Source organism: Acinonyx jubatus, chromosome B4 (assembly GCF_027475565.1).
Source record: "Acinonyx jubatus isolate Ajub_Pintada_27869175 chromosome B4, VMU_Ajub_asm_v1.0, whole genome shotgun sequence".
Classification (NCBI taxonomy): Eukaryota; Metazoa; Chordata; class Mammalia; order Carnivora; family Felidae; genus Acinonyx; species Acinonyx jubatus.
The window spans coordinates 54,093,910-54,165,998 of NC_069387.1; the positions used below are offsets into that span (position 1 = coordinate 54,093,910).

General features: G+C 38.8%; 1 protein-coding gene across 1 annotated transcript; it reads right to left on the bottom strand.

The window, feature by feature from the left end:
• Positions 1-13,537: 13,537 nt before the first annotated feature.
• Positions 13,538-35,023, bottom strand: LDHB (lactate dehydrogenase B). Its single transcript, XM_015064303.3, has 8 exons — positions 34,868-35,023; positions 31,660-31,794; positions 24,209-24,326; positions 22,815-22,988; positions 20,985-21,158; positions 17,067-17,184; positions 15,499-15,622; positions 13,538-13,902 (listed from the first exon to the last, which is right to left on the bottom strand). The coding sequence occupies exons 2-8, from the start codon at positions 31,786-31,788 to the stop codon at positions 13,735-13,737; spliced, it is 1,005 nt and encodes a 334-aa protein (XP_014919789.1). The 5' UTR covers positions 31,789-31,794; positions 34,868-35,023; the 3' UTR covers positions 13,538-13,734.
• Positions 35,024-72,089: the final 37,066 nt, after the last annotated feature.

The following is a 72,089-nucleotide window of genomic DNA, read 5'->3' on the forward strand; positions in this document are numbered from 1 at the left end:
ATTGGATGTTCTTTCCTGCTTTGTCAAAGATAAGTTGGCCATACGTTTGTGGGTCTAGTTCTGGGGTTTCTATTCTATTCCATTGGTCTATGTGTCTGTTTTTGTGCCAATACCATGCTGTCTTGATGATTACAGCTTTGTAGTAGAGGCTAAAGTCTGGGATTGTGATGCCTCCCGCTTTGGTCTTCTTCTTCAAAATTACTTTGGCTATTCGGGGCCTTTTGTGGTTCCATATAAATTTTAGGATTGCTTGTTCTAGTTTCGAGAAGAATGCTGGTGCAATTTTGATTGGGATTGCATTGAATGTGTAGATAGCTTTGGGTAGTATTGACATTTTGACAATATTTATTCTTCCAATCCATGAGCAGGGAATGTCTTTCCATTTCTTTATATCTTCTTCAATTACCTTCATAAGCTTTCTATAGTTTTCAGTATACAGATCTTTTACATCTTTGGTTAGATTTATTCCTAGGTATTTTATGCTTCTTGGTGCAATTGTGAATGGGATCAGTTTCTTTATTTGTCTTTCTGTTGCTTCATTGTTAGTGTATAAGAATGCAACTGATTTCTGTACATTGATTTTGTATCCTGCAACTTTGCTGAATTCATGTATCAGTTCTAGCAGACTTCTGGTGGAGTCTATCGGATTTTCCATGTATAATATCATGTCATCTGCAAAAAGCGAAAGCTTGACTTCATCTTTGCCAATTTTGATGCCTTTGATTTCCTTTTGTTGTCTGATTGCTGATGCTAGAACTTCCAACACCATGTTAAACAACAGCGGAGTGGGCATCCCTGTCGTGTTCCTGATCTCAGGGAGAAAGCTCTCAGTTTTTCCCCATTGAGGATGATGTTAGCTGTGGGCTTTTCATAAATGGCTTTTATGATCTTTAAGTATGTTCCTTCTATCCCGACTTTCTCAAGGGTTTTTATTAAGAAAGGGTGCTGGATTTTGTCAAAGGCCTTTTCTGCATCGATTGACAGGATCATATGGTTCTTCTCTTTTTTTTTGTTAATGTGATGTATCACGTTGATTGATTTGCAAATGTTGAACCAGCCCTCCATCCCAGGAATGAATCCCACTTGATCATGGTGAATAATTCTTTTTATATGCCGTTGAATTCGATTTGCTAGTATCTTATTGAGAATTTTTGCATCCATATTCATCAGGGATATTGGCCTGTAGTTCTCTTTTTTTACTGGGTCTGTCTGGTTTAGGAATCAAAGTAATACTGGCTTCATAGAATGAGTCTGGAAGTTTTCCTTCCCTTTCTATTTCTTGGAATAGCTTGAGAAGGATAGGTATTATCTCTGCTTTAAACGTCTGGTAGAACTCCCCTGGGAAGCCATCTGGTCCTGGACTCTTATTTGTTGGGAGATTTTTGATAACCGATTCAATTTCTTCGCTGGTAATGGGTCTGTTCAAGCTTTGTATTTCCTCCTGATTGAGTTTTGGAAGAGTGTGGGTGTTTAGGAATTTGTCCATTTCTTCCAGGTTGTCCAATTTGTTGGCATATAATTTTTCATAGTATTCCCTGATAATTGTATCTCTGAGGGATTGGTTGTAATAATTCCATTTTCATTCATGATTTTATCTGTTTGGGTCATCTCCCTTTTCTTTTTGAGAAGCCTGGCTAGAGGTTTGTCAATTTTGTTTATTTTTTCAAAAAACCAACTCTTGGTTTCTTTGATCTGCTCTACAGTTTTTTTTAGATTCTATATTGTTTATTTCTGCTCTGATCTTTATTATTTCTCTTCTTCTGCTGGGTTTAGGCTGCCTTTTCTGTTCTGCTTCTATTTCCTTTAGGTGTGCTGTTAGATTTTGTATTTGGGATTTTTCTTGTTTCTTGAGATAGGCCTGGATTGCAATGTATTTTCCTCTCAGGACTGCCTTTGCTGCGTCCCAAAGCGTTTGGATTGTTGTATTTGCATTTTCGTTTGTTTCCATATATTTTTTAATTTCTTCTCTAATTGCCTGGTTGACCCACTCATTCGTTAGTAGGGTGTTCTTTAACCTCCATGCTTTTGGAGGTTTTCCAGACTTTTTCCTGTGGTTGATTTCAAGCTTCATAGCATTGTGGTCTGAAAGTATGCATGGTATAATTTCAATTCTTGTAAACTTAGGAAGGGCTGTTTTGTGACCCAGTATATGATCTATCTTGGAGAATGTTCCATGTGCACTCGAGAAGAAAGTATATTCTGTTGGTTTGGGATGCAGAGTTCTAAATATATCTGTCAAGTCCATCTGATCCAATGTATCATTCAGGGCCCTTGTTTCTTTATTGACCGTGTGTCTAGATGATCTATCCATTTCTGTAAGTGGGGTGTTAAAGTCCCCTGCAATTACCACATTCTTATCAATAAGGTTGCTTATGTTTATGAGTAATTGTTTTATATATTTGGGGGCTCCGGTATTTGGCGCATAGACATTTATAATTGTTAGCTCTTCCTGATGGATAGACCCTGTAATTATTATATAATGCCCTTCTTCATCTCTTGTTACAGCCTTTAATTTAAAGTCTAGTTTGTCTGATATAAGTATGGCTACTCCAGCTTTCTTTTGGCTTCCAGTAGCATGATAAATAGTTCTCCATCCCCTCACTCTCAATCTAAAGGTGTCCTCAGGTCTAAAATGAGTCTCTTGTAGACAGCAAATAGATGGGTCTTGTTTTTTTATCCATTCTGATACCCTATGTCTTTTGATTGGCGCATTTAATCCATTTACATTCAGGGTTATTATAGAAAGATACGGGTTTAGAGTTATTGTGATGTCTGTATGTTTCATGCTTGTAGTGATGTCTCTGGTACTTTGTCTCACAGGGTCCCCCTTAGGATCTCTTGTAGGGCTGGTTTAGTGGTGACAAATTCCTTCAGTTTTTGTTTGTTTGGGAAGACCTTTATCTCTCCTTCTATTCTAAATGACAGACTTGCTGGATAAAGGATTCTCAGCTGCATATTTTTTCTGTTTAGCACACTGAAGATATCGTGCCAATTCTTTCTGGCCTGCCAAGTTTCAAAAGAGAGATCAATCACGAGTCTTATAGGTCTCCCTTTATATGTGAGGGCACGTTTATCCCTTGCTGCTCAGAATTTTCTCTTTATCCTTGTATTTTGCCAGTTTCACTATGATATGTGGTGCAGAAGATCGATTCAAGTTACGTCTGAAGGGAGTTCTCTGTGCCTCTTGGATTTCAATGCCTTTTTCCTTCCCCAGTTCAGGGAAGTTCTCAGCTATTATTTCTTCAAGTACCCCTTCAGCACCTTTCCCTCTCTCTTCCTCCTCTGGGATACCAATTATGCGTATATTATTTCTTTTTAGTGTATCACTTAGTTCTCTAATTTTCCCCTCATACTCCTGGATTTTTTTATCTCTCTTTCTCTCAGCTTCCTCTTTTTCCATAACTTTATCTTCTAGTCCACCTAGTCTCTCCTCTGCCTCTTCAATCCGAGCTGTCGTCGTTTCCATTTTGTTTTGCATTTCTTTTAAAGTGCTTTTCAGCTCCTCGTGACTGTTCCTTAGTCCCTTGATCTCTGTAGCAAGAGATTTTCTGCTGTCCTGTATACTGTTTTCAAGCCCAGCGATTAATTTTATGACTATTATTCTAAATTCACTTTCTGTTATATTATTTAAATCCTTTTTGATCAGTTCATTAGCTGTTGTTATTTCCTGGAGATTCTTCTGAGGGGAATTCTTCCGCTTGGTCATTTTGGATAGTCCCTGGAGTGGTGAGGATCCGCAGGGCACTTCCCCTGTGCTGTGGTGTATAACTGGAGTTGGTGGGCGGGGCCGCAGTCCGACCTGATGTCTGCCCCCAGCCCACCCCTGGAGCCACAGTCAGACTGATGTGTGCCTTCTCTTCCCCTCTCCTGGGAGCGGGATTCACTGTGGGGTGGCGTGGCCCATCTGGGCTACTTGCACACTGCCAGGTTTGTGATGCTGGGGATGTGGCGTATTAGCTGGGGTGGGTAGGCAAGGTGCACGGGGGCAGGAGGGGCAGGCTTAGCTCGCTTCTCCTTAGGTGATCCACTTCAGGAGGGGCCCTGTGGCAGTGGGAGGGAGTCAGATCTGCTGCCGGAGGTTTGGCTCCGCAGAAGCACAGAGTTGGGTGTTTGCAAGGAGCGAGCAAGTTCCCTGGCAGGAACTGGTTCTCTTTGGGATTTTGGCTGGGGGATGGGCGGGGGAGATGGCGCTGGCGAGCGCCTTTGTTCCCCACCAAACTGAGCTCTGTCGTCCGGGGGCTCAGCAGCTCTCCCTCCCTTTGTCCTCCAGCCTTCCCGCTTTCCGAGCAGAGCTGTTAACTTATGACCTCCCGGATGCTAAGTAGGGCTTGCTGTCGGAACACAGTCCGTCAGGCCCCTCCGCTTTTGCCAGCCAGACTCGGGGGCTCTGCTTGGCCGGCGAGCCGCCCCTCCGCCCGGGCTCCCTCCCGCCAGTCCGTGGAGCGCGCACCGCCTCGCCGCCCTTCCTACCCTCTTCCATGGGCCTCTCGTCTGCGCTTGGCTCCGGAGACTCTGTTCTGTTAATCCTCTGGCGGTTTTCTGGGTTATTTAGGCAGGTGTAGGTGGAATCTAAGTGATCAGCAGGACGCACGGTGAGCCCAGTGTCCTCCTACGCCGCCATCTTCCCTCTCTCCGCCGTAAAACTTCTTATAGTATGAACCTGTCTCAAATATGTCCATCATTGCTCTTATTCCATTCTTAATGTTCACAAAATAAGCAGCAAAAGCAATTTTTTTACATTTAAAAGGATTTTATGGTCCTATATATATATATAATTTTTTTAATGTTTATTTATTTTTGAGACAGAGAGAGAGCGAGCACAATCAGGGGAGGGGCCCAGAGAGAGAATCTCAAGCAGGTTCCACACTACCAGCACAGAGCCCAATGTAGGGCTCAACCTCATGAACCAGGAGATTATGAACTGAGCCTAAATCAAGAGTCAGACACTTAACTGACTGAGCCACCCAGGGCCCCTAAATATATTTTCATTATTAAAATTCAAATGACCTTACTATTTATTATATGGGTTGAGTCATGGAGGAAAGTGTTAAGTGACATTTATTTAGTTACTTATTTATCTATGTACTTTAAGTAAACTTTATACCCAACTTGGGGCTCAAACTCACGACCCTGAGATCAAGAGTCTCATGCTCTACCAACTGAGTCAGCCAAGCACCCCCCCTTTTTTTAAAGTAAATAAATGATATTTAATTTTAAAATGAGATGTAAATATATTACTGAGCTTACCACACATTCAAGATTAACATACAGAAAAAAATGTTTTCTTATGCATCTTGCATAAATACAATAAAGTATAAAATAGGTCTTTTAACCTAAAAATAGTTCTGCAAATACACAGTTGAACTAATTTTCATGAAAAGTATGCTTGTGTCAAACACATTATGCTAGCACACTTCCCTCTCCCATCCCCCCACATTATTATTAGGGTAGAAACAAAGAGTAATAAATTTTTAAATCTGAAGTAAGCTCATGATGTTGCCTTGCAAAGCCCTTGGCTAATATATAGGGGTTATTTTTGTCTACTGTTAAAAATATCTTGTGCATTGTTCTTAGAATTATGTAGCTGATTAGAAAGGACCATTTACGATGTTGGCATGAATTGAAAGCACCAGCTGCCTGCTGTCAGGTGGGAGTTACAATTTCCAGGCAGCCTTCTAGATCCTCATTGCTAAGAGGACTTGCCTGGTAACCATGAATGTTTTGTAATGTGAGTGGCAAATACCATGTCAGTAGAACAAACAAGAGATAACCTGAGAAGTGAGTTGTCATCACTGTCTGATTTTTTTTTTCCCCTTGGGAGAAAAATTCCCCGTGTTATTTAACCCTTCAAAACCTCAGGGTTTTCTATAATTTTTAGAAAGTTGTTTTCATGCCAAACCAGATTCAGAATGATCTCGTCACCTATATGTCTGTTCTTCTGTTCCTTAGTAATACAATTTCTTGGTTGGTTTAAAAGAAGTTAAATTAAATCTGTCTTCTAGGGATGTAAGAATTTGTTTTTCCTGGGGCGCCTGGGTGGCTCAGTCGGTTAAGCGTCCGACTTCAACTCAGGTCACAATCTGACTTCAACTCAGGTCACAATCTCGCGGTCTGTGAGTTCGAGCCCCGTGTCGGGCTCTGGGCTGGTGGCTCAGAGCCTGGAGCCTGCTTCGGATCCTGTGTCTCCCTCTCTCTCTGCCCCTCCCCCGTTCATGCTCTGTCTCTTTCTATCTCAAAAATAAATAAACGTTAAAAAAAAAAAAGAATTTGTTTTTCCTCCATATCACCCAGTTAAATCTATTGGTTTTAAGATTGTAACACCTGTCCTTTATTATCTGAGCAAGAAGTAATATAGGCATTTAAGAAGAATGGTGGTGGGGTGCCTGAGTGGTTCAATTGGTTGAGCAACCGGCTTCAGATAAGATCATGGTCTCATGGTTTATGAGTTCGAGCCTCACATTGGGCTTATTGCTGCCAGTGCAGAGCCCACTTTGGATCCTCTGTCCTCCTCTCTCTCTGTCCCTCTCCTGCTCGTGCTCTTACTCTCTCCCTCTCAAAAATGAATAAACTGTTTTTTAAATTAAAAAAATAAAAAGGAATGGTGGTTCTTTCATCATTAGCTCCTATGTGTCTCAAGCTAATAATCTGGAGATAAGGAAACATGTCTCAATATTAGATTCAGATTCCCTGAAACACAGTGTATATTCAGAAACTTGTACCATGGGCTTGAAAAGGGACATAGAATTTACTTCTTATAATAATGCTTATTCTGTGTTATACAATGAAAATATCTTATACAGTGTAATTTAGTAGAATCTCAAACTTTCTCAAGAGAAAATAATAGATTTTGAGAAAGCTTGTGAAATCTGACTTCTGTGAACAATAGTAAATAGCTTGTACAGTCTAATGACCTGATTGGCATGGGTTGCTTTACTTTATGATGCAGGTGAAAACATTAAAATAAATTTTTTACTAGAACATTTAAAATGTCTGCAAAGGACGCTTCATGAAATAAGTTGTTTTTGTTATTTTTCCACATTGCAGAGGCTGAGGAAAAGGTGAAACAGACAAAATTAATCCATCGAAATTTCTGAAGATTTTAATGTCCTTGCTGTTATTTTTTACATTAAAAGCAATGTTTAATATTTTAAAGTTTATTTATTTGGAGAGAGAGAGAAGTGCTTCAGCAGGGGAGGTACAGAGAGAGAGGAAGAAGAGAGAGAGAGAGAGAGAGAGAGAGAGAGAATCCCAAGCAGGCTCCAAACAGCACAGAGCCTGACGTGGGGCTTGAACCCATGAAACATGAGATCATGACCTGAGCTGAAATCAAGAATCAGATGCTTAACTGACTGAGCGATCCATGCATCCAACATCTTTTTTTAAACTTTAATAAGTAATACATTTGCCTCCTTCGAAAACCATCAGTAATAAAAATTATACCCTAAAATGTCCCCTTCCTCATGCCCAGCTCTCACCACACCCTCTTCCCCAACTACCACCCATTAGCTGTAAAGCTGCATTGGCTTTTTCATAGTTTCTCAATGTACATACCATTAAGGATAAAATGTGTTTTTTTTTTCTCCCTCCATTTTCTACAGGCTATTCTTTTCACTTATCAATCCATCTTTCTGTCTTGCTATGTGGAAAACATGGTCATTCCATTACACAATGGAATAATATTCTACTGAGTGTGTAGATATACTTCAATAGTCCTCTATTGATAGACATTTCAATTGTTAACTATCTTGTACTATTATAAACAATGCTGCCCAACTAAACTAAAACATACAATCATGTCATTCTTATGCTAACATGTAGAATTCATTCCCCAAAATGAAATTTCTGAATGAAAAGCATTTGCTTTTAAATTTTGATAACTATTGCTCCATTGCCCTCCATAAGGGTTATATCAATTCATGCTCCTTGCAGCAATGTATGAGCTCCATTCCCCACAGGCATGGGATTAGAGTATATTATCAAACATTTGGATTTCTATTAGGTAAAAGATTGTATGTCCAAATATTTTTAACTTGTATTTCTTATGAAAGAAGTTGAGAATTTTTTTTCACATATTTCATAGTAATCTGCTTTCTTTTTATTTATTTATTTTTTATCTTCTTCCTTTTTACCTGAGCTAGTCTATTCATATACCTTCAATTATTTTTCTATGGAATTTAATAATTCAGTTTCTAAGAAGTCCTTATCGGGAGATTCACCCTGTGCCTGTTTATGAGTTGATATTTTTCCTTTCAGCTTTTTGTTGCCTTTTGACTTTTCTTATGTTGTTTTTCCAGGCAGGCAGTTCTTTTTTTTCTGTAGTTGAATTGAACAAGTCTTTTTTTTTTTTTTTTTTAATGACTCTGGATTTGGAGACTTAGTTTTAAAGGTGCTTCCAAGGTCCAGGTAATAAAGGAATGTAGTACATATGTATATATAATGTGTATATGTATATACATATATAATTTGTATATATACATATATATACATATACATATATAATTTGTATATGTATATGTATATACACATATATATATAGTATATCACTATAAATATTGTGTATATATACACATTATAACTAATGTTTTTTTTCTTTTTGCATTTAAATTTTGATTCACTTTAAAAATTGTTCTAGTTCAAAGTGTGAGGCACAAACACCAATTCCTTTTCAATCATGCTATTGGGTTATTCATAACTCTTTCTGCATATCTCTATCTTCTTTTTCTAAATCATCCCCATAAAGCATCTTTCAGTTCACAAAGATTTACTGTTCAGAACTGCCATGGCACTTGGGATTTTACCACTGTACTTTTATCATAATAATGTGCCTGTGTAGGGTTTTATACTTTATTTAAAGTTATTTATTTAAGTCATCTCTACACCTAACATGAGGCTCGAACTCATAATCCCAAGATCAAGAGTTGCATGCTCCAGGGTGCCTGGATGGCTCAGTTGGTTAAGTGTCTGACTCTTGATTTGCATTGACAGCATGGACAGCACACAGCTTGCTTGGGATTCTCTCTCTGCCCCTCACCAAAGCTCCCTTTCTCTGAAAACAAACAAACAAGTAAAAAACAAACAAAAAGAGTTGCATGGTCTCCTCTGACTAAGCCAGCCAGGCACCCTGGGTTTTATCATTTACAAAGACATCTTCTACACGTAATCTCATTTATATCTTTATTCATTACATTAAATTTTTTAAAACATTTATTCATTTTTGATAGAAAGACAGAGAGCCAGTGAGGGAAGGGCAGAGAGAGGGAGACACAGAATCCAAAGCAGGCTCCAGGCTCTGAGCTGTCAGCCCAGAGCCTGATGTGGGGCTCAAACCCATGAACCGTGAGATCATGACCTGAGCTGAAGTCAGACACTTAACTGACTGACAGCCACCTAACTGCCCCTATTCATTACATTTTAAGAAAAGAATCTGACATTCTGATCACAAAGATTTGAAGAAGAGCCGTGACTCAGTAAGTGTAATGTTAGGACACAGGCATAACTCTGTGTTCTGTACTCAACGCACAAATGTCATATAACTGCACTTCTAAAGGTTTTATTTTCCTGGAGACATGGACTGTGTCTTCTGACTTCCCACAACAACTAGAAGAGTTATTTATACCAAACACTGAGTAAATATTTGTTTATTGGCTGACTTAGTGTTTTATGACTTCCCCTTTTAATTCTCTGCTTAATTATGTTCACATAGACCTGCTTGCTCCAAAACTAATTCCTACTTTCCTCTCGTCTCTCAGCTTTCGAAAGTAATGAGTAGTATTTCTTTCTTTCTTTAAAAAAATTTTTTTTAACATTTATTTATTTTTGAGAGACAGAGAGAGACCGAGCATGAGCAGGGGAGAGGCAGAGAGAGAGAAGGAGACACAGAATCTGAAGCAGGCTGCAGGCTCTGAGCAAGCTGTCAGCACAGAGCCTGATGCGGGACTCGAACTCACAAACTGTGAGATCATGACCTGAGCTGAGTCGGATGCTCAACTGACTGAGCCACCCAGGTGCCCCATGACTAGTGTTTCTATGTGGGAGTTTCAATAACAGGAACCAAGTTAAGCCAGATTCTAGGAAGGAAAATGTAGTGGTTTTCCCCTCAAAAGGTCTACATTTGATGTAAAAAACTTCACTAAGGCAGAATCCAGATAAAATTGAAAGCAGTTATTACGTAGGTATTTGGGGGACAGTAATGCTAGGCAGTAAAATGGGGGAATGGAAAGGATCAGAAATTGGAATGTCAAGATTGAAAGACATTTATTGTTTTTGTTGCTGTTGTTGTTATTGTTTCAACTAGCATGTTATTTCTCACAGTGTCTGGTAACTTAAATTTCTGCTGGGACCCACCCCCTCTACCTTTCTCAGTTATTTGGCTCCAGAAAAATCAAGTTATTAGTCAGTAAGAACAGTGTCCCTCCCAGGCCATGGAGATAGTTTCAAGAATGTGCGTTTAATCAGTGAGATAAACAGGATGCAATGAGATATTTTTCTGGAGTTTCTAGGAAAGCTGAACACAAGAGGATATGAGATTGAAGTTGTTATAAACAATTCACTGCAGAACCTGAGAATCTAAATATACAAAGGAGACAAGAATTAAGCAGGGAGTTGGAGAGAAGTTTGGTAATTCTGGTGACCTTTCTTTTGTTGTTTCTAAATAAAGTCTTGCTTAAGGTCAGTTCTACTTTTAGGCTTTTCAGTGAGGTACACCAATAAATTCTCCCTCCTCTTTTGTATTTGGTTTTGGCCAGTTTGAAGAAGTACTAGCCAATAAATCCACAAACTAACCTGGTTGCATTTAGGCAAATCAGGTTCGTACTTGGGTCTCAGTTTCTCCTTCGTAAAATAACTTGCAACACGGGTACCTCCAATGTTAAAATTATATGGGATAACACTTCCTTTATGAGTATACTATGTTGGTCCCAAACAGTGGTGAGTTTTGCATTTTGGATATTGACCTCTGGAATATCTGAACCCATGTATTAACTACTTGTTACTCTATTCCTAGAGAATATTAGCAGTTCCATTTTCCATATTTCCCCAGAGAGAATAAGAAAATAACTGAAGTACCCCAGTCGAACAAGTGAGAACTCAGGTTTTTTTTGTGTTTTTTTTTTTCTTGATTTAAAGTACCTTATTTTGGGACGCCTGGGTGACTCAGTCAGTTAAGCATCTGATTCTTGATTTCGGCTCAGGATAGAATTTCGCAGCTCGTGGAATTGAGTCCCGAGTCGGGCTGTGTGCTGACAGCACAGCCTGCTTGGGATTCTCTCTCTCCACCCTTCCCCTGCTCATTGTCTCTCTCTGTCTCTCAAAATAAATATTTTAAAAAATAAAGCACCTTGGGGCACTTGGGTGGCTCAATCAGTTAAGCATCTGACTTCGCCCCAGGTCATGATCTCACAGTTTGTGTGTTCAAGCCCCGCATCAGGCTGCTGACAGCTTGGAGCCTGGATCCTGCTTCAGATTCTGTGTCCTCCTCTCTGCCCCTCCCCTGCTTGCACTCTGTTTCTGTCTCTCTCAAAAATAAATAAACATAAATTTTTTTTTAATAAAAAAGTAAAAAATAAAGCACCTTGTTTTGCTATTCTTATTTGTGTCTATCTCCATTAGATACAAAGTTATTTGCTAACATGTACACTGCCTGTTTCCAATAAAGTCTTACAGAGTTTGTCACTAAGAATGAGCTTTGGCTAGCCGAAAGAGATACCCAAAATAACAGTGCTAGGAGTTTATTTACTTCTAATGTAAAAGCAGTTTTGAAGCAGACAGTGCATAGCTGGTATAACATCTCTATGAAAACCAAGGACTGAGACTCCTTCTTGCTTTTGGCTCTGCATCCCAATGGTTTTGCCTTTCTGTTCATGGTCCATGACAGTTGATAAATTTGAGATTATGGCCTTTCCATTCTTTGGGCATTGAAATGTCTGTTTGTCTGTATGATGGTGAGATTATATGGTTGTATTTTTTTTCCTCCACATCCTTATTTGGCAAAATAAAAAGTTGGCAAACATGTCGAGATGCCCTACGTCACTCAACACACGTACTCACGTGAGGGCAAATTCTACCCTCAACGTGGGGCTCGAACTCACAACCTTGAGATCAAGGGTCACACACTCCAATAACTAAGCCAGCCAGGCACTCCACAAAATTAAATTTTTAAACCGATCCATGAAGTCTAAGCTTGGAAACTTCTGGCTTATTATAAATTCAGCATTCACATAGAAACTGGAACAATGTATAACTTTTGTAGGAGTGCTGACAATTCTGACTCCAAATTAGGCCCTCCATCTTGTTCATGTTCACTCAATGACCTCTCTTGGGGTTCTAAGTTCCAGGCCCCTTGGAGATTAATATAGGAAATGCCTGCCAGGTCCAGAATGGGGGAGGCTTGTTTTGGTCCCCCACTAATCTGTTAAAGATAACAATCAATGTCTTTCCCCTTCCTGAAGCACAGGTGGTACCACAAGACCTAACTAAAGGTAGGTGTGTGTGTGAACCCTTTGATCTCCCTACAATGTTCTTGTGTGTCTCCTTGCTCTATTAAATCAGAGGACTAAGGTCCAGATCTTGCAGAGAATGGTTATGCAGCTGCTGTGGGTCATCCTCTGCTTGGAGCACCCCCCCCCCCCCATAGTAAGTCACCCTGAATAAAACTGTATAAACTGTATAAAGTCACCACCTTCGTTTTCTGGTCTCAAAGTATCTTCTCAGTTTGGGGAATACTTTACTGTCTCTCCCCCACCTTCTAACACCTTTCTTCTTACATCTGTATGATCATTATACCAAGATTGACTCACTTTGGAAATGTGACTGGCAAAGGAACTTAACACCTTGTCTACCTTTCTGTAATATAGAATACCTTCATAACATGCTGGAATATTAAATGTAAGAATGATTTTGAGATTATTTTATAAACCCTAAAGATATAAAAATGTAACAGTAACTAGTATTTACTGCAATATAGTACACTGTGATCAGGGGGGGATTAAGAAGCTATAATACCTGTGTTGAATCCCAACTCTTTGCTACTTAGAAGCTGAGCGCCCATCTGTGTACCGATATTTCAGTTTCCTCATTTATACAATGAGGATCCAGATACTTTAGAGCAGTGATTTTGTGCTCCCCAGGGGACATTTAGCATGTCTGCAGACATTTGGGTTTGACACAACTAGGGGGAGGGATGGGTTACCAGCATCTCATAGGCAAATGCTAGGGATGCTGTTAACCATCATACAATGCACAGCAGTCCAGAATCATCTATCCAGGAAATCACTATACCTTCCTCTCAATTTTGTTGTAAACTTAAAATTGCTCTAAAAAAATTATGTCTTTAAAAATAAAAGGGTAATCATATTCTTAAGATGACAGTAACAAAATCATGTCATATATTGTAACAAAGAGCATGCTGTTTGGAGGAACAAATGTAGAAAATGGAGTGAGATGATCAAATTTAGGAAATTTTATGAGGGGAGAAGAATTATTTGAAATATTGACTGAAATCTTTCAGAAATCACTAAAGAAATAATCCCAGAAACAGAAGCACACTAAGATAATTTTATTTGTTCAAGGGCTCATATTGCAAGCACTAAACCAAGCATGGGCTTTGATTCTGTGAGCCCAGATTCACATATTTAGCAGGATAAAAGCAAACTGTGACCCATGTATATGGATGAAAAACTAAAGGCTCACGGTCAATCACATTGTAGTTTTAAATTTCTATAGCTTAGAAGCCAGAAGTCACAGGTCTTTTAGGTCTTTCTGGATGTCCCACAAAGTATCGGCACTTTTCTTGAGCTGAGCCACCTCATCATCCTTCAGCTTCTGGTTGACAACACTGGTTAATCCCCTAGCGTTCAGGATGCATGGAAGGCTCAGGAAGACTTCATTCTCAATCCCATACATTCCCTGCCAGAACAAGAGAAATACAGACTAAGAAATGAAACCACAGATAAGAATGATCACAGATCCTATGTTCAAACAGAAAGAAATGTAGGAATTAAGATAAACACAAATTCATCCTTTAATTTTCAACACTTACAGGCCTATATTTTCTAAATACTTACATTTTGAATTTGATTTTATACAAAGAATATACAAAATAAAGGATAAAACTAGAAATTTCTAAGAAAGTAGTAAGTACTTTATTACATTTATTGACACATCCCTCTCTGCTTAGATATACTTTAATAAAATTTCATATATGTCTTCACATTAAATTGCACTGTAATATGTTTCTTAATGGGCTGCTTTTCATGAAATCCTAAATTTTTAAAAATTATTTAGTTCAGGAATTTCAGGTGATAGCTGACCAAGAATAAGTAATTGGAAGTAATTGGAAGCCACTTAATTCCAATAAGTTATTGGAAGCCACTCAGAGGCAAGATTTCTGCAACATCCAAGAGTTGCTGAAAAAATAGTACAATTTCCAAAATACTTTATCAGTTTCTATAAAGCAATCAATTTATTCACAGGGTTAATTTAACCATATAACTAACTGGATTATTTAATTACATCAAACAAGTTACTTTTATATATATTTTTAAACTTTTTTTTAAAAAGTTTATTTATTTAATCTCTACACCCAACGTGGGGTTCGAACTCACAATCCCAAGATCAAGAGTCACATGCTCTCCCAACTGAGCCAGCCAGGTGCTCCTATTTTTTAAACTTTTAATTCCAAAATTTTTGTATATACAGGGTACTTGGGTGGCTCAGTCAGTTAAGCATCTGATTCTTGATTTTGGCTCGAGGTCATGATCTCACAGTTTGTGAGTTTGAAACTTGTGTTGGGCTCTGTGCTGGTGGCATGGAGCCTGCTTGGGGTTCTCCCTCCTCTTTCTGCCCCTCCTCCACTCACACTCTCTCTCTCAAAATAAATAAATAAACATTTAAAAAATAAATAAAAACACATTTTTGAACATACATCAAAATAGAGATAAACAAATTCCAAACATGCACTCCAAGTCTGAATGGAGTTATCAAATTTTTGCCATACTTATTTTAAGTTTTGCTATAGTATTTAAAAAAACCACAAACACCTGATACCACATTTTACCACTAAATACTTCTATATCTTTCTCTTTTGCATATTTCTTTTAATCTAGTGCATTTTCCTCTTATGTTTTCACCCCTGCCACCAACTTGTGGAAAATGATTCAGTTAAGTCACACAATGTTTTAATACAATCTTAATTTTATTGAAAAATAATCATTTTCTACTGAGGTATATCATAGCTTTTAAACTGAACTAAATTTGCTAAGGTATCAGACACTGCAAAGGCAATCTATAGATTAATATGTCAACTTGAGCTATTATACATTTTGAGAATGTGTCAAAAAAGATTCACAGTTAATATTTAATAACAAGGGGAAAAAAAGAGAAATTTCCATAGAACTTTTGAGATTCAGAAAAAATCAGAGACTATCTTGTCCTTCTTTAAATAAATCTATTCATAGAATATAATACTAAAAATTATACTATATTTGTTACAGTTTCTCTTACCTTCACCATTGTTGACACTGGATGAATCCTGGATAGATTTTTCAACATGGATTCAATGAGATCAGCCACACTTAATCCAATAGCCCAGTTGGTGTATCCTTTTAGCTTGATGACTTCATAGGCACTAAGGAAAGAAAGAATCATAAAGAGATCATTGAAATCAGACTTAATAATTACTGAAACTGGACTCTGGATTTGGCTTCTGCTCTGTCTCTTATTAACTGTGCAATCTTCAGGAAACCTTTCTTATCTCAGTGTCTTCTTCTATAAAATGAAGATAACAATGGTATCTATTTTACAAGTTTGTTAAATGACTTAACATACATGTAAAAATGTTTAAAGTTATAAACACTACCTAGAAGGCTCTTATATGAATGTTTCAATAAATTTAAACAGATTATATGCATGAATATTTACAAAGTCACAGTGGTAAAAATATTTTTTCCAACATGTTTTCATATTCATAAACATAAATATTCCCAAAGTTATTAAGGAAATCAGGAAACAATGAAAATAAAAGGACCTTCATATTCCAAGGACAAAATATACCTTGATTTTGAGGTCCCACTTACTGTCACCTAGAATACTATGACTAACTAAGGTAATAGCACAGTGAAGACAATACCTTGCTTGGCAATTTTCTGAGCTTAAAATTTACACCTTGAAACCCACAACGGCTCTGGTCATGGTGTAGCAGGAGTAACCAAGATTAGAATTTAGGAAACTGGCATTTAATGCAATCACTGGCTAGGAGACCTTGTGCAAGTTATATTACCAGGGTGAGTCCCAGTTTTCTCATTTGTAAAATAAAGGGATTATGTTAACTGAAATGCTAAGTTTTAAATAATCTTTTCACAGTTTTAAATAATCTTTTCCTCCAAAAAAAAAAATCATTACATTTAAACTAAGCAAAACAATTCCATGTTTGAGAAAGTCTTGTAGCAATTCTCTGCAAATAATAACAGCCAACATTTATTAAATGCTCACCAGTGTTATGTATGTGTTTGTGACTCAATTTTTATAATAATTCTATTAGCATATGACTTTACAGGGGACAAAACTGAGATTTAACTTCAAAGTTAAATGGCTTCTGCAAGACTGTAGTTAGTGCCAGTGTCGTGATTTGAATCCAAGCCCATAATCCTTTACTCTATTCCAGAATGAAACCTTATTTTATAAGCATGAAGGTCACAGAAGGGAAGATGGTTACTTTAAAAAAAAAAAAGAGAGAGAGAGAGATAAAAGAGGGAGACCTCTTTAGTTAAGTGTAGAAAGGTAAATACAGCACAGCTTTCATACTTTTAGCAATCAATCAGAAAGCATTCATTTTAGGCAATGACAAGACAGTGTCCAGGTTCTAGGTTAAGTCAACGTTATTTATCGATAAGAGACAATTGGGAAGCCTTTCTCCCTTCTCACTTGTTAATTCCACATTTTGCTCCTATTCCCTATATAACAGAATTTCTCCAGAAAAATATTTGCTTTCCCTAGGGGGACTTATATGGCAGCTTAATTTTATCTGAATAAAGATGAAACTAACCATTTTAAATCAACCCCTTTCTACTTACCTTTCAACCACCATCTTATGCACTTCCTTCCAATTTTCACTGTCATTGTCTGTTCCCATTTCCGGGTTCAGTTCCTGCAGAGAAACGCCTGCCACATTCACTCCACTCCAAACAGCCACTGAAGAAAAAGGATAAACATTTCATAGATTTCTGACACTATTTTAAAACCTATTTTCTTCTCTTAGCTCAGATTTCACCTCAGGGGCAAGTTAGTGAATTCCCCCTGAAACTGCTCCCAAGACAACTGGCCCAGTAAACTTTCCCCCAAAGGCAGACATGTGCTTTCAAACAGCCACACATTTGACATTTTAACTTTCAACCATTTTGGTGCAACACAGAATTATTGTGTCATTACTTACAGAGAATATGAAACTCCTTGCCTCCCTCTAGGTTTGTGAAATCACAATGGGTTTCAGTTCAGGACTACCCTAAACTTTAGATTTGAGAAATTGTTAACTTCCTACTTATTTTTCTTACATAATAAACCTCTTTCTTCTGGAGCAAAGTTTAAAAAAAATCCTATGATAAGGTCCAAATATACTCTAATTATCTCTTTTCATGTCCCAACTTTAGTCCATCCCTTGAACGAAACTCCATGTAACCACAGTGAATTTTTCTGGTCCTAACTGGATCAAATAGTTCCAGGAATGCCTCCAGAGGCACAGCAAAGGTCTATCAGTGACTGACTACATCTTTTGGAGGGCTTGATGCGTAAGAACACCCTTACCTGTGCCAGCCTTACCTTTACCCAGCCAAAAGTATATATTATATTAAAGAGGTAGATGTATAAAAATGAATGAGGACGTATTCTGTGCTGTCGACAAGCTCAGAATTTACTGGGAGAAGCAGGTAAAGGAAAGTAAAGCAATGGGATGAGCTATCACGGAAGTATGGAGAAAGGATAATAAAACATAAGAGTCTGCTTTAATTTAGGGGTAAAGGGTGTCAGAAAGGGCTGCAAAGGGATGCCCGGGTGGCTGTTGGTTGCGCATACGACTTTGGCTCATCTCATGGTTCGTGAGTTCGAGCCCCACATCTGGCTCTCTGCTGTCAGTGTAGAGCCCACTTTGGATCGTCTGTCCCCCTCTCTCTCTGCCCCTCCCCTGCTCAAAAATAAACATTAAAAAAAGGGGGCTACAAAAAATAAGCATTTGAAGAGGAGCTTGAGAAATAAGTATGGTTCCTCAGGGACCTTTGAAGGAGAGCACTGTAAACTCAGGAAATATGAGCAAAAGCATGGGTGAAGTCTAGTATGGCTAAAACTAGCTCTGAAGGGCAAAGCTACCCATGCCCAAACAAGACTCCCTTTTAAGTCCACCACTTCTGTGAACTCAGGCTAATTCTTGGGAAAACTAAGGTACTCTCATGGCTTTTGATGAAACTATGAAATCTACATAATCAATGTCAGGGTTGTACACAATACAGGTCCAATGTGGAAATAGAAAAAAAAAAGCGTTTCAGAAAAAATGACAGTGATGAGTGAATAGAAGACTGGATAGGAGTCAGAAGACATGATTCTACTTTTGGATATGCCACTAACTGCTGAAGGATCTTTAATAAGCCACTACTCCTGCTTTGCCTTATCTTCTTCATTATGATGCAAGCCTTAAACTGTAGGACACATACTATCACTTCTAGATGTGTGGTTCTAATAACCACACAGTATAATAACTAGCATTGATTGAATTTTCACTGTACACTAGAGAGTTTTTTATATAGGCTGTAAATTCAAGCAAATCCTTGGATATTAGGAATTCTCAAATGAAGTGGTACAAGGTGCCTGAATAATAATTAGCATGATTATATAAAAAAGCACAAATACAACAGTCACAAGTCCAAATTCTTACACCAAAGCAAATGCTTAACTAAAATCACATTATACTCGCACTAAATTCAAAAGAAAATTTATACCTTAACCTTTTAGGGAGAAAATAGTTCCTTGCATATGGGACAGATATGAATGTAGTAAAATAAAGACGATCATCAGTATTAAAGTATTGTGGACAATTACAGTTTTACACCATTAGCCTACACAATGTATTTTAGTTTAATAGGCTTAAAAGTTATAAGATAAAATCAGAATTGTTCATAAGTGTTTTTACATCAAATTGTTTGGAATAGAAATATCAATTCATTTAAAAATGTTTTAAGTTTATTTTTAAATTTTATTTTACTATTTTTTAAATTTTTAATTAAAAATTTTTTTAAAGTTTATTTATTTTGAGAGAGACAGAGAAAGTGAGCAGGGGAGGAGGGGCAGAGAGGCAGAGAGAGAGAGAGAGAGAGAGAGAGAGAGAGAGAGCAGGCTCTGCACTGTCAGCACAGAGTCTAATGTGGGGCTCAAACTCACGGACCGTGAGATCATGACCTGAGCTGAACCAAGAGTCGGACACTCAACCAACTGAGCCACCCAGGCACCCCTATTTTTAAATTTTAGATATATGTGTGTATATACACACATATACATACGTGTATATGTGTGTATATACGTATGTATATGTGTGTATATACATATATAAATACGTATATATGTGTATATACGTATGTATATGTGTATATACACACATGTATATGCCATATACATATATACATAGATACGTGTGTGTATACACACACACACACACACACATATATATATGGTAGGCACCACACCCAGAGTGGAGCTCAATGCAGGGCTTGAACTCAGGTCTCATGACCCTGAGATCAAGAGTTGGATGCTCTTCTGACTGAACCAGCCCTATTTATTTAATATTTCTATATCCCATGGAACAGAATTATTAACTTAAATGAAAGGAGAAATATTAACTTAAAGAAATGTTTTTTTAACTGTTTCAAAAAAAGCATTATAAAAGAATTGGAGTGCAATATAACTTTAATGTTGGTCTTTTTATAATGATTAATTTATGTCCAACAATTCTTTTTAAATTCCTAAAAACATATTTGAGATATTTACCAAATGATCTTTTCCTACTTAAATGACAGTTATTAATGACTTATTAAAAATCAGATTTCTTTTTTTTCCTCATTTCTTTTTTTTCAAGTAGGCTCCATGCCTACTGTGGAGCTTGAACTCACGACCTCAGGGTCAAGATCAAGAGTTGGATGCTCTACCGACAAAGTCAACCAGGTGCCCCCAAATCAGGTTTAATTTAAAGCAAGATTTAGTTTACACTATAGAATAGTACACTGGTTATGTAAAAGCTTTTGTTACCCATTTATTCCCCCTTCAATAAAAATAATGGATATAACACCTCTGTCCACTGAAAGGACCTAGAAGCAGAGACATACCAGGATCATGAGCAAACCTAGGAGATCTTGGTTTCTAAACACCATTCCTCTTCGAAGGAAACACGGCACGTGCAGGGAACAGGGAGGTATAGCACCAATAAGTATAACACCAATATGGTGCACTTTACTGTCCCAGACACAAAGAAGTGCTCAAAAAATGCTGGGATATGTCAAAAAGACACAGGGGCCAGTTTGAAGAGCCTGTTACTTGCCTAATCTGGGACAATTTCTGCATTACGATGACAGCAAGAGAACATTTGTGAAATAAAATAAAAAAATATGAGTTCACATCTATATAAGTAAATGAATACATAACTGGGGAAGATAAAGCTCTCTTTTACAGTAGAACATAATAAATAGAGAAGGAATGATTGAATATTGTCTGACAATTATAGTAACAATTTATTTAATAAAGAATTATCAATGAATATTAAACTTAGCAGGCAAAAAACTGATGAGGAATGTATACATATTTACCTAGTCACTATCAAAATATTCTCCCACAAATTACTTATTTGTAACATGAAGTATGTGAAAATAATAGAAAAATTAAACTGAAAAACAAAAAATTCAGAATGGCAAGAATAATACCATAAGTACACATAAGAATATTATGGATTTTTTCTTTACCACTTGAGTCGCCATGTTCTCCCAAAATCCATCCATGGCAGCTGCTGGGATGAATGCCAAGTTTTTCGGCCATAAGATAACGAAATCTAGCAGAATCCAGATTACACCCGCTTCCAATCACACGGTGTTTGGGCAGTCCACTTAGCTTCCAGGTAACGTATGTAAGAATATCCACTAAAAGGTTTAAAAAAATATGTGACTAAATCAAAACTGATTTCAACTGCTACATCAATTATGGGGAGGAGCTTCCTCCTCCCCAACTTTTCCAGCCTTCAACTGAGATGCAGCCAGAAAGATGTGAACATGGACTTTACCGAGTTGGGGGATAATGGAGGTAAGAGAGAACCAGATCGTCCCATAAATTTCTTCCGATTGTAATGTTCCATGACAGTAATAAATGTCATCATAACCCAAAAACCATGGGTTACTAAATTACTAAGACACACTACTACACATTTTCCTGGGCACAAAATACTAATCAGTAAGCAATTGTGATAATACAAGGGATTTACATTTTGTAGTATTTAATGAAAGGACGTCTAGGATAGAACTTCTATCCTGATGTGGCACAGCCCTGAGACTTCGTAGAGTAAAACTTGCTGGTCTAGACAGGAGCACAGCACTTACAGGCTAAGCTGTCAAAAGGATAAAATGTGCACACAAGGAAGGCAAGAGGTTAATCTTGCAATCTCCACCTCCACACATATATAGACCTTGGTTATGATATTTTAAGGTCATTTTGGATGGGATATTATAAACTCTTCCTTGGCAACTTTGATTGGGTGGGAGTAACTCTCTGGAGAGTTAAGACTTTGAAGCTATACCTGGAAAGTTGTATAACCAGTTAATAATGTCTGCGTTAGGCACAGGATACAGCAACTTCCTGAGTGCCAGCTATCTGCTACTCCTGTTCCAAGCCTATCTGCCACTATGTACTTGCAACAAGTTTCATATATAAGAGTGAGCTATTTAGTAACCCCCATCCAGGATTGCCGACAATAATACTAATAGAATCTCCATCCTTGCTGATTCCCAAGTCTCAATATTCCCTAAGCCATAAGGATTCCCCTGGTTCTTATTCACAATCTTTCTCAACGTGAAGTGTCAGAAACGATTGGTTTTATCATTTTATCAATGTATCTACTATGCTCACCAATAAACAGTATGTTTGGTGGCAAATTATAGACACAAGTGTGAAACAGAGAATGGCTTCTGACTATTGAGATGAAATAATGCAATTCTTTCTAACCAGAAGTTTTAGTTCTCTCTAACCAGAAGTTTTAATGTTTATTTTGCAAATGTTGATTTAACGAAAAAAGCAAGTAACATTTGGCATTAGCATGTATTTGTCCATCAAGATAGTCTATTTCTATCTTTAAAATTAGACTGACTAATGGCTTTTAAGCTACTCTCAAATTCAATGCCACTAGAACACACTTTTTGGCCAGCAGAAGGTCAAATATGCTAAAATGTTTCTTACAAATAGAAGCCACCTTTCAATGTTTCATTACAAATCCCAGGATAATCTTCCTAGAAAATTTAAAAAGCTTCTAGACACTGCAACAAACTCTGATGAAAGAAACAGATGCAACTGTTTTATACAGAACTCTTCTCACAGTTTTAAACATTTGGCCTCGGACTCTGCCATTTGTTTTGAAAACACTAGTCTTTTGTGGTCAATAACAGAATACACAAGTATTACTTCAAGAATTGATTCTGCTAGTCAAATACTAGAACATATTTTTTTAAGCCAAAAAACAAAATAAAACAAAACCCCAAGACATTTAACTTAACAGGAATGAACCTGAAGACATCACTGTAATAAAATACCTGGATTGGAGACCACAATTATGATACAATCAGGACTGTACTTGACTATCTGAGGAATAATGAATTTGAAGACGTTAACATTCCTCTGCACCAGGTTGAGCCGGCTCTCCCCCTCCTGCTGGCGGACTCCTGCGGTTACCACCACAATCTTAGAATTCGCAGTCACAGAGTAATCTTGAAGAAGAGGAGGAAAAAGAGAAGGTACTTTAATACAATTCTGCATCAAAATACATCATATATGAGATACTCTAGAAACTGAACATACAGAAGCTTCTAGAACTTATATAAGAATTACGTATGCAAGAATCCAATATTTTAAGGATTTGAAGTCCGATGCTCAAGAGAAATGACTTCTTCCTCTTTGAGCTATGTAGAAGCAATCCAACTGGCTCGGAGAACGGACCGGGGAAATAAAGAAGGCCTTAAATTATGTTTCTGGCTAACAAATTCAAAATGCTGTTGACTTTAGAGAATATTAGATTGCTAGTAATTTGATAAAACAGGAACAGCAAGTCCAAAGTTCAACAGGCAGCCCTCCAACAAAAAAAGGGACTTAAGGACACTTTTAGGTTTGTAATGTTAATCCAATCTATGAAGGGGAAGGAAGGCAGAGAAACTAATTTGTCGTTGGCTGGAAACTAATTTCTAATACTCAATATTTTGAGGAAGCCTATTCACTTTTAGCAGCTGTGTTTCTCTGGAGAATATTTTCTTCCTCAAGGAAGTGTGCCACACTTCCCAAAATGTAGACATTTTGACCTGATTGTGATCATTAGATTCAATAGCTATGGTTGAGTCACATCATAAACTGTATTGCTATGTGACTTTTGATGATTATTAATATTTTTATCAGTTTCCTCTTATAACAAGAAGGTAATAAGATCTATCTCTCATAGGCTGGTTGGGAAAATGAGGTAAAATGTGATATTCAAAAAATTCACAGTACCCAGACACTAGTAATTCAATGAAGAGCAGCTATTAGTAATAGAAATTATTTTGAGGCCCACATTTCTGTCTTTAGATACCGCTATGGTGGCAATGTCACTGCATACATGTATTAACCCAGAACAGGGACAGAATATTAATTTTATTTTGCTTCTTCAAAGCACTCCAATTACTCTGTGCACATATTTTTGGGGGTCTAAAACATTCTTGTTCTCAGATACACATAAACAAGCATTATGATACAATTTCCTAAAATGTTATGCATCAGATGTGTGGAAATCATGTGGGAAGAATTCATAGAGGTAATACTTGCGTTTGTCCTTGAGGATGAATTGAACTGAGAAGGAAAGAAAAACCACCAACGCTAGATTCAGCAGGATAGAAGAGTAATTTTATATTAGAGTAAGGGCATCTATTATTAGATCACTTTGGGCATGAAATGCAACTACCTTTATCTGCCACAATTTTAGGTGTCTGAAGAAATAAGCTCCCATGTTGCAGATCCATCATTTCTCCTTTGAGTTTATCTTCCAAAACATCCACAAGGGCAAGTTCATCAGCCAGAGACTAGAAACACAAGAACAGGCGTTATAACCCTAAGCCATTTGAGGGCACCTCAGCAGAGGCGCAACGGGGACCTTTTAAATGGCTAAGTACCAAGTGTCTAAAAACCCTGAGAATTCTACCATGGAGTTAGGTGTGTTCTTTAAACTGCATGAAAAAGTCTTGAATTATGATTATTAAGATTTAAAACATTGATTTTTCTAAATTTTACCTTCTAGTACTCAACTAGGATCAATTACCATGATACAAATCACTTTAAGAATATGTAGACAAAGATTCCTCATGAAACCAACAGTTAAACAGTAGTCTTAGAATATACAAGACTTCCCATTAATGAGGGGTGGTGAAGATTCACCCAGACCCAGAAACAACCCTGGGCAGTGTCCATCCCTAAAGTCACCTCCAGTTTGGAGGGTTTTTCAGAGGAAAAATTTGGTTCAAACCATCAATAATTTGAGCATAGAGTAGAATTTGAAGCCCTGGTTGGAGCCTGAACTCCCCAGGTTGTCTTGAACTGACCTGTCATGATGGGGAAAGGAAGAGGCATCCTATGGATGGGAGGGTCCAGGAGGAGCAGATTCTCCTGTGATCAACCCAAACTTCCCCACTCTCTAAGCTCTCTTGTTTTCTATTCCAATTGTCATCCTCTGCTACTCATTCAAAATAAAAGTCTAAGTCAACAAATATACTATCTAATCTTGATCCAGTGTCATAATTTTATATTCCATAAAACGTTTTATATGTAACATGTTTTATGTTTACATGTTCTCTAGATCTTTACATGAAGAATGGGAGAAAACAAAGCCTTGGGTTATCCTTTTATCAATCACGTATGATATTTACTTTAGTAAGAACTTGATCTCTTCTTGGAAATGTAAGGAGGGGGGAGGTTGTCAGTCTAGATGTATCCAAACAACCTTTCAGCTTTCAAATTTGTGAAACCTTTGTAAAAAGTAGTTATCCCTCCCACCAAAATTAACTAGAGTCCTTGCCTTTACTGTCTTCAGGGCTGTTAGCAAAAGAATTAGCTTAATATGATATATCAAGACTGAAGCCCACTTAAAAATGCAGATACTGCTTCTAAGGATAGTGTCATCAGATATACAGGAGAGGGGTGTTGATAGTGAAAAGGGTAGGTAATTGGGTTCAGAAAGCACTTTGAAGGGAAAGGTAGAGTAGTCCAGTCTGGAGGGCTGGCCAGCAGAGGGAGAAACAGTAAGAAAACCTGACCTCCTTTAGTTTACCAGTCAAAGCAGGTCCTGCTCCCTGTAGAAGCCAACAAATGAGCACCGTGCAGTCTCTAGAATCTCAGTGGCTTGCTTGCCTCAAGAAGTGAGTTATAATAGGCTTGCTTGTGAGGGTTTCTGAGACTTAAACCTCCCAATGTGTTAATTCCAAGCAACAGATTGACTTGCAAATTTATGAAGTAACCATTTTGTGAATTGGGGATTACTGAGTAACTATATTCTCATTTCCACATCTATCAAATACTGGCATTGATTGGTAGCAAGTTTTATTTAAAAAATAGGTTTTGATACTTTTTAAATGGTTTTGTTCCTCTGCAGCCTCTGACAAGATCCCACAAACCCTCATTTGTGTTTTTTAAACCTTAAATCAATACATTATAAATTAATAATAGCCATAATATTCTGTCAAAGTACTAAGCACTCGGAATATCACTTTTATTTTAGTAACACCACATGTGTGCTGCTAAAGTCAGCATGGCAAAACAATTTCGGGCTTAAGTGGAAAAGGATGTCACAGGATCTCAGATCCTGTCTTTTGTTTCAACCAGTGGGTGTAGAGAACTGGCTGAGAAGCTCATCCTCAGCTGGCAAGGAAGGAAGAGATGCAACACTTGAAAAAAATAATCGTAGCACTGAATTTAGCTGCATCTGCATGACTGAATATCCTCCGAGTGTGGGGGCAGGCAAAACAGAAGATATGTGACTAAGTACCGACACTTGTTGGACTGAAATAAATCTCCTTCTGTGTTCATACACAGGTTTCCCCCGCTATCATAAAGTAGAATGTTCTATCAACACTTTTGTAAGCAGAAATGGCAGAAAACAGAAGCAATTACCATTAACTTATATGGGAAAATTTTGAGAATTCTCAAGTCCCAAAATAGCCTCTCTTAGGCTTTTATGATACCTCAGGACACATTTTGCTCAGATGCACAGAATTCAATTGAGGCACAGCATAGATGCTCAGTTCAAAGCTGAGCAGCTTGAGGCTGAGATGCTGAGTGGGTGTGGTTCCCAGAGAAGGAGCTTGGTGGGGCCACTCACTGCTTGGGGTGTGTGCTGCCTCTGTAACAAAATAAACTCTGACTGCTTTTTGCTTTTTTACCTTTTTGAGGTAAAAGGGTTTCCCTCTTGGGATTTCGTTTGGTTAGCGAAAACAGCTACTAATGGAGGTCTTTCAGTAAAAGCAAAATGGCGGAACAGGAGCTTTCAAAAAGCCGGGAATAACCTGTAATATAAAGCCTATGAATTCACTTAAGCTGTTAACATATTTAAAATAGTTTGAAATAGCAAGGCTTAATTGCGAAAGCAGTAATCTTATTAAGGGAACAGGTCAGGTAGAAGGCAAGAACATCACTGATGAATCTGACCCTTTGTTTAACATACAACAAAAATACCTTTTAATCTAAAGTCCTGTGTGGACCAGAGGTGGCCATATTTGCCTCTTGACCTTCTTAGCCAATAAATTACTTGCCATCAATGCCTTGGTATTTGATGGTTGCATTTTTACATTCAAGTGCTTAATCTGCATGAAATTTTGTGGGAGGAAAAGGTATAACTTTTTCCAAATAATGAACTAAATGGACAAGCACCATTTATTCAGTAATTCGTGGAATGCCACTTATATTATATTAGTAAATACTGCTTGGGCCTTTTTCTGGGCTTTCAGTCTATGTTATTCATCGGTCTAATACAAGTACCAAATTTTAATGATGTCCTACTTTTTTTTTTTTTTTTTAACGTTTATTTATTTTTGAGACAGAGACAAAGCATGAACGGGGGAGGGTCAGGGAGAGGGAGACACAGAATCTGAAACAGGCTCCAGGCTTTGAGCTGTCAGCACAGAGCCTGACACAGGGCTCGAACTCACAGACTTGGAGATCATGACCTGAGCCGAAGTCGGCCGCTTAACCGACTGAGCCACCCAGGTGCCCCAATGATGTCCTACTTTTAAGTCAAGTCCTGTTCTCTTAAAACTACTTCACAATAGGCCTGTAATTGCATTGTTCCTAGGAGACTTCCCAGGCCGTAGCTGTACCACCAGCACACGGCTAGCTGACTGTAAGTGAGGATAGATACTCCACGGCAGCTGAACACTGAGGCTAAGGGTTTATGATAACCTTGCATGGAATGAAAGTTCTGCAAGACCCTGACAACATGATGCAGTTAATATTCACAGCCTCCCCTTGGCAGCTAACATGGAGAGCCTGTGATTAGCAGTAGGGCAGGAGTTCTATTTGGCAATAGAAGCCATGGAAAGGGAAAAGCTACAATCGAAACTTGACAAAATGTAAGTGATTACTAGGAATAGCAGAAACATTTATTTTTGTGTAATACATACTTATTACTAAATGTGCCAGACATTATTCTACTAATCAGGAACACAGTAATGAACAAATTCAGCAAAGTCGCTTCTCTCATGGAATATCTCAGGGAACAGGAAGTAAGCAAATAATTTGAGATGATTTCTAACAGAGGGTGAAGTTCTATAAAGACCATAAGGCAGGGATGCTTGGGTGGTTCTTTCAGCTCAGGTCATGATCTCACAGTGAGATCCAGCCTCACTCCACGATGGTGGGAAGCCTGCTCTGAATTCTCTCTGCCCCTCCCCCGTTCAAGCTTGCAGGCGCTCTCATGTTTCTCTCTCTCCTTCTCTCTCTCAAAATAAATAAAACAAATAAAAACATTTAAAAAAGACCATAAGGAAGGGTGATGTTAAAGTTTCTGCAAAGAGGGGGGCACCTGGGTGGCTCAGTCAGTTAAGTGTCCAACTTCAGCTCACGTCACGATCTCACAGCTTGTGGGTTCGAGCCCCACGCCAGGCTCTGTGCTGACAGCTCAGAGCCTAGAGCCTGCTTCAGATTCTGTGTCTCCCTTTTTCTCTGTCCATCCCTCACGCACACTCTGTCTCTCAAAAATAAACAAATGTTAAAAAAAATTTACTGTAGTTGATGAATTAGGATCATTATTTAAAAATAAATGAATAAAATAAAGTTTCTGGGAAGGAAGTTAACTTGATATTGGATAGTCAGGGACTGCCTACCTACAAAGGCATATCAAAAAGGAAGAAGTCAACACTGATGGTCTAGGGTAGAACATTCCAGCTGACAGAAAATGGAAGGAAAAGGTTTTTTTTATTCTCTCTCTCTCTCTTTTTTAATGTTCATTTATTTTTGAGAGAGAGAGAGTGGGGAAAGGGCAGAGAGAGAGGGAGACACAGGATCCAAAGCAGGCTCTAGGTTCTGAGCTGCCAGCATAGATAGAGCCCAATGTGGGGCTCAAACTCACAAACTATAAGATCATGACCTATGCAGAAGTTGGACATCTAACCAACTGAGCCACCCAGGCACTCCTGGAAAAGGGTTTTAGAAATGAGCATGGTATTTTGGAGAAAGATGACAGATGGTAAATGATAAACTCAGAGATGGGAAAAGTGTTGCTAACACTGTGTGAATGGTACCCCCTGGAGGTGTGTGTGCTCTCCACCAAATTGTTCTGTGAAGTCTCAGATCTTGAGAACTGTATCCTGTGTCCTGTGAAACTACTGGTAAGTTCAAGTACAGGAGCTACAATTTTTATCAAAGCTTACTACATTTAATATAAAGGCAATGAAGATGGGGAAAGTGAGCAAAAGAAGCAAAAAATAACTTGAGTTTTTGGTGGTAATGGGACACTGTACTAGGGAGCCTCAGTTGCCTTCTCAGGCCTAGCAAAGGTGTGGGCCTCCTCACCCCTCTATCTCTGATGCCGCAGCTTGGCTCACTTCCTGGGGAGAAAGCAATGCGTATTCTCTGTAAAGCACACCAGTCCAGTGATGGACTCAAAACCGGATCAGGAACTTACTATCTCTGTGTGATCTTAACCAAGTGGCTTACCTTTCTAGTTTGTTTCTTTCCAACTGTAATACAGAGATGGCAATGCCCCACCAGCTTTTGAGGAGTAAATGAAGTCATATATGAACCCCCGACAGAGTAGGCACCGTTCTTTTCATCTATTAAATTAGTGGCACTTATAATCCTTACCAACTATGAATCCTAATTCTGAAGCACTTTAATCCTCACCCACTAAAATAAGATTTAAACATTTTTAATTAGTAAAATGGTCTCTGAATAAAGGCAGCCACTCCTTCGTAGCATTGAAATTAGAAGACTCCTACTGTGTTAGCAGCTGGAGCTGTTCTCCCAAGCACTAGAACTGGGCCAAAGTGTTACATAACTGCAAACAGTCACAAGCTATTGACTGAAGGGGATTTTAAGTTTGCAATGAAAACCAGAGGTACTTTTCATGGAATGACGGCTCAGATGCTGTTTCCCAAAAGGTCCAAATTTTGCGATCAGCAGGAGGAAAGAAAAATCTTTAGCTCGTATTTTACTAACACCTTTATGTTCTTAACTGCCTACATACTAGCACAGAATAAAAAGAAACTGGAGGCGCTATGGTCAAGAGTCCAGAGCCCGCGTTCAAAATACATCTCTACTGGGGCAACTTGCGTTCTCTCAGGCGGTGCACCATGTGACTCTGACCTCCGTGTCGAGGGTTCCAGCCCCACGTTGAGGGTAGAGTTTACTTAAATTAAAAAACAAAACACAAACACACCTCTACCCTTCGGCTCTGTGACAGCGGGCAGGCTGCTTGATCTCTTTATACCTCAGCCGCCTCATCTGAAAACAGGATATGAACACCTCCCATTCTGAGGCTGTTGTTTAAAATGAGGGGTTTTATGAAAGTACTTTCAATATGGTACATATTCGATAAATGTTTTAAAAGACATGTAAGCTGGAATATTTTTCATTTTAACTGGCATGAACAGTGAGCACTAAACTGTGATTGCTTCAATTCCCTGCAATTTGGGAAGGAGCCATCCTAATAACAGGCACCAAGTCAATACTACCTAGAAAAGTGTAAAAGCAGAAAACCTTCATTGGTGTGTACTACATATTTTAGTTGTTTTCTTTGATAATGTATTCAATTGTTCCTTGAGAATTTAAGCTTTGCAACAGAAACATACTTGGCTAGGGTTGTTCGGGCAGCCTTCAGATATAACACAAAGGGACAGTGTACTCTACTGAAGGCAAAGCAGCATTTTTTAGGGAGGGCAGGGTTCCTACATTTAAGGCAGCCTTCAGAAAGCTCAAGGAATCAATCCAGTGAGGTGAATAAGAAAAGACCGCTTTCCTCAAAAGTCCTTGGAGACTAAAAAAAGCAATGGCCTGACCTACCTGGAATATATATACGGGAAGCCAGACGTCTATGGAGGTATATAGGGAAAGTCTGCAGGGGTGGAAGGTGCTAACAGTATGACATCAGTGTTAAATCTCCTGATGCCGATAACCGTATTGATTATGCGAGAATTTATGTCCTATTAGGAAATGTACTCTGAAGGACTTAGGAGGTTATTTCTATAACCTCACCAAGTCCTGTGCAGATTATTTATTAATTACGTAGGGTAAAGGGACCTCTGCAATGGAGAAATCTTGTACTCATCACTTCAAACCAGGGCATCTTGGGCACTACCAGTAATAAGACTAGCTGATCGTCACGTGCTGATGTGTGTGATGCCCCAAGAAGAAGATGACGTCACCTAATGATAACCCCAAAATTTAACCTGAACCTAATTACAAGGAAACATCAGACCAACATAAACTGATGGGCATTCTACAAAACTGACTTGCACTCTACAAAATTGTCAGTGATAGACAAAGAAAGCTGAGTAACAGTTCCAAACTAAAGAAGAGTGAAGAGACATGTCAAGTATATAAAATATATGATTTGGGATTGGGGTGAAAACAACCGTAAGAAGCTATAAAACAGTTGGGAGAATTTTAACTCCAAATACTATGCAGTAGATAACAGTATTGTATCAATGTTAACATCCCTGAGTATAGTAATTCTATGGTGGTCACATAAGGAAAGCATTCTCAGTAAATGTATGTTCATGTATTTAAAGGTGAAGTGTCATAAGGTCTATAACTTATTTAAAATTGTTCAGGAAAAAAAAATCTTTTAAAAGATACAATAAAACCATGAAGTGCCTAAAGAGACTGTATACACAAGCTGAAATTATCATGCATGGTGTTCTTGAAATGTACCTTTCCCAGAATGCTGATGGCACATGCCATACCAACTTGTCCAACACCCACTACAGTGATCTTATTGTTTGGGATGGCTGCCTCTTCTTTTGCCACTGGTGCAATCAGTTTTTCCTTAAGACTTGCCATTGTGCCCTGTAAGAAAAGAATCAAAACATTATACATACACCCACATGTGAAACCCAGATGGGAATAATCCATAAAATGTTACTGTTGCAATTCTGAACTATGGCATGGTTGAAAACTACCCTAATGACATTCTCCAACACAAAATCTATTTAAAGAACCATGTAGCCTGCTTAATAGAGAATTTCATTAAAACAAAAATTTCCATGAAGCCATAAGAATTTGGGTCCTTCTCTTCAGCCTGTGATTCTGTGCTAGTATTTAACAAGTTGCAACAATTTTGTCTTGTGGCTGTTCATTTATTGGCTGAAAGACATGAATATTTACATTTAGATTAGCCTACTTGTTTCCATTCCCCTCATAAAGAATTTATATGTAACTATGTAAACGGAATTAGGGTCCCATATTAACCCATATGTAAGCTTGGTCTAAAAGAATTAATGGCCAGTCATGAATATAATTCCTACTGCTAATGGTTATTATCACTCTTTGAAGATAGGGAATGGTTCTTCTACTTTAAGTCTCACTTAAAACCTGTTACAGTGTACTGGACATCCATACAGTGATAGGAAAAGGGTGATGAATGTTTATGTAAAATCTTCAGAAATATTACTCTAAATTCCGCTTAGTGCACCTTGGAAGCTAACTGGAAGGCAGGTACACGCTTAATACATTTTCCTTCCAGGGAGTCACATTAGGAGAATATCAGCCTTTGAATTGTAATTTTGTTCCAGTCATTAAAAAAAAGAAAGAAAGAAAAAGAAAGGAAAATCTGTTGGAAAACTCCATCTGGTAACACCAAATTGATCTGTGACGTCAGATAATCAGGGGCATTTTCTGGATAACTAAAATGGCAAAAGTTACTGAAATAAACTTCAGTAATTGTTTGCCAATTCTGTGGCAACTTAGGACACAAAATATTCTGCCCTGACTTCTTAAAGAGACAGAGTACAGGTCTCAACAAAGCCCTTTCTTCAGTGCAACAATCACTTATAATAGTAACCCATTATTAGTTTAGTTTTCTCTTTACTTTTTATGCTAGATTGTCAGGTCCACTGTACCTATTTAACTATTTCAAACCGTGCCCTGCTTTCCAGTCTCCTTTTTTGTTTCACATCTGCAGTGGACTAAGGAACAACACTTCATTTAGTAACTGTATATGTTAAGTAATTGAGTTGGTAAGGCTCTAAGTTGGTATAAAGTACTTGAATTTGGAAGACAATTATGTGACAACTATTTTGTTCTATAGCTCTTTTTCCTGCCCAAAATATTGTACCCCATCTGTAGGAACTACATTTAGTGATTATTTTGCAGAGTACATCTGCAGTTTTCTCACCGGTGCTAAAGAAAAAATAGCCAACCTAGTACAATTGTCTCCACAAATGGATGGTCTTACAAAGAAATCCACACACGTCCTGCATTTTGAGCAGAATCTGATGAATACCACATCTTTTCTTGTTGAACACAGACACAAAATACTCATGTTTTCTCCGTTACATCTAGCTGGTTTAAGATCCTTGTATATAGAATCCAGTAAGGGTGGAAAGGAAAAACCTTTGCTATATACAGATTAGTTGTTCAGACAAACCTTCTAAATTAATTCTGGAAACTTCAGAAACTACAGTTTAGAGACTGAAGCCAGTACATATTTTCTTTCAGATCTTGCTGGAGAAAAGTGCTTTAAAATTTTTTCCTTAATAGGAGTTATAAGAAATTAGAAGAAAATGTTCTTTATTATATATGCAGGTCTGTGCCAAGATCTGAGTGGTGGCTGCAAGGAAAAAGAATGATAAACAGGGTTGGGGTGCCTGGGTGGCTCAGTCGGTTAAGCCTGGGACTTCAGCTCAGGCCATGATCTCGTGGGCTTGTGGGTTCAGCCCCACGTGGGGCTCTGGAGCCTGGAGCCTGCTTCAGATTCTGTCTCCCTCTCTCTCTGCTCCTCCCCTGCTCATGCTCTCTCTCTCTCTCTCAAAAATAAATAAACATTAAAAAATTTTAAATAATAATAAAAAACAGAATGGTAAAGGGTAACAGTCGCTGACTCTTCGTCCTTTCCATCCCAACCTCGGGTCCAGCGCCTCCGCTGGTGGACATCCTTCCCACCCCCACCTCCTCCCGGCGCATATAAATCATTAGAAATGAGCCAATGAACCACAGCTTTAGGTTCAGGTAAAAAGGTCCTTTTTTGGAGGCCACCCCTCCATTTTGGCCGGTTAAAAAGCCATGTTTTGCCATATAATTCCTCCACTAGACAAGTCCCAGCCCGCCCGCTCGCCCCCGCCAGCTCTCCCGGGGCCCTAATTGCAGCTTGCGTCGCTCGCCGCCCACAGGCCACCTCTTCCTCCCAGCGCGGGCCCCCGGAGAGCAGCAGGTCACAAGGGAAGGCGGCAAACACAGATCTCCCAGGAGGTCTCTAGGGAAAATTCCAGCCCTTCCTTACTCTCAACACCCAAAGCTGGCCAAGTAAACAAAGCACCCGAAGCATGAAGAAAGGAGGCCAGAAGAAGAGAATAGGCCTGCATCGCCAAGAAGGCCTGGATCTGTGGCCGGGTGAAAACTGGAGCGCAGGGCCAATCCTTCACCCCCGTCCCCGCAAAAGCAGGGGCATGTGTCCATTACCGTGCTGGTGGATTCCAATACCCAGGCTGGAGATCAGCCAGCCCTCACTGTTGTCGGGTTCCCTCTTCCGCCCCTAGTTCCTCAAGCACGTGTCCGGGCTCCGGCCAGCAGCAGGCACTGGGGGTGATGCGGCCGCCATAAACCGGTCAAGGGCAAGCTGCAAATGCGACAAGTCTCTGCCCTGATACAGCGCAGGCTGGAGGCGAGCTCTGCGGCGGTGAGGACAAGGCCTGGGGCTCTGGCAGCCCCTTCGCTCTGCCTTCCCGTTCCCCAGCGAAGGGCACGGCCTGCCGCCCCGCGCCTTGGGGTTGAGCAAGGCCCAGGCCGGATGCTCAGGGCGAAAGGCCCCAGAAAGCGGCAGTCCTTCTTGGTCCTTCTCCCTAGTGTCGCTACGCAAGGACTCCCCTGCACGCCCCACCCGGTGTCCCTGAGCGAGGGCTCGGGGTCCTGGGCTGAAACCTACCAGAGAGAAACGGCTGTAAGGGTCGCGTGAAGAAGACACCGTCAGAGGCAAGCGTCTCCTCGGCCCAGGATCTGCAAGGAGAGAGGAGGAGGCGGGGCCCACACGCCCCACAGCCTCTTAGCTTCCTCTATTGTGATTGGAAACCCGATCGCCGCCTACCCCTCCCCTCGGCTCGCTCAATCCCCTTCAAGGACAAGGGCTCCAGTGTGCTCACGCTCTCTCCCTCCCCACGTGAGGAGGTCACCTTCCGATGGCAAGGGCGGCCTCTGCTCTTTGCAGCCTCACAGTTTACGGACTCTTCAACACAGAAGCCCCGTTATTCCTGCAACTTGCCCATCTTTGGCTGTTCTGGACTCTCATGCTCTCGTTTGGATGCATTTAGTGCAAATAGAAATAAACTTTAGAGGACCGCCGTTCTTAGCCAAGATGTTGGTGGCAAGTTCCCCTGGAATAGTATTGGTGCTTCCGAATGTTTTTTAAAAATAAAACTGAAAAAAAGAAAAGAGAGAGAGAAAGAAAGGCTGCATTTTCAATTTTCAGCTTTCTTGGTGATGAAGTTCATTTGCTACAACAATGACTACCCCCCACTCCCACCCCCACCCCCACCCCCACCCCTCATCCCCAAGCCCCCAGTCTTAATTCAGGGAATATCCTTCCATTTCCTACTAGTTGGCTGACAAGATCTGTAAGGCCTGGTGCCTGTCTTCTGAAGTTCCTCTAGAAATGTACATCCTCTCAAGGGCAGCTTTGCCCTCAAGGAAAGATAATGGGGTACCATGCTTTTTCTCTGTTAGTCCCTGAGCAACTGCAAAGGCGAGTGTTATTATTCATCTCTGTGTCTTTAACACCCAGCCCAGTGCCTAGTACAATACAGTGTTGGTGAATGAATGAATGAATAAGCAGTTGAAGGCATCCTGAAGATTTGTCTTCAGGTGTGTGTGTGTATGTGTGTGTGTGTGTGTGTGTGTGTGTTTTAAAATGCTTTCAGGTTTAGCAAACACCCTGTACGTGAAGGGAAGTTTTTTGTGTTTGTTTTTATGTAAATGATCATGAATCCAATTACTGCTTGCATTTCATTTTGTGCCAGGCATTGAAGGTACAAAGATGAATATAACACCATGCCCCCCTGAGATGCTCCCAGTTCAAAGGAGACAAGTAGGCAAATTCTTTCAATTAGACTACAATGTGATTGGTTAAAGTACAATAAAAAAGTCAAAGACAGAGGCCACTAACAAAGGGGTCTGTCCAGATGAACTGAAAAATCTCCAACTTTTCATGTCAAACTTGGGTAATGAAGGAGAAGAAGACTTTGGTGGATAATCTCAAAAGTATTCCATTCACCTTGAATCCAAGTTTGAAGCAAGACTTGAAAATCATCCTAGAAAGACTTCTTTCTCACCTACTTTCTGAAACAATCTACATGTCCTGTAGACTTCTAAATAGCTCCCTATTTTCTCTCCTTCTTGCCATCTCTATTACTGTGTGTATCTTTGGGTGGAGGGAAAAGGGGACAGAAAAAAATAAGAAGAGGTCTCTATTTCTTTCCTCTAGCCTCATCTTCTTCGTACCCTCACAATCAGTCATTTAATCTGATTGATCAAAGTGAGTTCACCAGTATGCAACTCTGGATACCAGGACAGCACGTAGTACCAGTCTTAAAGATTTTTGAGAATTATATAGCTAGATAACTTATTTTTAAAGTATGAAGTGTGAGGGACGCCTGGGTGACTCAGTGAGTTAAGTGTCTGACTTTGCCTCAGGTCATGATCTCATGGTTCATGGGTTCCAGCCTCAGGTCTGTGCTGACAGCTCAGAGCCTGGAGCCTGCTTCAGATTCTATGTCTCCATCTCTGTCTCTCTGCCCCTCTCTTACTTGTGCTCTGACTCTCTCTCTCTCTCTCTCTCTCTCTCTCTCTCTCTCTTAAAAATAAACATTAAAAAAAATTAAAGTGTGAATTGTGAAAGACAATTTTATACATGCAATGATTCAAACAATATATTCCCTTAATGGGGTTCAGGACATGCTACCCCAAAATGTGGCACCTTGACATACTGAATATCTATCTTAAGCTGAAGAAGTGTGAGATAACAGCAAAAGTAGAAGGTCACTCTGACCTCCATCCACTCTTGCCCCTACCCTACTCCAGAAATCAGGAGATAAATCTCCCACGTGAAAGGTACCCTCCCTGTGCCAGGAGAGAGACATTCTTATCACCAGAAACAGAGATTTTGGACCCAGAAATCTGGTTAAACAATTCTGTTAAACTAACCTTTATCTTCCTAGTTATTTCTTCCCTATCTACTACCCCTTAAACCTCAAATCTCTTTGTCTTGTGAAACTCTTCACAAATTTATTGTTTCTTTGTCTGAAAGATATAAAAGCTTCCTGCCCTGATTACTTCTTACCATCTTCATTCTTTTGTGAAGGCTCCCATGTATGTGTAAAAAAAATAATAAAATTTGCATGTTTCTGTCCTGTCAATCTGTCTCTTATCAGTTAACTTTTCCATCCTAGCCAGAGACCCTACCAGGGTCAAGGAAAACTTTCTCCTTCCCTACACCCCATATGATTCCATTCTTTAAGAAATCATTTAGAAGCTATATCCCAAACTCACTGAAAAATAAGCAAAATTAGGAATCCAAGAAAGGGGGAAGTTAAGGCATAAAGTGTAGGCAGTATGGTATAATAAGAAAAATATTCGGTCTTCATCTGGTTCCCAGGACAGAACTCCTAAAACCCCTATGATTTCTTAAATGGTAGGAGTATCTTTTATTCATAACAAGACCTTTACAGCATACCTGAGTTTATGGTAATTGGTGATTTAACATGGGGTCCCTACTAGCATCAGGCTGAGGCTGTTCTCCAGAAAGTCCAGGTAATAAGAGGGGGGCAATTTTCAGCTCATGCACCAACCTCTGGAATGGAGATTGAAGACTAAATCTATTTAAAAAAAAAAAACAAACCAAAAACCAAAAACCTCTTGGACAAGATTTTATCAGATTCTGAGTTAGTAAACATGCTGAGAGGGTGGTGCACCCTAGTTCCATGGAAATAGAAACTCCTGCTTTGGACTCCTTCCTGGCCTCACTTATGGATCTCTTCATCTGGCTGTTCATCTTGTATCTGTTACAATATCTTTAATAATAAAATGATAAAATTGTATGTAAGTGTTTCTCTGAAGTCTGTGAGCTGCTCTGGCGAAATTAATCCAACCCAAGGAAGGGGTCATGGGAACCTGTGACTTATAGCCAGTCAGTCAGAAGCACAGGTGACACCTGGACATGTGATTGGTATCTGAAGTAGGAGGGGGAGGACAATCTTGTGACACTGAACCCTTACTTAACCTGTGGAATGTGATGCTATTTCTACATAGACAGTGTCAGGAATGAGTTAAGTTTGTAGGACACCTGGTCAACGTCTGTTGAGAACTGGAGATTGCTTGGTGTTGTGGGTAACAGAGGCAGTGAATGCTAAGCTAGTTCATTTAGAGATAAAACTAAATAGTTCCCAGAAATTTGGTTATAATACTGAATGCAAAAGTCAAAAACCCATCCAAAGAGAAGATTATTTTTTTCAAAAAATATTTATTGAGACATATGTGACAGGCACTGTTTCAGAGATCAAGATGGACAAGATGCCCTCAAATGGTGAGTATATATCATGTTAATAAACAAGTTTGTAAAAATGGTAGAATACAGATTGTAAACATAATAATATACAATTGCACTGTCTGTGCTTCTCCTACTTGTGGGCCTTTGTGAACAATATTGTTTAAAATTTTTTTAAATTTATTTATTTTTGAGAGAGAGAGAGAAGGAGAGAGAGAGAGAGAGACAGAGAGAAAGAGAGAGACCGAACATTAGTGGGGGAGGGGCAGAGAGAGAGGGAGGCACAGAATCTGAAGCAGGCTCCAAGCTGTCAGCACAGAGTCTGATGTGACGCTGGAACTCACAAACCTTGAGATCATGACCCAAGCTGAAGTTGGATGCTTAACTGACTAAGCTACCCAGACCCCCCTGTGAACGATATTCATGAACCATGATGAAGCCTACTCTATGGGGTAGTGCTTTGTTTCTATAGTAAATTACCCCAAACTGCTGGTCTTTTCTTTCTTCTTTCTTTCTTTCTTTCTTTCTTTCTTTCTTTCTTTCTTTCTTTCTTTCTTTCTTTCTTTCTTCGTCTTATGCCTTAAAAATATTATCTCCTGTTGTCAGATTATCAACTCTTTTAAAACTATATTCATGGAGTTTTAGGACAGAATAGGAGCTCTGACATAATCTAATCCTAATGAATACCCAGTGTTTGAGTGCCTGACCTCATATTACTCTATGTGTTACCAATAGAACCAGAAATAGTTTTGATCTCACCCCTGTGTGCCTGTGGGAATCCTTTTAATTGGTTTTTCGTTTTTGTTGTTCTGTGGTTATAAAACCAGATTAGCTAATCTTATTAAAACTGTAAATTCCTTCAGCGTATTTTATTCATCTTTATATCTTCAGGTAACACAGCATCTGACAAGATACTTTTTTCTCTCCCAGCAATGTAGGACATAATATATACAAATAAGCTCTGTGAGTTAGGATTTGAGAGGCATCTCTTGGTTCACAGATTCTTTTATACCAGATTTTTGTTTGTTTCTTTGTTGTTTTTTGCATTTTCCCCCACTGTTCTTTATTTCCTAATTCTTACATATATTGCAGATAGCTGAGGCTCCTTGAAGCCAAGCTCTGATGGGCGACTTGTTACTCAAGTTGAAACTATGATGGCAATATTTCCTTATAAATGAAAAACTGATGTTGGTAGGTATCATTAATTACAACAACAACAACAACAACAACAACAACAAACAAGGCCTTCAATTATTAGAGGAGAAAGTAGTGAATGTTTAATGTCTTGGAAATCTTTTAAAATAATTAGGTTTAGTTGTCTAGCTGTTCACTGGATAGTTGTAACTTAGAGTACCTTTTCTGTGTACATATTGGCTATTCCTTTTTATTTTTTTTTAATTTTTAAAAAATGTTTATTTATTTATTTTTGAGATAGAGAGATCGTGTGCACTAGCAGGGGAGGGGCAGAGGAGAGAGAGAGAGAATCACATCACACTCTAAGCCACCAGTGCAGAGCCTGACTCAGGGCTCGCAGGGCTGGAACCCATGAACCTCAAGACCATGACCTGAGCTGAAATTAAGAGTTGGACACTCAACCAACTGAACCACCCAGGCACCTCTTTATTTGCTTTTTATTAAAAAATTTTTAAAGTTTCATTTATTTATTTTGAGAATGAGACAGAGCACAAGCAGGTGAGGGGCAGAGAGAAGGAGAGACAGAATCAGAAGCAGGCTCCACACCATCAGCACAGAGCCCACTGTGGGGCTTGAACTTATGAATTATGAGATCGTGACCTGAGCCAAGATCAAAAGCCAGACACTTAACTGACTGCACCACCCAGGTGCCCTGTTTTTAATTTTTTAAATGTCTATTTATTTATTTTGAGAGAGAGAGAGCATACACAAGTGCGAGAGAGATGAGGGGGGAGTGCAGAGAGGGGTGAGAGAATCCTAAGCACGCTCCACACACTGTTAGTGTGGAGCTCAATGTGGGGCTTGATCCCACAAACCATCAGATCATGATTTGAGCCAAAATCAAGAGTCTAACGCTCAACTAACTGAGCCACCCAGGCACTCCTAGCTACTCTTTTTTAAAGGGAGGTAATGATATCCTGAGTTATACCAGGAGTTCTGGAATGACCCTGATGGAATGAGAAGAATATGGACTAGTCTGTGCTAAGAGGTATCAGGCCCCTGGTGGACCTGACTGATAGATGTTTAGAATTACTGTGCTAAAGTTCCTGAGCTTAAGTAAAAAAATACACATGGATTTTGAAAAAAATTTTTTCAGTTATTTATTTATTTTTTTGAGAGACACAGAAAGAGCAGGGAAGGGGCAGAGAGAGAGAGGGAAAGAGAGAGAATCCCAAGCAGGCTCTGCACTATCAGTGCAGAGCCAGACACGGGGCTCAAACTCAAGAAAATGTGAGATCATGACCTGAGTCAAAACCAAGGGTTGTACATTCAACCTACAGAGCTACTCAGGTGCCCCAAGTGTGCATGGATTTTTGTTTCTGTTGTCCTTGTGTTACAGGTGGGTGGAAGAGACACTGGTCCTTGTCCCACAGAGTGGAGGAATAAATCTCGCAGACAGCAGAGAGTGAGCAAAGTGATATTTTATTGAGCAAAAGTACCAAGCTCTCAGGAGCGAGAGGGGTCCTGACTGGGTTGCTGCCAAGTATTTTTGTCCTTGACATTTTATTAGGACCTTATCAGGAATTGGATAACAGTTTGTGAGACTCTGTTCATGGCACCTAGCATGGGCAGTCTGTAACAGGTTTATCCTCCCCCCCACCAAAACCTGCCTCTGGAGCTGCAGCCTCTCACCCAAAGCTGCAGTCAGCTCCCCCAGAGTCTCATCTATCCCTGCCTACTGATAACCCTTTCCCTACTCATTTGGAGGCTGTTTTCTCTGGGTGTCTAAAAAGCAGCAGTGGAGAACTCTTTGACTAACATGACCCACTCATGAAAAAAATGCCTTTTTGCTCTTGCCTACTGGGGGAGATGATAAGTCTTTGTAAGATACCTCAGGTGAGCCTTGTCTTGGTAAGGGATCAGTCCTCAGGGTGATAGAGGAGAAAGTGTTCACACAGTGAAATATACAGCAGATTAAAGTTCACAATTTTTGTCCAAAGTTGAACTTCAGGTAGGCTGGCTCCAGCAGAGCCAATCAGAAAGCAGAACTTTCGGGGCGCCTGAGTGTCTCAGTCGGTTAAGGGTCCAACTTCGGCTCAGGTCATGATCTCACGATTTGTGGTTCCAGCTCCAAGTCAGGCTCTGTGCTGACAGCTCAGAGCCTAGAGCCTGCTTCAGATTCTATGTCTCCCTCTCTCTCTCTGCCCCTCCCCCATTTGTGCTCTGTCTCTCTCTGTCTGTCAAAAATAAATAAACATTTTTTAAAAAAAGAAAAGAAAGCAGAATGTTCCTATTGCTTTTAGTGAGGTGTTCTTGAGGTTGGCTGGGCAGTGCTTCTGGGAACAGATGTGCCCATCCCCCATGCCCTCAGGACATTACAAAGATCTTCCCTGTGAGAAGTTCTGGATAACCATCAGTATTCTCCATTCATGGAACCCTGGCCTCTTATTCTTTCTGGTGCCAAGTTTCTTCAGTAGCTTCAAATATTTCTCTTAATTTAGAGACCATGAAGAAAATGAGTAGTTTTTGGTGCTCTGGTCCTTTACATTTCAAAATATGAACTTTTTAAAAAAATATATTTTATTTTTAAGTAATCTCTACACCCAAAATGGGGCTCGAACTTACAACCCTGAGATCAAGAATCGCATGCTCTACCAACTGATCCAGTCAGATGCCCCTCAAAATACTAACTTTTTATTTTTAGCAAATGAAAAGATTAAGAATCAAATAGAATGAAAATAGTCTCCTCTCCTTTTCTCTCATGCCAGTCTGGATCCTCAGAGCAACCACTTATGCTTCCTGACTTCTCGAACTGTAGTGCTGAAGCCCAGAAATGTGTTGTCACTGATATGTGTGTGTGTGTGTGTGTGTGTGTGTGTGTGTGTGTGTGTATTTGTTGTTGTTGTTGTTTTTTAATTCGTAAGTAAGCTCTACACCCAATGTGGGACTTCAGCTTACCACGCTGAGATCAAAAGAGGCATGCTGTACCAAATGGTTTCATTTACTGTAAAAAAGTACTAAGTGTGACTAGGTATTTATCTAAGAGATACAGGTGTGCCATTTCAAAGGGACACATGTACCCCAATGTTTATAACAGCACTATCAACAGTAGCCAAAGTGTGGAAAGAGCCCAAATGCCCATCGATGGATGAATGGATAAAGATGTATATATATACACACACACACACACACACACACACACACACACACACACACACAATGGAGTATTACTTGACAATCAAAAAGAATGAAATCTTACCATTTGCAACTATGTGGATGGAACTAGATGGTATTATGCTAAGCAAAATTGGTCAGTCAGCAAAAGACAAATATCATTTGTCTTTACTCATATGAAGACTTTAAGATACAAAACAGATGAATACAAGGGAAGGGAAGCAAAAGTAATATAAAGACAGAGGGGGACAAAACATAAGAGACTCTTAAATATGGAGAACAGAGGGTTGTTGGAGGGGTTGTGGGGGGGGATGGGCTAAATGGGTAAGGGGCATTAAGGAATCTACTCCTGAAATCATTGTTGCACTATATGCTAACTAACTTGGATGTAAATTAAAAAAAAAAAAAGTACTAAGTGCAGGGCACCTGGCTGGCTCAGTTGGGTAAGCATGAAACTTTAGCTCAGGTCATGATCTCATGGCTCATGGGCTTGAGTCCCACATTGGGCTCTGCGCTGACAGTATGGAGCCTGCTTGGGATTCTCTCTACCTCTCTTTCTGCCCCTCCCAAACTTGCTCTCTCTCTCTCTCTTTCTCAAAATAAATAAATAAACTTAAAAATATATATAAGGCATCCTTATTATCCTCATTAAAAAAACTTTTTTTAATGTTTATTTATCTTTGAGAGAGAAACAAAGCATGAGCAGAGGAGAGGAAAGATAGAGGGAGACACAGAATGTGAAGCAGGCTCCATGTTCTGAGTCATTAGTACAGAGCCTCATGCAGGGCTTGAACTCACGAACTGTGAGATCATGAACTGAGTTGAAGTAGGATGCTTAACCGACTGAATCACCCAGGTGTACCATTATACAGATGAGGAAACTTAGGTATAGAGGGTTAATTCTCTGCCCAAGATCACATAACTAGTAAGAAAACTGTTTTAAAATCTAAAGGTCATTCTTAAGATACAGGTTTATGTATGTTTATTTCCTTTTAAAAAGTATTACAAGAAGTCAGGAAGGTTACTAAATATTCAATCATTCAGAAATATAACTCATTTAACTATTCCCATATTTAGACACATTATAGTTTTTACTGAGATAAATAACATTGCATAAATATCCTTGTACAAAGTCATCATCTGTATTTTTTATTCCTTCCTTAGGATCTCTGAGGGTGAGATTACTGGGACAAACCATAGGAACAAATTTCCAGAATTGTACCCTTTTAGGTCTCCTAGCCATGTTTGTTTTACTTGATGTTTTATTTTTGCCAGTTTATTAGATGAAAATGGTACTTTCTTCTAAATTTGTATAACTTTGATTATTGGTAAAAATCTATACCTTATACCTTTTAAATATTTATAGAACACTTGCTTTTTTTTCTTTTTTGACTTTCCATTATCTATTCAACTACTACAGTAGATATTTCTTTTTTCTTTTCTTTTTTTTTTTACTTAGCAACTTCACCTGATGTGAAAACAGCCAAGAATTTTCTGTTTTCTAATGTTTTTCTCACCTTAGATACACTCACTGTAGCTTCTGGAGAGAACCTGTCTGAAACTGGAACCAGCCAAGAGAAATAAAAACTGGTGGAAGGCAGGCCAGAGAGAGACCAAGTGATAACGTTTGAGGTTCTTCTGGACTTTTTCAGGTATGGAGATCACTGACCACAGAAAGGGTCCTCAATGACATATTCTTTTGCCTATTTTTAAATCACAGTGTCATTTTTTATTTTAAAACCAAAATATTAGAAGTACGAAGAATTTTTACAAACTTATTATTTTGAAATAGTTTAGACTCACAAAAAGTTGCAAAAATTGTTTGCAGAGTTGCCATACTCCCATCACTCAGCTTCCTTCAATAATAACACCTTAGCTACCATATACTATTAAAACCAAGAAATTGAGGGGCGCTTTGTGGCTCAGTTGGTTACGTGCCCAACTCTTGATTTTGGCTCAGGTCGTGATCTTATGGTCATAGTGTCACCATCATGAGACTGAGCTCTGCATAGAGCTCCCCACTGAGCATGGAGCCTGCTTAAGATTCTCTCTCTCCTTCTCCTTCTGCCTCCCCAAAGCCCCAAAAAAACAAAAAAATGAGAAATTGAAATTGATACGCTAGTATATAAATTAAACTATAGACCTTATTCAGATTTCACCAGTTTTCATATGAGTAAAATGTTCTTTAAAAATATATATACTTTAAATATACACTTCTTTTAAATTTACTTATTTATATTAAACAATTTGTGCAACATGCAAAGATAATTTTTCTAAATAGAAAACATACAGTATAAATATTTTAAAATATATCAAGCACTATGTAGGTTTTTAGGCAGTGTCTATGAACTCAGGAATTTCTTTCACTTTTGATAGAAAATGTTGCAGAGAACATATGCCTCAGGCATTTGGCTGCACACTGTGTATTTAAGTTAGTTATTCTGTCTTGCTCATTATTTAAGGCAGGTTAAAATGCAATTTCCTGCAGTGTTCTTGTGTTCCACAAAGGAATTTGTTTCTATCAATCATCCATCACCAGTGCTTGAAACCGGTTAGCTTAATGGGTTTTTGAAAAGCCATTTCCCTGCAGCTGTGTTTACCCTTCACTTCAAATGCTCTTTGGTATTTCCTAGGCAAAAATACCAGAAGGAATACTTTTCTTCTCTGCATTTGAATATAAAAAAGCCCCCTTTTTAGTTTCTCATTTTGTTTTCTCTGATCTTTGCCTATAGGAGAAAAATCTTAAAAAAAGAAAAAAAGAAAAATGTGGGGGTGACTGGCATCAGTCGGTAGAGCATGCCACTCTTGATCTTGGGGTTGTAAGTTCTGACCTCAAGTCGGGGGTAGAGGTTACTTAAAAATAAATTTTAAAGAAAAGAACAACAGTAAAAACAAAACCAATATATAGAAAGACAGAAACGTGCACCAAAAGCAACCACTGAATTCCAGAATCCTGATGTTACTCATTAAATGAAAATGGGAACTAATTAGGGAGAGGGACATAAGGGAACTAATATTTATTGAGACCTGCTATGTGCTAGATGTGATACTGGTATTTTAAATGGCCCACTGTCACCTTGACAGTATACTCAATACCGCATATTGACCTTGTAATGATCATTGTAAAGCCAGAGGCAGAAGAAAGCATCTGTCAATTTCCGACTAATTGATACTGTTGCGGGGTCCTGGAGTGCAAAGGTCAAGAAAGAATTCTTGAGATGTTGTATTGTGCAATTTAGTAAGCTTACTTGAGTAGCACAGGGACAGGACCCTTGGGCAGAAAGAGCTGCGCTTTTGCTGTGTGAAGCTGTTGGATATCTGCTTAAAGGTGAACATTTTTCTGCTTTCATACCTCATCAATACTATACTGTCTGGTCATCTCTTTTTAACTCCCTTAATTTCATTCTATAAAGAGTCCATGATTTTAGAAAGAATTGAAAATATATAGAAATATACAAAGTAGAAAGCAAAAGTCCTCAGTTTCCCCATCTCCCATTCTTCTCCTTAGAGGTAATTACCCTTAACAACTTAATATGCATCCTTTTGTCTCTACATCTTAAAAGGTATACTGATTCAGCATATTTGACATACAGTTTTTCAACTTTATAATTATACAGAAGTGATAAGCATTTAGTAGATATATTTCAAATTTTGAATTTTGAGCTTTCCCCAGGCTAGCCGTGTGCAGTATGATCTCTCTCATGATACTGGGCAGTGGCACACGATCAGAAGGGTAAAAAACCAATATATTTTGCCAACCATTCTGCACCTGTACAACCATTCTGTTTTTACTTTCATACAGTATTCAATAAACTACATGTGATATTCAATACTTTATTATAAAATAGGTTTGTATTAAATGATTTTGCCCAACCACAGGCTAACGTTAAGTGTTCTGAGCATATTTAAAGTAAGTGAGGCTAAACTGTGATGTTCAGTAGATTAGGTATATTAACTGCATTTTTGGCTTTTGATATTTTCTATTTATGATGAGTTTATCAGGTTGTAACCCCATCATAAGTGGAGGAAAATCTGTAGTTGAAATTTTTTTATCATACAACATGACTAATAAATTCTATTCCTTTTCAGAAGTAAGTTATTTATTATTCATTATAATTGTTTTACTTTTAGCAAATTATACTTTCCAATTTCAAATACTGAAGATCTTAGATCATCAGTTAGGAATAGTTCCATGATCAATTTTTTCTCTTGCTTGTTTGGTATTTAATAAAAATTGTTAAAATTCATCACAGTATATGATTATTATGTGTATCTGGTACCTTACTTATATCAACATATATTAAATTTAATTCTCATGAGAATGCTTTAATCCACGTGTTATGATTCTCCCTATTTGTAAATTGGGGAAATTGAGGCACAGAGAGTTCAAACCAATTGGCCAAGGCCACTTGATGCTGCTGGTGATGCTAAGAATCAAGGTTAGGAGGGCTTGAAATCATCAGTGCCAGTCTGCTGGACCAAGTCCCACAAGTTAGTCTTTTTGTTCTCTCTGTGCTTTGGTTTGTATAGTTTTATATTATGTTTTCTAATTCTCTGAAATTTTCTTCTGTAGTTTCTAATCTGCTTTCAAGTTTACCCAGTATATTTAAAATTTTTTTAAGTTTATTTTTGAAAGATAGAGAGAGACAGAGTGCAAGTGGGGGAGGGGCAGAGAGAGAGGGAGACAGAATCTGAAGCAGGCTCCAGGCTCTGAGCTGTCAGCACAGAGCCCACGTGGGGCTTGAACTTTCCTGTGAGATCGTGCCCTGACCCGAAGTCAGGCGCTTAACTGACCCTCCCACGTGCCCCCCACACAGTATATTTAAAATTTTAGAAATAATATTTTCATCTTTGGAAATTCCACTTGGTTCTTTTTATACTTTAACTTGCTCTTTTGTTAATATTCATATTTTCCTTTACATCTTTAAGTGTTTCTGTATGTATGTGTGTGTGTGTGTGTGTAAAGTTCAACTATCTTTGTCATTTCTGTCTTCTGTTTGTATTGACTAATATTCTTCCCCTACTTATAGGTCACAATTCCCTGCTTCTTCCCATATCTAGCTTTTTATTTTTGACGCTGGAGATTGTAATTGTGAATGTTGTCATGTTTAAAAAAAATTTTTTTTTTTTACATTTATTTATTTTTGAGAGACAGAGAGAGAGAGTGTGCAAGCAGGGGAGGGGCAGAGAAAGACGGAGACACAGAATCCAAAGCAGGCTCCAGGCTCTGAGCTGTCAGCACAGAGCCCGACATGGGGCTTAAACCCACGAACCGTGAGATCATGACCTGAGGTGAAGTCGGACACTTAACCGACTGAGCCACCCAGGCACCCCGTGAATGTTGTCATGTTAAAGGGGCTAGATTTTGTTGCATTCTATAGAGAGAGTTGAAGTTTGTTTGGAAGGCAATTAAGTCACTTGTGGATCAGCTTGATTCTGTTGAGGCTTGTTCTTAAGCTCTGTTAGGGCAATTCTAGAGTAATTTTACTCTGTGGTTGGCTTACACATATTAATAATGTGTTACACTTCTGGGGTATACCATGAAGACTGGGGTCTTCAACAGGATGCCTATACAGTGGCTGGTCAGAATTCAGATTATCACCAAATATCATTTGGGCTCTGGGAGTCACTCAGTTTACATTTCCATAGCAGATTTTCTTTGCTGACCTTATATCTTATGTATGCCCCACGTGTTCCAGCTGCCTCAGCTTTCCTGAATGCCAATCCCTCTCTTCCACTTACCAGGGCTTCAAGGCTTTGCTCAAACTCTCTCTACTTACATTATAACCCCAAAAAATGCTTCCAGGAAGAAATTTAGGGCAATGCTATGGTTCATCTTCTTTCCTGTTTTTCAGAGATTACGTTCTTGTCATGTCTATTTTCCAATGTCTTTTCTTCTTTCTTTAAAAAAGAAATGTTTATTTTTGATAGAGAGAACATGAGCGAGGGCAGAGAGAGAGAGAGAGAGAGAGAGAGAGAGAGAGACAGAGGATCCCAAGCCGGCTCTGCAATGACAGCAGAGAGCCAGATGTGGGGCCCCAATTCTTGAGCTGAGAGATCATGACCCAAGCTGAAGTCTGATGCTCAACTGAACCACTCAGGCACCCTGCCCCCCCGTCACTTTTTTTTAATTTTAGAGAGAGAGAGAGTCCATGAGCATGGGAGAGGAAATAGGGAGAGAGAGACAATTTCAAGCAAGCTCCATCCTCAGCACAAAGCCTGATGTGGGGCTCTATCCCACGTTTCTGGGATCATGACCTGAGCCCAAATCAAGAGTCAGATGCTCAACCCACTAAGCCACTCAGGTGCCCCTATTTTCCAATGTCTAAAAACTGTTGTTTCTCCTGTTTTGTTTAGTTTTCCAGTTGTTTACATTTGCAAGTCCAGCATCATTTTACTCTATTGTGGCCCCATATCCTCTTCATAGGCAAGCGCTGAGGAAAATTCTCAATTTCCTACTATATCAGAATAAAATGGGTGCTTCAAATGGTTAACGAGTGGGCTGATATTCATGGCATTGTATATTTAGAAGCATTTTGGAAGATTCCGAATTTTGAATTTTCAGCAGGTAAAGCCTGGTGTTGAAGAGTCTGTATTTAATGAACATCCAAGTGACTCTGATACAGGTTTCTATAGCACACATTTTGTGGAAAACTGTTCTAAACCTCTAAAAAGTCTCAGAGCTTACCTTTGAGTCCTTTACTCCCAAAAGAAGGCATATACAGTTCAATGCCAAATGCTTTGATCAAGGTGATAGGCAAGTATAGGAGGCAACAAGGGTGACGATCACAAGGGTACATTCTCAGATCATCTGGGCTTGAATCCAGGTCTTCCATTATTGGCTATGTCAAAGGTAGTAGGCAGAGTAATCTTTATGAAGCTTTTCCTCTGTAACATGGACATAAAAATGGCATCAGATTGTTGTGAAGCTGAAAGTAGATACAATAAGTGCAGGATAATCCCTATAACAGCAACCAGTAGAGAACTAATAACCCCAGGTCTATAATTTCTGAAGTCTTTTCTTAACCCAAACAGGAGAAAGAGTCCCTCTTATTGCTTCCTCTCTACTTTGAGCATGTGTGGGCCGTGGCACTGGTGCAGCTGTGCATGTGGAAGGGGCTCTCTGGAAAAGTGCTATCTATTCACACCATCTACTTAAATCAACAGGTATAGCCTGTGAATTTCAGTGAGCTGCAAACTTGTAGAGACCCATCTTTCGTCTCTGTATTCTCAGAGCCTAAGATAATTTAAGGCATAATGTGGAAAATAATGATTTCTTTTTACTTTTAAATAGATACATGAATGGGGGCATCTGAGTGGTTCAGTTGGTTGAGCGTCCAGCTCTTGACTTCAGCTCAGGTGGTGATTTCATGGTTCATGGGTTCAAGCCCCACGTGTGGCTCTGGGCTGGCAGTGAGGAGCCTGCTTGGCATTCTCTCTCTCTCTCTCTCTCTCTCTCTCTCTCTCTTCCTCCCCAACTCATACTCTGTCTCTCTCTCAAAACAAATAAATAAACTCTAAAAGAAACAATCAAATAAATAGATACACAAATGAAAATTAGATGAAAACATGGAAGCCTCAGACACTCTGAGCTGCTCTTGCTGCTGCTGCTGCTTTTTTCCCTCTCTTCTTTCTCATCTTCCTCTTCCTCCTTTATCTTCATCTTTGTCTTTATCTTCGGATTGTTTTAGCAAGCTTTCCCTATTGCACTCCTGATCTCGCTTTCTAGGCACAAGTTTTGAGCAGGTCCGGCAGTAGATGTTTACAGGACTTTCAAAATCGTCCCAAGTTCAAGTGGATGATTTACATATCAGGGCAACCGGAGACGTATGTCTCCACTTTGAATGTTCCACTAACGTGAGGAGGAAAGGTCCCCTCAGGGCATTCTCTTAGAGTTACAATTGCAACAAGATATGGATCTGCAGAAGGACAGAACAAGAACCTGAATCGTTCATTGTTATATTCCCATGGTCCTGGCACACAGAAACCACTCAATAAATATTTGATAGATTAAACTATTTTGCATCTCTCACTGTGCTGATAACACTTTCTTGAATCTCTGTATTTACAGTATCCCACAGGGCTGGCTTTCGTAGTGTGTATCAATGTAATTTAAAATGTCCACAGTACAAAATTTGCTGATACTTTGATGTTTCAAAATCAAACATTATTAATTTATCACTGCTCTGGACTGAATTCCAAAGTTCACATATTTAAACCTAATCCCCAGTGTGATGGTATTTGGAAGTGAGGATCTTGGGAGATCATGAGCTTGGAGCCTCTCATGAATGGAATTCGTGTTCTTAATAAAGACATCCCAGGGACCTCCCTGCCCCTTCTGCCATGTGAGGAACACAGAAACAAGATGGTAGCCACCTGTGAACCAGGAAATGGGCTCTCACCAGCACTGGATCTGCTGGTGCCTTGATCTTAGACTTCCTAGCCTCCAGAACTGTGAGAAATAAGCTTCTGTTGTTTATATGCTACCCAGTCGTGGTGTTCTGTTATAGCAACCCAAACTGACTATGATAATCCTTAACTGGTCCTTCCTGAATCTGGTTATTAGCTCTCTTTGCATCATCCTTAGTATTGGTGCTTCCCAGGATTCAGTTTGATGCCAGAATTTCACCTCCCTCTACCTGTGCTGCTTGGGCTATTAGCATCATTCCAGTGACATCAACAATTCCTTACCTGTGATCTTTATCTCCTGCCCAGAGCTCTTCTCTCTGGGACTGGGACCTCTGTGTCCATCTATCTTCCGGATAGATTTGCCTGGATCCTTTCCAGATACCTCAGACTCACTCATCTGTCTGTGAAAGGCCTCTAGGCCATGTTGTTCTTTCCTTTCAGCAGTTGTCAGAGATTGAGACTATTTTAGCCACGAGCAAATTCTTTCTCTTGAATGTATGTCTTAAAATGTAATGGAAAATATTTTTATATACTTAGACCATGACTGCTTATGGTGGCTGCTTTTGGGAAGGGGATTAAGTAACTGGGGTGAGGTGGGAAGAAAAGTTATTTTCCACTGTATATAATTTGGTAGCTGTTAAAAATTTATACCATATACTTACTGTACATCTATTTAGGGAATAATCATGGAAAGTGTAATGAAAGGAATGAGAAATGTTTACTATAAAAATTCACTTATTGAAAACTGACTCTTGGGAGCGCACCTTGAAGGAGGTGCCTCATTCCTTTTCAAAGTATGCTTTGCTGTAAGCTAGAGAGAAGATAGGATAATTTATTCATGGGTGCGTGCTCTTTTAAAACAAGCCTGTTCAAGGCAGGGATATTGTTTCGACTTCTTCTGAAAACTAGTTCAAGCGTGTCTAAACTTTAAGCTCTTATTCATTTATTCAAAAACACTTCTGAGTTCCAGGCACTGTGTTGAGACCTGAGGACACAAAGTTAAATCACTCAGAGTTCCTGGGCTCAAATCGCTTCAGGTCTAGAGATCACCAGAGGGGATATTTGGGGCTTCTGGCCTCGCTGAGGAGTAGAGGTTTTAGGAGTTCTGGGAAAGCTTCCTAAAAAATGTAGGTCTGTCTTCACTTCTAAGGGTGAGTTGAATAAACTTCAGCTCAACCTTAGGAGAGGAGAGGAGAGGGGAGAGGGAGAGGAGTGAATCAGGGCAAAGACCCTGAGACATGAAATGGCAGAGCGTAAGCTTGGAGCAAGTGATTTTGAGTCATCGGAGCACGAAGTACGAGGCAGCTAAATGGTGATTTTAGACACAGCCTCTTCCTTAACCCAATTCAGGAGCTCAGGCTGTGTGTCTGTGTTTGAACCAGGGAGTATCCTCTTTCCTAACATTCCCTATTTTCTGAAAAGTGTTTGTTTTTCCTTTTACACTGCCTAAAATTGTATTCGTTAATGTAAAATTTCCTAACCTTTCAGTAAACCCATACAGTTTCTGAATTTTTACATAAAATTGTGTGTCCATGCACCTGAACATTTTTCCAAGGGAGGAACGCCAAGTATCTCATCAGTAGTTTCCAATGGGTCTCTCTCTCTTTCTTTGACAATCTCTCTCTCTCTCTCTCTCTCTCTCACACACACACACACACACACACACACACTACTCAAAATGTAAATACATCTTTAGTTATAAGCTTTTATTTATTAAAATAATTTTTTAAATATTTATTTATTTTTGAGAGACAGAGAGACAGAATGCCAGCGGGGGAGGGGGCAGAGAGAGGGGGGGGAGGGGCAGAGAGAGAGGGAGACACAGAATCTGAAGCAGGCTCCAGGCTCTGAGCTATCAGCACAGAGCCCGATGTGGGGCTAGAATTCATGAACTCTGAAGATCATGACCTGAGACACTTATTCCAGCAATTCCCAAATATTGAGCAACTGCTGGCAGTGGGTAAACATCACTTTGCCCATCTGAAGGAAATTTCTAGTGGCTCCATAATGGGAGATTAGGACTTCCTGGATGTACAGATGCACAGACAATACTATTTTTTACCTCATAGCCATTCACAAATGCATGTAAACCCTCGAATCTAAAGGTGCTTAGGGTGTAGAGCTACGTGGTCCCACAGAACCCCTGTCATTTTTACCCAGCCACAAATCCTCCTAGCTGCCTGGGACTTTCCTATGCAACTACCTCATGTGTAGTCTGTGTAGGCTGCATACACTCAGCCTGATAGCACATATTTAAGAGTTAATAGGTAATCTTGGAGGAAAATTGTACCACATAAATTAGGTCAAAAGTTTATTTTTTTCCAGCCTAGATGACACTTAGTTTCTTTCAATGCCAATTTTTTAAATAGCACTTTTTGGGTAGTTCTACTTTTACTTTTTATTTTTTTTAGCAATTGCACTACTAGGAATTTATCCAAAGGATATAAAAATGCTGATTCGAAGGGGCACATGCATCCCAATGTTTATAGCAGTGCTATCAACAATAGCTAAATTATGGGAAGAGCCCAGATGTCCATCAACTGAAGAATGGATTAAAAGATGTGGTTTATATATACAATAGAATACTACTTGGCAATGAAAAAAAATGAAATCTTGCCATTTGTAAGAACATGGGTGGAACTGGAGGGTATTATGCTAAGTGAAATAAGTCAGTCAGAGAAAGACAGGTATCATATGATTTCACTCATAAGTGGAATTTGAAGAACTTAACAGATGAACATAGGGAAAAGAAAGGAAAAATAAGATAAAATCAGAGAGGGAGGCAAACCATAAGAGACTTTTAAATACAGAGAACAAACTGAGGGTTGATGGGAGAAGTGGGGGGTGGGTTAAATGGGTGATGGACGTTAAAGAACACACTTGTGGGGATGAACACTGGGTATCATATGCAAGAGATCAATCACTGGGTTCTACTCCTGAAGCCAAAAGTACATTGTATGTTAACTAACTTGAGAATAAAAAAAAAAAAAAAGCACTTTTTGTTTCTTTCAGGTTTTTTGTTGTTGTTAGTTTGAAAAAAAATTACAGTATTATTTCTAGTGGAAGATTGGGTTTTTCTCCATAACATGGTGCACCTACAGGGAAGGAGAAATGAAAAGGTGTATGAGATGGACAAATGCATTATCCAAGAGAGATAATGAGCACAGGTCATTTCCTAAATTAATTGATTCTTATGTTCTTCCTTTACTAAGTCAGTTAATCATGTCCAAGCACTTCAAGTTTACTGTGATTCTATTTGTCCTGAAATGAAACAGACAGAAAGAAAATAGTACAATGGATAGTTTAATTTTAAAAGAGACCATAGTAAAGAAGAATATAACGGCCTTCCATTGTAATGAACCAACACTTTTCTTCTTTGGTAAAATCTTCCTTTCCTCTTTGCTTGCCTGTATTTATGAAACAACCTTTATTATCAACTTAATTTTCTTTTCCCTTCTAAAACACCCCAAGAATGAATTATCATCTCATGGATTATATTGATTTATGAAATATATTTTTCTTTAGGTAGAGTATGGTGATTAAGGACTGGGTCTTTGGAGTAGGAGAAATTACATTATGAGTGCCAATTTTGCCATTAACTGTCTGTGTGGACTTAAAATATCTTCTTCACTGTTATATTCAATTTCCCTTATCTAAACATTAGGAAAATGAGAAGACATAACTCTTAAGGTGGTTGTGAGAATCACATAAATAGAGATGAAGGGCAGTCACTAGTAACTTGTGTTTATTCTGTATGTATTTATGCTTCTATTACAAATATCCCATGTGATTTACACATTTTTAAATTAGATCTGAATCTATGGTGTTAGAAGTCGGGGTAGTGGCGGGGCGCCTGGGTGGCTCAGTTTGTTAAGCGTCCTACTATTGGTCAGGTCAAGTCATGATCTCACGGCTTGAACTCAGGTTCTGGGCTGGCATTGTGGAGCCTGCCCGGGGATTCCCTCTCTCTCCTTCTCTCTCTGCCCCTCCCCCACTCACGCTGTTTCTGTCTCTCTCAAAATAAATAAATAAACTTAAAAAAAAAGAAGTTGGGTTAGTAGTGATAGGAATTGTAAACAAAGGGGTCCTGGTTCTGATATGTTCAGACTTTATCTAGATGTTGGCTTCACAGGTATGTTTACTTGTAAGAATTTATCCTCTGTATGGCTGTAACTTACACACTTCTTTGTATGTATATTATATTGCAGTCACAAGTTTGTGCAAAAAACAGCTACAACAGAAAAAGGAAGATGGGAGTATTATGCACTTTGATTCAAAGTGCCTTGCAAACATAAATTCTGCACTTTGGAGGAAAGCCCAATTCTGAAAGAAATGCAAATTCTAAAGATACTTAAACTTTCTTTAACATGTATTCATTTTTGAGGGAGAGACAGAGAGCGCAAGTGGGAGTGGGGCAGAGAGAGAGGGAGACACAGAATCTGAAGCAGACTCCAGGCTTCAAGCTGTCAGCACAGAGGTCAACCCAGGGCTCCAACTCATGAACCGTGAGATCATGACCTGAGTTGGACACTTAACTGACTCAGCCACGCAGGTGCCCCAAATTCTAAAGATATTTAATATGAGAAGTGGAATTGGCCACAGATGACTCTTTGGACACATAAAAATCTCAGAATAGTTTTTCATATGTATTGAGTAATTATTGAATTGAAAAATTGCAGAATAAACATATATAAAATCTACATTATGGGAAATATTGATTTCATAAGTTTTGAGAAAATGCACAGTGAAGATGCAAAACAGGAGCATAGAATTAGGAGAGAATGTTTTTTGAAGAGCATTTTGAAGCAAGGTGGGTACATGGATTGAGAGACAATGAAGCAGAATTTTTTAATAGGAAAAATGCAAGTAAAGTATGGAGGTGGGACAGCAATGTGCACAGAAAGGCAAAGGGTTTGTTAGACTGTTGAGGGACGAGTGCTGCAGAGTGATGGGAAATGTTGAATGTGCAGCAGATTGTAAAGGCCTTAACTGTGAGGGAAATGTGAGAGTTCCTTTTGTTACTAGGCAAAGCAGAAGCGTTCTTAATGATGCTTGTGCAATGTCAACAGCGCCTGACCCTGTATTTCACACATTGCTTTGGAATTTGAGACACAGCACAAAATAATAGCCATGTAAATACCACTCTGTAGTGTATATACCACTTCTTTTTTTCCTCTTTTCAAATTGAAGTGTAATTGACATCCAGTGTTATATTAGTTTCAGGTGTACTGTATAATGATTTGGCAATTCTGTATATTACTGGTGCTTGTCATAAGTGTACTTTTAATCCCCTTTCCCTATTTCACCCATCTCCCCACCCACCTCCTGTCTGGTAACCAGCAGTTTGTTTTCTATAGTTAAGGATCTGTTTTTGTTTGTTTGTCTTTTTTTTCTTTGTTCATTTGTTTTATCTTTTAAATTTCATATATGAGTGAAATCATATGAGATTTATTTTTCTTTGACTGACTTATTTCACTTAGCATTATACCTTCTAGGTCCATCCATACTGTCACAAATGGCAAGATTTCATTCTTTTTAAAAAAAATTTTTTTAATGTTTATTTATTTTTGACAGAGAGAGAGACAGAGCATGAGCAAGGGAGGGGTAGAGAGAGAGGGAGACACAGAATCCGAAGCAGGCTCCAGGCTCTGAGTGGTCAGCACAGAGCCCGTTGCGGAGCTCAAACTCACAGACCACGAGATCATGACCTGAGCTGAAGTCGGACGCTCAACCAACTGAGCCACCCACCCAGACACCCCGAGATTTCATTCTTTTTTATAGCTGAGTAATATTGCATTGTGTGTGTGTGTGTGTGTGTGTGTGTATGTGTGTGTGCGCGCGCGTGTGCACACGCCACGTCTTTTTTATCCATTCATCTATGGATAGACACTTGGGTTGCCTCCATATCTTGGCTATTGTAAATAATGCTTCAATAAACATGCAGATGCAAACAGCCTTTCAATTAGTGCTCTTGTTTACATTGGGTAAATTCCCAGTACTTACTGGAATACTTTTTTTGCTTTTGTTTATTGGACTAGAGTTGATTATTAGCCATCAGAAAGAATGAGATGTTGCCATTTGCAACAACATGGATGGACCTAGAGGGTATAATGCTAAATGAAATAAGTCAGTCAGAGAAAGAAAAATATCATAATATTTCACTCACATGTGGAATTTAAGACACAAAGCAAATGAACCAACAAAGGAAAAGAAAGACAAACAAAAAACCAGACTCTTAATACAGAGAACAAAATGGTGGTTTCCAGAAAGGAGGTGGGTGTGGGGATGTGTGAAATGAGTAAGGGGGACTAAGGGTACACTTATGGTGATGAGTACTGAGAATGTATAGAAACTTTGATCATTATACTGTACACCTGAAATTAATATAATACTGTGTGTCAATCATACTTCAATTACTGAATAAGTAAGTACCACCATCTAGCATAGCCCATAAAATTCCAGGGATGGAATTTGTATTTGGAACAATTTCAAGTACCTTACCCAGGATTACCCAAATAGGAGTAACTAAATTTACTGTAGTTTATTAAAGCCAGTGTTCTTTATCTACAAGGTGAGGGGTGAAACCCAAATTAAACAATTATCTGGGAATGGCAATGCTTTAGCTTCTGAATCTTTCTAAGGACAACAAATAAAATAACTGGAAATGCAAATATGGGCCAAACTTGAAGGGCTGTTGTTTGACACTCAATCTCTTTGCCCCAATAGCAGCAGTCAAGTTGTGGCTATCAGTAATGTTTTTAAACACTGTCACCTACTGGAGGTTTGCTAGAAACGCTGATCACAATGTTAAATTAGATTTCCAGCATTTTCTGTATTTCATTCTGATGGCATTTATCTCTCTCTATACTCCCCATCAAATCAATCATGACTGGAAGCAAAGGAACAGGAATATGTAGCAGTAGTGCTAATGATTTGTATTTTTATGTTAATCTATTTTTTATTTATTATCACTCTTTTTTTGTGATTTTATTATTTATTTTTAAATATTTATTTACTTTTTTAACTTGTTTTATTTTTTATTTTTTAAAAATTTTCATCCAAATTAGTTAGCATATAGTGCAACAATGATTTCAGGAATAGATTCCTTAGTGTCCCTTACCCATTTAGCCCATCCCCCCTCCCACACCCTCTCCAGTAACCCTCTGTTTGTTCTCCATATTTATGAGTCTCTTATGTTTTCCTCCTCCCTGTTTTTATATTATTTTTGCTTCCCTTCCCTTATGTTAATCTGTTTTGTCTCTTAAAGTCCTCATATGAGTGAAGTCATATGATACTTGTCTTTCTCTGACTATTTGCACTTAGCATAATACCCTCCAGTTCCATCCATGTAGTTGCTAATGGCAAGATTTCATTCTTTTTGATTGCTGAGTAATACTCCATTGTGTGTATGTATGTGTATATATATATATATATATATATATATATATATATATATATATACCACATCTTCTTTATCCATTCATCCATTGATGGGCATTTGGTCTCTTTCCATACTTTGGCTACTGTTGATAGTACTGCTATAAACATTGGGGTGCTTGTGTCCCTTCAAAACACCACACCTGTATCCCATGGATAAATGCCTAGTAGTGTAATTGTTGGGTCGTAGGGTAGTTCTATTTTTAATTTTTTGAGGAACTTCCATACTGTTTTCCAGAGTGGCTGCACCAGCTTACATTCCCACCAATGCAAAAGAGATCCTCTTTCTCCGAATCCTCTCCAACATCTGTTGCCTGAGTTGTTAATGTTAGCTATTCTGACAGGTGTGAGGTGGTATCTCATTGTGGTTTTGATTTGTATTTCCCTGATGATGAATGATATTGAGCATTTTTTCATGAGTCAGTTGGCAATCTGGATGTCTTTTTGGTGAAGTGTCTATTCATGTCTTTTGCCCATTTCTTCACTGGATTATTTGTTTGTTGGGTGTTGAGTTTGATAAGTTCTTTATAGATTTTGGATACTAACCCTTTATCTGATATGTCATTTACTTTTATCTTCTCCCATTCCATCGGTTGCCTTTTAGTTTTGTTGATTGTTTCCTTCGCCATGCAGAAGCTTTTTATTTTGATGAGGTCCTAGTAGTTCATTTTTGCTTTTGTTTCCCTTGCCTCTGGAGACATGTTAAGTAAGAAGCTGCTGCGGCCAAGATCAAAGAGGTTTTTGCCTGCTTTCTCCTTGAGGATTTTGATGGCTTCCTGTCTTACATTGAGGTCTTTCATCCATTTTGAGTTTATTTTTGTATATGGTGTAAGAAAGTGGTCCAGGTTCATTCTTCTGCATGTCGCTGTCCAGTTTTCCCAGCACCACTAGCTGAAGAGACTGTCTTTATTCCATTGGATATTCTTTTCTGCTTTGTCAAAGATTAGTTGGCCATACGTTTCTGGGTCCATTTGTGGGTTCTCTATTCTGTTCCATTGATCTGAGTGTCTGTTCTTGTGCCAGTACCATACTGTCTTGATGATTACAGCTTTGTAGTATAGCTTGAAGTCTGGGATTGTGATGCCTCCTGCTTTCGTTTTCTTTTTCAAGATCACTTTGGCTATTTGGGGTCTTTTCTGGTTCCATACAAATTTTAGGATTATTTGTTCTAGCTCTGTGAAAAATGCTGGTATTACTTTGATAGGGATTGCATTGAATATGCAGATTGCTTTGGGTAGTATCAACATTTTAACAATATTTGTTCTTTCTATCCAGGAGCAAGGAATCTTTTCCCATGTTTTTTTGTGTCTTCTTCAATTTCTTTCATAAGCTTTCTATAGTTTCCAGTGTATAGATTTTTCACTTCTTTGGTTAGATTTATTCCTAGGTATTTTATGGTTTTTGGTGCAACTGTAAATGGGATCGATTCCTTGATTTCTCTTTCTGTCGCTTCATTGTTGGTGTATAGGAATGCAGCCATTTTCTGTGCATTGATTTTACATCCTGCAACTTTGCTGAATTCATGAATCAGTTCTAGCAGGGCTTTTTGGTGGAGTCTTTGGGTTTTCCATATAGAGTATCATGTCATCTGTGAAGAGTGAAAGTTTGACCTCCTCCTGACCAATTTGGATGCCTTTTATTTATTCGTGTTGTCTGATTGCTGAGGCTAAGACTTCTAATACTATGTTGAATAACAGTGGCAAGAGTGTATATCCCTGTCTTGTTCCTGACCTTAGAGGGAAAGCTCTCAGTTTTTCCCCTTTGAGGATGATATTAGCGTTGGGTCATTCATATATGGCTTTTATGATCTTGAGGTATGCTCCTTCTATCCCTACTCTCTTGAGGGTTTTTATCAAGACAGGATGCTGTATTTTGCCAAATACTTTCTCTGCATCTATTGAGAGGATCATATGGTTCTCGTCCCTTCTTTTATTGACATGATGAATCACATTAATTGTTTTGTGGATATTGGACCAGCCCTGCATCCCAGGTATAAATCCCACTTGGTCGTGGTGAATAATTTTTGTAAATGTATTGTTGGATCCAGTTGGCTATAGCTTGTTGAGGATTTTGCATCCATGTTCATCAGGAAAATTGGTCTATAGTTCTCCTTTTTAGTGGGGTCTATATCTGGTTTTGGAATCAAGGTAATGCTGGTTTCATGGAAAGAGTTTGGAAATTTTCCTTCCATTTTTATTTTTTGTAACAACTTCAAAAGAATAGGCATTAACTCTTCCTTAAATGTTTGGGAGAATTCCCCTGGAAAGCCATCTGGCCCTGGACTCTTGTTTTTTGGCAGATTTTTGATTACTAATTCGATTTCCTTACTGGTTATGGGTTTGCTCAAATTTTCTATTTCTTCCTGTTTCAGTTTTGGTAGTGTATATGTTTCTAGGAATTTGTCCATTTCGTCCAGATTGCCCTTTTATTGGCATATAACTGCTCATAATATTCTCTTATGATTGTATTTCTGTTGTGTTGGTTGTGATCTCTCCTCTTTCATTCTTGATTTTATTTATTCCTTTCCTTTTTCTTTTTTGATCAAACTGGCTAGTGGTTTATCAATTTTGTTAATTCTTTCAAAGAACAGCTTCTGGTTTCATTGATCTGTTTTTTTTTTTTTTGATTTTGATAGCATTAATTTCTGCTCTAATCTTTATTATTTCCTGTCTTCTGCTGCTTTTGTGTTTTATTTGTTGTTCTTTTTCCAGCTACTTAAGGTGTAAGGTTAGGTTGTGTATCTGAAATCTTTCTTCCTTCTTTAGGAAGGCCTGGATTGCTATATGCTTTCCTCTTATGACCGCCTTTGCTGCATCCCAGAGGTTTTGGCTTGTCATGTTATCATTTTCATTGACTTCCGTATACTTTTTAATTTCCTCTTTAACTGCTTGGTTAGCCCATTCATTCTTTAGTAGGCTATTCTTCAGCCTCCAAGTATTTGTTCCCTTTCCAAATTTTTTCTTTTGGTTGATTTCAAGTTTCATAGCATTGTGGTCTAAAAATATGCATGGTATGATCTCGATCTTTTTGTACTTACTTAGGGCTGATTTGTGTTACAGTATATGGTCTATTCTGGAGAATGCTCCATGTGCACTGGAGAAGAATGTATATTTTGCTGCTTTAGGATGAAATATTCTGAATATACCTGTTAAGTCCATCTGGTCTAGTGTGTCATTCAAAGCCATTGTTTCCTTGTTGATTTTTTGATTAGATGATCTGTCCATTGTTGTGAGTGGGGTGTTGAAGTCTCCTACTACTATGGTATTACAGTCAATGAGTTTCTTTATGTTTGTGATTAATTGATTTACATATTTGGGTGCTCTCACATTTTGCGCATAAATGTTTACAATTGTTAGGTCTTCTTGGTGGATAGACCCCTTGAGTATGATATAATGCCTTTCTGCATCTCTTGATACAGTCTTTATTTTACAGTCTAGATTGTCTGATATAAGTATGGCTACTCTGGCTTTTTTTGTTGTTGATCATTAGCATGATAGATGGTACTCCATCCCCTTATTTTTAATCCGAAGTTGACTGTAGGTCTAAAGTGGGTCTCTTGTAAACAGCATATAGATGGATCTTGCTTTCTCATCCATTCTGTTACCCTATGTGTTTTGATTGGAGCATTGAGTCCATTGACATTTAGAGTGAGTACTGAAAGATATGAATTTATTGCCATTTTGATGCTTGTAGAGTTGGAGTTTCTTGTGGTGTTCTCTGCTCCTTTCTAATCTTTGTTGCTTTTGATATATGTGTGTGTGTGTGTGTGTGTGTGTGTGTGTATATTTTTTTTTCATCTTTTCTCCCCTCAGAGAGTCCCCCTTAAAATTTCTTGCAGGGTTGGTTTAGTGGTCACAAACTCTTTTAATTTTGTTTGGGAAACTTTTTATCTCTTCTTCTATTTTGAATGACAGTCTTGCTGGATAAAGAATTCTCGGCTGCATATTTTTCTGATTCAGCACATTGAATATATCCTGCCACTCCTTTCTGGCCCGCCAAGTTTCTGTGGATAGGTCTGCTGCAAACCTGATCTGTCTTCCCTTGTAGGTTAGGGACTTTTTTCCCCTTGCTGCTTTCATGATTCTCTCCTTGCCTGAGTATTTTGTGAATTTGACTATGATATGCCTTGTTGATGGTCGGTTTTTGTTGAGTCTAATGGGGCTCCTCTGTGCTTCCTGGATTTTGATGTCTGTGTCTTTCCCCAGGTTAGAAAAGTTTTCCACTATGATTTGCTCACACAACCCTTCTACTCCTATTTCTCTCTCTTCCTCTTCTGGGACCCCTATGATTCTGATGTTGTTCCTTTTTAATGAGTCACTGATTTCTCTAAGTCTTAAATCATGCTCTTTTGCCTTAATCTCCCTCTGTTTTTCTGCTTCATTATTCTCTATAAGTTTGTCCTCTATATTGCTGATTCCCTGTTCTGCCTCATCCATCCTTGCCTCCGCTGCCTCCATCCGTGATTGCAGCTCAGTTATAGCATTTTTAATGTCATTTTGCTATTTTTTACTTCTTTTATATCTTCAGAAAGGGATTCTAATATATTTTTGACTCCAGCTACTATTCTTATTATCGTGATTCTGAATTCTGGTTCAGACATCTTGTTTGTATCTGTGCTGGTTAAATCCCTGGCTGACGTTTCATTGTTCTCTTTCTTTTGGGGTGAAATCCTTCATTTTGTAATTTGAAGGGAGAAAAGGAATTAATGAGATAGAAAAATTAAAATTAAAAAAATATTAAAATTAAAAAAATATTAAAATTAAAAAATTAAAAAACATACACACACACACAAAATCTAAACATGATGCTAGATCCTAGGTGTGTTTTGTTCTTGGTGTTGAAAGTGGTTTGACAGATTAGAGGAAAAAAAAGGGGGGGGAAGGAAATCGTTTGAGAATTTGAAAAAATGAATACACTGAAGTAGACTAAAATGAAATGATAGGAGTAAAATAGAATTTGAAAAATTTACACAAAAGTAAAGAATATAGTAGGAAAAAAATTAAAGAAAAATATTTTTAATAGAAATTGAAAGTAAAAATGAAGTTTTTCTCTTTCTGCATTATAGAAAAAGAAAAGAAAAAAGAAAAAGAAAACAAGGAAATTGTTTGAAAATTTGAAAAGGTGAATACACTGAAGTAGACTAAAATAGAATGATGGAAGTAAGATAGAATTTGAAAAAATTTACGCAAAAGTAAAAAATATAGTAAAAATAATTAAAGAAAAATATTTTTAATACAAATTGAAAATAAAAATGAATTTTTTCTCTTTCTGTATTCAAGAAAATAGTGTAAAACAGTAAAAAAATAAGGAAGAAAATTGAATAGATGAATCTGCTAACAGATTGAAGTATGATTGAAATTACTTTGTTTTCCCCTAGAAATCAGTCTATGTAGGGCTTTATAGTCCATAAGCTAAGCTGGCAGTGAGACTTGTGTTCTTGAAGAGGGAGGTTGGCCCAGTTGGGCGGGGCTCAGTGTAACAGCTCCACTCTCCACTAGATGGCGCTGCTAGCCTACTGGGGTGGATTGTTGCAGTGCTCCTAGGTGCGTAGGTGCATGCGTGGGAGTGGTCAAAATGGCGCCACTCATCTACCCAGTCTGTTCTCCTGGATCAGCAATCGGGTATCCGTCCTCTATCTTCAGGTTTCATCCACTCCCTGCTTTTTCACTCTACGTGACCAGGTCCCAGGCAGTACCTCTCTCCCAAGTTTTGTTTCAGATGCGGCTGTTTTCCCTGGCCCCTTACTTCTGAAGGACTGTGGCTTTGACCCATTCCGCCCCTCTGTGGGAGGGTCTCACCGAGCAATGGCTGAATGTCGGCTGCACCCAGGAACACTTGCTGGACCCTGCTGCTGCCGGTGCCCCAAGACTGCAGCCAGGTGCCAGCCCGCCCCAGAAAAATTCACGAGATAGTGTAGCAGCAGCTTTTCAGGGATTATGGAAAATCACAACACACATCTGGCACCAGGCTTCACCCTTAACGACCTTGTTTCAGCACCAGGGACGAGGTGGCCTCAACAGTCTCTACCAAATATCCTTCCAGCAGTGGAACCACTTTTCCCCATGTGACCTGAGAACCTCCTGGACCCCACTCTGTTCCTGGGGATTCACCCTTCCCACCAGAGCACCACCAGGTATTGAGCTGTGGAATTGCAGCCTTTGCGCTCCCCTTGTTTACTGTCTTAATGGAATTTAAACCCTCTCCTTTCTCCCTTTTTAGTTTAGCCCCTGTGGCTGTTTCCAATTTTCCACTTTCTCTCCAGCTCCTTTTGGGGAGGGTTGCTTTTCCTGTATTCTCACCCGCCCCATCTCCGTTTGCAAAGGCCGCTCCCTGCCCGCCGCCGGGTTCTCTCTCTCCAAGTTCACCTCTCCGCGCCATGTACCTGCTGAATTCTGTGGTTCAGGTTGTGCAGATTGTTGTGTTAATTCTCCAGTGAGTTTTCTAGGTGTGTAGGATGGTTTACTGTTGGTCTGGCTATATTTCATGGATGCCAGACACACAAAAAACTATCATACTGTTCCCTTTATTATCACTCTTAATAAATTTAAAACTGCTGATTTTTTTCTTATCTTCTCATTAGATGACAGAGTACTAAGAAGATTAGTTTTAGACTGAGACAGATCTGCTTCAACCAGAACTCTGCCACTTGCTAACTTTGTGGTTTTACATACATTGCTCAGTCCTTCTAAACCTCAGTTTACTCATCTATGAATTGGAACATTGCCAACATTAGAGCTACTATACATAAAGCACTAGTAAATGGTATGCTTTTAATAAATAGTGGTTATTTATAGAAACTATGATAATAAATGTAAGGACATTGTTTGGATGTTTAAATCAGTTTTTATTTTTATTTTATTTTTAATTTTTATTTTATTATTATTTTTTAAAATTTAATTTATTTCTTTAATTTACATCCAAGTTAGTTAGCATATAGTGCAACAATGATTTCAGGAATAGATTCCTTAATGCCCCTTACCCATTTATCCCATCCCCCCTCCCACAACCCCTCCAGTAACCATCTGTTTGTTCTCCATATTTATGAGTCTCTTATGTTTTGTCCCCCTCCCTGTTTTTATATTATTTTTGCTTCCCTTCCCTTATGTTCATCTGTTCTGTGTCTTAAAGTCCTAATATGAGTGAAGTCATATGATATTTGTCTTTCTCTGACTGACTAATTGCACTTAGCATAATACCCTCCAGTTCCATCCATGTCTTTGCAAATGGCAAGATTTCATTCTTTTTGATTGCTGAGCAATACTCCATTGTGTGTGTATATATATATATCTATATATATATATATATATATATATAGATATATATATACATACCACATCTTCTTTATCCATTCATCCATTGATGGACATTTGGGCTCTTTCCATACTTTGGCTACTGTTCATAGTGCTGCTATAAACATTGGGGTGCATGTGCCCCTTTGAAACAGCACACCTGTATCCCTTGGATAAATGCCTAGCAGTGCAATTCCTGGGTCGTAGGGTAGTTCTATTTTTAGTTTTTTGAGGAACCTCCATATTGTTTTCCAGAGTGGCTGCACCAGCTTGCATTCCCACCAACAATGCAAAAGAGATCCTCTTTCTCCACATCCTTGCCAACATCTGTTGTTGCCTGAGTTGGTAATGTTAGCCATTCTGACAGGTGTGAGGGAGTATCTCATTGTGGTTTTGATTTGTAGTTCCTGGATGATGAGTGATGTTGAGCATTTTTCATGTAAATCAGTTTTTATTGAGGAATTCATTTGGGATCTTAGTCCAGATCCTTGGATTTTTTTTTTTTAAACAATAACTTCTGCAAGGCCAATGTGCCTGGGAGCATTTACTGGGAAGCACCAGGGAGAACATGCTGAAGCAGTGGCTGTGAAGCAGTTATGATGTGCAAGAAACCTGTTGTGCTTTTTAAAGACCTTGGAGTTGACATCTTTTCCAGGAACCATATACAGGCAGCTAACAAAGCTTTAGGGAAAAAAGAGGACTTTTCTTCACTCTATGCCCAGAGAACACTTAACTCCCAACATGAAAGAGAGTTTTGTTTTCTGTTCCCTGTTTATGCAAAGGAATGATTAGCTGATGTCTTTAAACACCAACTTCTACCCTCTTCCCCAATCTCAATGACAATAAAACCCAAACAATTGATCAAACTGAAAGTACAATGTTTTGCCATGTTCTTGTGTATATACATTTTTTAAATGCTTTTGTTTATTTTTGAGAGTGAGAGAGAGCAAGCAGGGGAGGGGCACAGAGAGGAGACACAGAATCCAAAGCAGAATCCGAGCTGTCAGCACAGAGCTTGATGCAGGGCTTGAACTCACAAACCACGAGATCATGACCTGAGCTGAAGTTGGACACTTAACCAACTGAATCACCCAGGAGCCCCATGCATGTCCTTGTGCATAAGGGGCATGGCTAGTCTATCAGCAGAGTGAATGTCCTTTTAAACCCATCAGGCTCACTTTTGTAGCTGTCCTCAGGTTCTTAATTTGCACAGTCTTGATCTCATACCACCTTTTGTCAACTAAAAGCTCAGCCGGTTAGAGGCAGTAATGGTGAAGGTTTGTCTGAGGCAGGTACAGGCACAGAAAGAAGGCAAAAGCTGAGAGTGGACAAAGGCATAAAGCAACACTGAAGTGTTAGGGCATTTGAGCTTTCAGGAACTGAGGTCGCTGTTAACATCTTTGCTGTCATAGTTACTGAAGGGATCCTGCTCCTAGATGTATTCTGGGAAACTCAGGACTACTTGGCTGGCCTGACCATGTTTGGACTCCACTCTGGATGCAAAGGACCTTTAAATCTCTGTCTGGGTATTCTTATTATTTTTATATAGGAATCTTCATCTTCATCATTATCTCCACACCCCCATCCCACTTTAAAGTTCATAAATGAGTCAAAACACCAGAAACATTCAAAGATCAGAAGTGTCCTAAAAAGATGACTTCTATGATCATCTATTTAAGACAAAACATGGCTGTAATGATGGAAGGAGAGTTTGTTGCAGCATCTGGCTCATGGTGATGGGTGATGGCTGGTGAAAGCAGAGGAACTTCATCTGGGGACAAGGTGGGGCAGATGGAGTATGAAAATTAGCATTGTCAGTTCATAGATATTGAAGAAGAAAATTAGTTAAGAAGTTTGTCCATATTAACCACTTTGAGGAAGATAATAAACATGGTTATAGCATCTTCAGAGGAAATGGCATGAGTACTGAAGATAAGATTTAGAAAATTTTGCAGTGTTTAGCAAACAGATTAGTCATAAGGAAGGTCTGGCTTGAATTCATGGAGAGGAAAAAAAATGGAAAGGTATGTAGGAAGAGAGGGTGACAATCCAAAAACTATAAGTTGGGAGAAAATTAAATGCAGTGTGAAGTGATGATTTGTTCTGTATAATATCTTTTTCAGGAGCAAAATATATTTGAGCTTGTATTGCGTTTTTGACTGCCCAATTTCTGTAAAATTATTTTTTGTTGTTGTCATTTCATGGGCATTTTGGAGTATATAGTTTTCTCAACTATAAAATGGGATGATGACATCTAGTACCTCACAGAGATGTTGTGAGACTAAAGTAGGTCACGTAAGAAAAAGCCCTTTGTAAATTGTAAAATCTTTTACTTGGCTTTAAAATCTTCTGTCTGATAAACATAGCCCATAATGGGACACTAACAAAAGAATTGTGGTACAGCTGAACTAGTGACATTGCTTTACTGCCTGTCCTCCAGTTTATTCATATTCCTGAGAGAGGTGATTGTGAGTTTGAACATTTTATTTTTTTAATTATTTTTTAAATGTTTCTTTCTTTCTTTCTTTATTCATTTACAGAACTAGTGGCAAAGAGAGAAGAAAAGAGAGAATCTCAAGCAGGCTCCATGGCTCAACATAGAGACCAACTCGGGGCTTGAACCCATGACTCTGGGATCATGACCTGAGCCAAAACCAAGAGTTGGATGTTTAACTGACTGAGCCACCCAGGTGCCCCAGCAGTTTGAGTATTTTAAATTATTTTCTTACCTTGACTTCCTAACTTTGACTTCATATAGAGACATATCTGATTTTTTATCATGGGGTGAAATGGGATATTAGAAATGATTAATCTTTGGGTTTTATTTATTTTTTATTGTTTTTTTTTCATACATATAACTAACATTTTACTGCTGAACATTTTGCTTTTTTTATTTTAGAGTGAGAGAGAGCATGAGCAAGTGGGTGAGGGGCAGAGAGAGAGAATTTTTTTTAAAGTTTATTTATTTATTTTTGAGAGAGAGAGAGAGAGAGAGAGAGTACACATGAGAGAGCATGGGAGAAACAGCAGGGGAGAGGCAGACAGAGAGAGAGAACCCCAAGAAATCTCTGCACTGTCAGTTCAGAGCCCAATGAGGGTCTTAATGTCATAAACAATGAGAATGTGACCTAAGCCAAAATCAAGAGTTGGTGCTTAACCCACTGAGCCACCCAGGTGCCCCAATCTTTGGATTTTAGTGTTGCATATTCAACAATTGTAACAAAATCTAGAACACAGTAAATCCTGGTAGAGCTGTATAGCTATGATGAGTTGTGAAATGGGAAAATAGTATTTAAAGTTCACTTTTAAAAGAGAAAGCAGGGCACCTGGGTGGCTCAGTCAGTTGAGCATCCAACTCTTGATTTTGGCTCAGGTCATGATCTCAGGGTCTTGGGGCTGAGCCCCATGTCAGGCTGTGTTGAGCATGGAGCCTGCTTAAGATTCTTTCTCTCTCTCTTTTTCTCTATCTCCCCTGCTTTACCTCTCCTCCGCTCAAGCTCTCTCTCTCAAATAAAAAATAAAAATAAAGATGGGGCACCTGGGTGGCTCAGTCGTTTAAGCGTCCGACTTTGGCTAAGGTCATGATCTCACAGTCTGTGAGTTGAAGCCCTGCATCAGGCTCTGTGCTGATAGCTCAGAGCTTGGAGCCTGCTTCGGATTCTGTGTCTCCCTCTCTCTCCGACCCTTCTCTGCTCACGCTCTGTCTCTCTCTCTCAAAGATAAATAAACATTAAAAACATTTAAAAAATATAAAAAAAATAAAAATAAAGAATAAAATGATACATGAGTGTAACAGTACAGAAGACCACCAGGCCATAAATTGGACAAGACCCCATGTCCTAGGCTAGCCCATTTCACCTGGCTATATCTTGTTTGCTTTACCTGCTAAGCAAGGAGGTTTCCACTAAATCATCTCTCAGTCAAAGGCCCAGACTACAATTTAGTAACTCTCTGATGGACAGTTTCAATGAAACAGTAACAACATTTTATGATTCTAAACCCTTATTTGTATTTTTTAAAAATGCTAGGTAATCTCAAAGGAAGAGAAGTAAAGTTAAGGTTACAATGACAAGGCACTTTTCACTTTCTGGAATGTGAAATATGAAGAACTTTGATATTACAGTGTGCTGGTGATGGCACAGGGAACTTGTACATTACTGGTAAGAGTGAGATTGGTTCATCTTTTGGAAGGCAAGTTGGCAACTTAGTATAAGTGCAAAACATGAATATCATTTCAGACAGCATTTCCGTTTCTAGTAGGTACAAAGATGGTGCAAAAATTTAGATACAACCAAGATGTGCATCAATAGAGGACTGTTTAAATAAAGTATTTCATTTCCATATAATGGAATATTATTCAGTGTCTGAAAGGATGGCTAATTTTATATGAGTGCACACAGAAAATTTCACACATAAATGGAGTAAATAAAGCAATTGATACAAGAGTGTGTTGCATTTGTAAAACATGGCTATACACATGTGGGAACATGCACGTGCTTGTGTCTAGGGGGGCCAGCCATTAGAGCAGCAGTAAGAATACATATGCCTATATCAACCCAACTCACCCATGCATTGCATGTTTCCCAAAGACACTCAAGCAACTGGTTGCAGTGGTTACCTCTGAGAATGGGACCTAGGTGACAGAGAGTGGGAAGGACACTCACTTTTCTACTATTCACTTTTTTTTAACAAAGGACATTTATTACCTATTCAAAAAATAAAATTTATCTTATACAATAAAAATATATGTGTTTAGATAACACATAATTGTATATTTTCATAGTTTTATATTTTAAAAGTCTCTCTTCTGTTTTAGTAACTTGATTATTCATTAATTTTAAAAAAGATGAGTTTTAAAAAGGGTATGTTCTGGTATAGCATTCATAATCTGATCATTTCATAGTACCTGGAATTGTGCCTTTTTGTTAAGTGGGGCTATTTTTAAAAGTTCCTTTAATTTTGATGCCAGTTTTGCACAGATAAAGCTTCTCAGTTTCTATGAGCCAACTTACTTTATATGCCTTAATTTATATGTATGGAATAAAGCAGACTTAATGGAATTCATGCTTTGATATTGCCATTTTCTCATAATATAAATGATCTTCTACCCTAGACAAAATAGAAACAGATGATGCGAACCTTGACTTGTCCATCTCTCAGTTAAAGCGACTACCATAGTGACGGCAAAGTGGATAAGGGCGGTTTTATTGAGCTATTTTGTCTGTTTAGAGAACTAAGTTTTTGAGGATTTAACTTTTTTCGTCCCCATAATACCACAAATTCTTGAGGGTAAACTCAAGTTCTGGCCTCTGGAGAACCTTGTCTCTGTCATTAGTTCTTGTACACCAATCTTTTATGGATTCGGTCAACTTTGATATATGGTTCACGGGGGTTTGAGGAGCAAAATTGTTGGTGAAAGAAGCTAGGAAAATCTTTTTCCCGGCCTTTCAGTGAGTATCTCTGGACAACCGACTTAATGATACAGACAACCCTGTCTATGCACAGAAACCATGCCAATTTTGTTCAGCATTGTGACCCCTGTGACAAATACAGGGATTGGCAAACAAGAATGTAGTTTTTTGGATAAATGAGATGAATGGTGTATGGGGTTAACAGCCCCCTGCCTTTTTAGAATTTTTTAAAATTTATTTATTTATTTTTTTAGTAATCTCTACACCCAACATGGAGCTTGAATTCATGACCCCAAGATCAAGAGTCACATGCTCTTCTGACTGAGCCAGCTAGGCGCCCAACCCTTGCCTTTTTAACGCAGCACAATGGTGGCCATTGTTGGTCTCTGCATCCTCACATCTCTTCACTCTAAGGTTCTCTGACCTCATTCTAGCAGGGGAAATGATTTCCTAACTCATCACTTTTCTAAGAGTGCTCTCCCCAGCATGCCTGGTACATTCTCCTTCCCAGCCACAGATCACATGCAGAGCTATTCTTGGGTTTTGGAACTATCAGCTCCTGCCAAGGTGTGTGGAGCAGCTGCAGAATTATATAACTAACCGTGTTCATCCACCTTCCTGTTGCAATGTGCCCTTTGTCTTACCCTGTTTATCTTATGGCCAGATTTCTACAACTGGCCCTGAACACAGAAGTAGAATTTGGTTTGTGTCATTCTAAAGGAATCCTTGGGGACAAATAATATCCCAAATTTGCAGTTG

Coding starts and splice junctions, on each gene's coding strand:
- LDHB (XM_015064303.3), bottom strand. CDS start 31,788: ATGGCAAGTCTTAAGGAAAAACTGATTGCACCAGTGGCAAAAGAAGAG. Junction 22,989..24,208: donor TAAAATTGTGGCAGATAAAG/GTAGTTGCATTT, acceptor CTCTTCTTCAAG/ATTACTCTGTGACTGCGAAT. Junction 13,903..15,498: donor CAGTGTCAACAATGGTGAAG/GTAAGAGAAACT, acceptor TTGTTCTGGCAG/GGAATGTATGGGATTGAGAA.